At 56.1% G+C, this 50,614-nt stretch overlaps 1 protein-coding gene and 1 long non-coding RNA gene across 2 annotated transcripts; both read right to left on the reverse strand.

Moving 5' to 3' along the window:
- Window positions 1-27,177: 27,177 nt before the first annotated feature.
- On the reverse strand, window positions 27,178-36,538 carry LOC128929730 (uncharacterized). Its single transcript, XR_013527346.1, has 4 exons — window positions 36,428-36,538; window positions 36,249-36,354; window positions 29,483-29,635; window positions 27,178-27,709 (listed from the first exon to the last, which is right to left on the reverse strand). It is a non-coding gene; the product is annotated as an uncharacterized LOC128929730 (long non-coding RNA).
- Window positions 36,539-44,062: 7,524 nt separating this feature from the next.
- Window positions 44,063-50,191, reverse strand: DUSP7 (dual specificity phosphatase 7). The gene is made up of 3 exons (XM_017964940.4): window positions 49,528-50,191; window positions 47,635-48,069; window positions 44,063-44,803 (listed from the first exon to the last, which is right to left on the reverse strand). Exons 1-3 carry the CDS (start codon window positions 50,042-50,044, stop codon window positions 44,496-44,498), a joined length of 1,260 nt encoding a protein of 419 aa, XP_017820429.2. The 5' UTR covers window positions 50,045-50,191; the 3' UTR covers window positions 44,063-44,495.
- Window positions 50,192-50,614: the final 423 nt, after the last annotated feature.

The raw sequence follows: 50,614 nt of genomic DNA on the forward strand, positions 1-50,614 counted from the left end.
GAGCCAGGCCAGGGGGCCCTGCAAAGCCTCTGGGGGTTGGAGGAGCACCCTGGGAGTCTTCCTGGAAGATGAGGCAGGGCCTGTGCCATCAGGCAGAGATGGGGAGAACACAGTGGGCTGGAGAGGGTGAAGGTTGGCATTTGCTCCCATAGCTCTCCCAGCTGATCCAGGCCTCCCTGAGCTGTCACTGCGCCCCTGAGGCCAACTCTCCTGGGCATGGACACTGCCTGACACTCTCACATCGATGACCACTTGGGAAAAGAAAGGGGATGCCTACCGGGAGGAGTGACCCTCTGGCGGACGGTGCTGAGGCGTCCATGGAAGGTGGGGGCAGGTGCTGGGAGACTCAGGCCCACCTCATCCAGCAGGCGACCCCCTGCAATATTGCATTTGTTAGTCCCTCTTTCTACATTGGCTCCATACCCACTCATTAGTTGGTTCTTCAAATTCTCAGGCATCCCACCACCAGGCAGCTACTGAGAGGGCTGGGGAGCACAGTCCAGACCTGCCTGGATGACAGGCAGCCAGGTGACCTTGAGCAGAGACTCAATCCCATGGCTCAGCTTCCTCATCAGGGAAAGGGGAGCAGGGCATTACCTACTTGGCAGGCTCAGGTAGGGCTACGGGGACCTGTTCATTCTGAGCATTTACTGGGGCCTGGCCTGTGGACATTGCTCGGTCACCAGCTAGCCCGGGCACTCCTCAGCCCTGGTTAATCCCCCAGCCACCTGCCTACTCCTGCACCTGCCTGCGGCTTTGCTCCCTATTTCCCGATAATCCTCAGGGCCAGGTGCTGGCAGTTGGGGTCAGGGTTGTCCCTGTCCACCCAGCAGCTCTCCTGGGACAAGGCTCGGATTGAACAGAAGACCAGGCAGGCTAAATGGGGGTCGTTCTCTGCTCTCCCCAGTCTCCCCAGGTGTCAGGGGCTGGTGGGGACAGGAGCAAAGCATCCCGTCCAGAGTGGGGATGAGAGAAGGAGACGGTTGTGCAGTGGCCCTCCTCCCCGTGGGCAGGGCTGCTGGGGACAGGGTCAGATGCGGTTGGGCTGACCAGCAGCGGCTGATCAGTGGCAGTGAGGGGCCTGTGGGGACCCCCGCCACTCCTAACAACGCAGCTCCAGTGCCTGGGAGCCCACAGGTTAGAGGCCCATGGTCCTGGCTCTGCCTGTCTCAGCACCTGCTTCCTGCCTGGCACCGGGCCTTTGCGGCACTGGTTTTCATCGATCACTTTCTTTCCGCAAGCAGCTCCTGGAGGTGCGGGGGCGGCTTCCCCTTGACTCGAATCTCCTGGAGGATGCAGCTTGACTAAAAATAACTTGAATTACTGAGCTCCCACCCTGGCGAAGAGGAGGGGCCTGGGGGCTGCGGGGGCGGAGCCTGGAGGGAATGTTGCGGCAGCCAGGAGGGGGTTCCCTGACAGGAAATGGTGAAGAGTGTCGGCAGGTGAGAAGGGATGCAGCTTGTTGAAGGGAGCCGGCCCTTTCTCACCCATTCCTCCAGGCTCAGGCCTGCTCCCTGGGGACAGTGCTTCTAGCGAAAATGACCCCTGCACTTGCATCACTGAGGGTGAGCGGCCTGGCTGCAGCGGGGGTTCTCCTCCCACTACAGACGCCGGGTTGGAGGAGACTCCCCCTGTATATGCTCTGGGCAGGCGCCCCCCCCATGCCATCCCATGGCAACAGAATGCCAGCCGTGTGGGGCATCAGGCAGAGGCGTCAGTTCTGGGCTCATGTCCTGTTTCTTCTGTGTGACACTGAACCTGACTTCCTTAGCTGATAACTGGATGCAACTGCAAAATCAAGCATTTGCCTCCGCCCCCCTTCTTTAGGCAGCCTCTCATCTGTCTGAAGCAGCAGCCTCAGGCTCTGTCACTGCCCACCCCCTTGGTGCCTGCAGAGGGGGCCTGCCCTGTGACCACCCTTCAGAGCAGAGTGGGTGCTCTGTCTAGGTTGGGCAGGCAGGACCTGGGTCTCTTGAGATGCAGCAGGGCTGGTCAGGGAGAGTGGGGACCCCAGGGCCTCATGGAGAGTAGAAGGTGACTGCGAGGCCCAGGCAGAAGCCTGGGGTCAGGTGGCATAGTCATGACCCCATCACTGCTGCTCCCCTGCCCCCCATCATCCCCATCTTCATACTCCAGGGCCAGGCCAGAGCAGGATGCTGCAAAAGCAGTTCAAGGGCAGGTCAAGGCGGCATGGTGGAAGGGGGACAGCATGGCAGCCCCTTGCATGCACACGGAGGCAGTGGGGACATACTGGTGTGGGACCAATCCATCCTGCAGCGGGAACAAGCTGGAGGCCCCACCTCCCACCATTGCCTCAGTTTCCTCATCTGTAAAAGGTCTAGGCTAGATGCTCCCTGATGCTGCTGACAGCACCTGGGGAGGATGGAGCATGGCAGCTACAATCGGGAAAACAGCGGCAGCTGCGGCCGCAGCTTCCCTGCCCTTCCCTGAGCACCTCTGGTGCCGAGATGTGCTGTGAGGACAGCAGGGAGATCACCCCGTCACACGTGAGGAGACCGAGGCTCAGAAAGGGGAACTGACTTGTCACACGGCTTGGACGTGATGGTCTGATTTTGAACCCAGCACTGCTCAACTGCGGTCTGTTTTCCATTTCATCCTATTCTAAACGTAGGGCCTGGGGGACGAGATGTGCTTTTGGGGGTGACTCAAGGTGGGGTGCAGGGGCATAGATCCAAATGGGAGAAGTTCTTTACAGCTGCGGCCCTCCCATACCTCCTCCCACCCCCACCCACATTTGGCTCAGGTCACAAGGACCCTCATTCTGAGGCACCAGTGGGCCTGGGAAGTGGCCGTGCTTTGGGAGGTGGGGAGGAGAGGAGGAGTGTGAACCTGCTTGAACGGGAACAGGACCAGCAATGACAATAATGACAATAACTCCCACCCACCCCAGGGACATTTTTAGCAGCACTGTTCCTAAGGAGAAACTCAAATATCCAGTGACAGGCAAATGGAGAAATCAGCCATAGCTCCCACAGCAGCATGGTGAATCCCGAACCATCATGCGAGGTGAAAAACTCATTTTGTATATTTGTAGAGACGAGGTTTCACCATGTTGGCCAGGCTGGTCTCAAACTCCCGACCTCAGGTGATCCGCCCACCTTGGCCTCCCAAAGTGCTGGGATTACAGGCGTGAGCCACGGTGTCCGGCCACAGATATTACTTTATATTAATCAAATATTGTTTTAGGCTGGGCACGGTGGCTCACACCTGTAATCTCAACATTTTGGAAGGCCAAGTTGGGTGGATCGTTTGAGCCCCGGAGTTTGAGACCAGCCTGGGCAACATGGCAAACCCTATCTCTACTAAAAATACAAAAATTAGCCAGGTGTGGTAGTACATGTTTGTAGTCCCAGCTACTTGGGAGGCTGGGGCACAAGAATCACTTGAACCTGGGAGGTGGAGGCTGCAGTGAGCCAAGATTGTACCACTGCACTTTGGCCTGGGTGACAGAGTGACTTGGTCTCAAAAAAAAAAATCTATATCTACATTTATATGTATCTATATGTATTCTGTTTAAATACTATATGTGTGTGTACATATATATATATATATGTATTATATAATTTAGTATTTAAACAGATTAAACAAGGAATAAACACAGACTTAACTGACCTTCTCCGCAGTAAAACATCCCACCTAAGTGGGTGGGTTCTGGGGGCTGAACTCCTCTCCCTGCTACCCCTCATGGATATCCCATCACACTCACCTAGAGGGAGTGCAAATCCCAGATTTCCTTCCCCATCCCAATCTCTCAGCCCAGTTGAATGTCCCACAAAGTCACTCTCTCATTCAGCAGCAGGTAAGGGTCAAATATGGCTTGGAGTGCTAGGCCAAAGGTGGGACAGAGTTCCCCACTTCTGGGAGCACCAGAACCAGTTGGAATGAGAAAGACATGCAGGGTGGCTGGGTGCAGTGGCTCATGCCTGGAATCCCAGCACTTTGGGAGGCTGAGGCAGCTGGATCACTGGAGGTCGGAAGTTCGAGACCAGCCTGGCCAACATAGTGAAACCCCATCTCTACTAAAAATACAAAAAAAAAAAAAATTAGCTGTGCATAGTGGCACACGCCTGTAATTCCAGCTACTTGGGAGGCTGAGGCAGAAGAATCACTTGAACACGGGAGGCAGAGGTTGCAGTAGCCGAAACTGTGCCACTGCACTCCAGCCTGGGCAACAGAGTGAGGCTCTAGTTCCATTAAAAAAAAAAAAAGACATTCAGGGCCTGGCAAACATCCCTCTCTTGGCTCAGTGCTCTTGCACTATATTAATAGTGATAGAGAGTACAGGAGATGGGAGATAACATGTATGATCTGTTTCAAGCTATTCATTCCCATCAGAGGCAGGGGGGTCAGGAGGGTTTAGTCTGCTATCCATTCATTCACTCACCCATCTATCCAACCCTCTATCCATCTGCCCATCCATCCATACAATCATTCATCTATACATCTATCCATACATCTACCCATCCATCCAACCAATCATCTATCCATCTGTAATAGGCAGACTAATATCCCCCAAAAGATGTCTCCATCCTAATTCCAGAGCCTATGATTATGTTACTTAACGTGGCAAAGGGGGATTAAGGTTGCAGATGGAATTAAGGTTGCTAATCATCTGGTATTAAAATAGGGAGGTTATCGTGGATTATCTGGGTGGGCCCAGGGTAATCACAAAGGTTCTTAAGAGGAGAAGAGGAACCAGAGAGATGGCAGCGTGAGAAGGACTTGGTCTTATACTGTTGCCTTTGAAGACGGAGGAAGGGGCCACAAGACAAGAAAAACTGACAGCCCCCTGAAGCTGGGAAGGGAAGGAGGATGTGAATGCTCCCTTAGAGCCTCCAGAATGCAACCCTGCTGACATCTTGATTTTAGCCCAGTGAGACCCCTTTCAGATTTCTGATCTCCAGAACTGTAAGATAATAAATTTATGCTGTTTTAAGCCATGAAGTTTGTGGTAATCTGTTACAGCAGCAATAGGAAACTAATACACCAACTAAACATCCAGCCCTTCGTGCAACCATCCACCCAACCATCTATCCAGCTATCCATCCATCCAACCATCCATCCAACTGTCCATCCAACCATCCATCCAACTGTCCATCCAGCCAGCCATCCATCCAACCATCTGTTCAACTATCAATCCATTCAACCATCCACCCAACCATCTATCCAATTATCTATCCATCTAACCAGCCATCCAACAGTCCATCCAACCATCCATCCAACTGTCCATCCAGCCATCCATCCAACCATCCATCCAACTGTCCATCCAACCATCCATCCAACTGTCCATCCATCCATCCATTCATCCAACCATCTGTTCAACTATCAATCCATTCAACCATCCACCCAACCATCTATCCAACTATCCATCTAACATCCATCCAACTGTCCATCCAACCACCCATCCAACTGTCTATCCAGCCGTCCATCCAACCATCCATCCAACTGTCCATCCAACCACCCATCCAACTGTCCATCCATCCATCCATCCATCCATCCATCCATCCATCCATCCATCCAACCATCTGTTCAACTATGAATCCATTCAACCATCCGCCCAACCATCTATCCAACTATCCATCCATCTAACCATCCATCCAACTTTCCATCCAACCATCCATCCAACTGTCCATCCAGCCATCCATCCATCCAACCATCTGTTCAACTATCAATCCATTCAACCATCCACCCAACCATCTATCCAACTATCCATCCATCTAACATCCATCCAACTGTCCATCCAACCATCCATCCAACTGTCCATCCAGCCATCCATCCATCCAACCATCTGTTCAACTATCAATCCATTCAACCATCCACCCAACCATCTATCCAACTGTCCATCCATCTAACCATCCATCCAACTATCCATCCATCCATCCATCCATCCAACCATCTATCCAACTATCCATCCATCCAATCATCCATCTAACTGTCCATCCAACCATCCATCCAACCATCTATCCAACTATCCATCCATCCAATCATCCATCCAACTGTCCATTTAACCATCCACCCAACCATCTATCCAGCTATCCATCCATCCGGCCATGCATCCAACCATCTGCTCAACTATCAATTCATTCAACCATCCATCCAACAATCCATCTGTCCATTTAACTAACTACCCACCCATTTAACAAATATTCATTGACCATCCCCTTTGTGTCACCTGGCAAGCTGTTAAAGAAAAGTGGCCAAATTCCTGAAGCTCCCCACCACTGGGAGCAATAGACAGGATTTCAGTTCAGGATCCTCAATGCTGTGATGGTAGAATGTGAAGCATTTGGGAAAGATCACGGGAGGACCTGTGGCTTGACGGCTTTTGGTGACAGGAACAAGGCAGGGAACACTGTAAAACAGTTGTAAGTCTCATTGGTTATCTTTTATTTTTTATTTTTGAGATGAAGTTTCGCATTTGTCGCCCAGGCTGGCATGCAACGGCATGATCTCCGCTCACTGCAACCTCCACCTCGTGGGCTCAAGCGATTCTCCAGCTTCAGACTCCCAAGTAGCTGGGATTACAGGCATCTGCTACCATGCCTTGCTAATTTTTGTATTTTTAGTAGAGACAGGGTTTTACTATGTTGGCCATTCTGCTCTTGAACTCCTGACCTCAGGTGATCTACCTGCCTCAGCCTCCCAAAGTGCTAGGTTTACAGGCGTGAACCACTGTGCCCAGCCAATTTTTTTTTCTTTTAATTTTTTTTTTTGAGATGGAGTTTTGCTCCTGTTGTCCAGGCTGTAGTACAATGGCATGATCTCAGCTCACTGCAACCTCCACCTCCCAGGTTCAAGAAATTATCCTACCTCAGCCTCCTGAGTAGCTGGGATTACAGGTATCCACCACCACTAATTTTTGTATTTTTAGTACAGTTGGGGTTTCACCATGTTGGCCAGGCTGGTTTCGAACTCCTAACCTCAGGTAATCCACTCAACCTCAGCCTCCCAAAGTGCTGGGATTACAGGCGTGAGCCACTACACTCTGCCAACTTTTAAACATTTTAAATTAAAAAAGCCAACAATTGTGAGTCCCTGCAGCCAGCCCCTCACCTGAGGCTGCCCCTTGAGGCCACTGTCCCTTGTTGCCTTTGTCCTCAGCCCTGGGTACCTGGAGCTCTTTGCCTTGTCTAAGGAGTAGGGCAAGAGTCTAAGAGTAGGGCCAGGACTGGTCTACCTGTTGTGATTTCCACCTCTTGCTCCCCAGCTCAGGGCTCATGCCTGCCATATCTTCTGCACAGCCCTGGGGCTCTGAGGTTCACTCTTGTTCCCACCTAAGCCCCTAGCTCATCAGTTAGTAATAAATGGCCATGACACCCACATCCTTGGTAGCAGTAAGGAGCACCTGCTCAAGGGTCAGGCTGAGCCTAGTTCTAGGGCTGTGTGATCTCAGGACTACCCCGTCTGGGTTTTCACACCCTCATCTGCTGAATGGGAATCATGATAACTCCTCCTTTCAGGGCTGTAGTCAAGATCAAGAGAACTAATGTTGAAGACCAGCCTGCACAGGCCCTGGCATACAGGAACCCTTCCACCATCACCACCTGGAAGGTGCCAGATTGCTATACTGGGGGATGGAGTTGTTGGCACTTAGCTCTTCCCCACAGGAAAGGACCAATTTCCTGTCCCTGAGTTGTTGGCTTTGACATGCCGAGCTATAGCCCTGGGTAGCCTGATCACAGCAGAGCCTGAAGTCCACTGATCAGAGAGCTGCCCAGAATCTGTGGGCCATGGGCACAGTCCTCCCCCGCCCAGCTCATGTCACCATCTTCCAGGAACAGCCTGTACCTTGGCATGGCCCTGAGGAAGAGCAAAACTAGTGTTGCCCATCCTGTTCCAAACTTGTCACAGGAAGGATATGTGTCTGGCCATGTCCAGCAGATGTTTCAGGCCAAGTGTGTAGCCCAGGATAGCTTCCTGGGCAGCTGGCCCCAGGTTGGGTGTGGGGGAGGGGAAGGCAGAGGTCAACATTGAGAAGGGACAGCAAAAAGGGCTCAGGGTAGAATTTCAGACCCGATTGCCTAGGGCAGACTGGGGGCAAGGCCTTCCCAAGCTTCTTGCAGGGTTGGCACCCTCAGGGTCACCCAGGTACCACGTTGGAGGCCTGCTTAGCCAACCTCGACTAGATGTGAGTGGCTCTTCTCTACACACCCAACTGAGACCACAAATCCCAGCTGCACGAACCTGCTGGGTCTGACCCACCCCAAGCCTGGGCACAGTGTGGCCAGAATGCCACACCATATGCCAGGAGCTTGGTGTGCCAGTCTTGGCTCTGCCACTGCTCTCAGGATGTCACTTTACCTCTCCAGGACTCAGTTTCCCCTTCTAGAAAATGGAGCAATACATAGTATAGCCCATCATCTGTGGAATGCCTGGGGACTGTGCCCAGAGATCTTTTGACACTTGATCTCATTGTTCATCTGATTCTGAGTACGAAAGTTGAGGCTTCAGGAGGAAACAGGCTGTCCAAGCCCATGATCGATGAAGGTGGGTTGTGTGTAGGTCTGGCTGACCTGGCACTGGTGCAGGGAGGAGATGAAGCTGAACTGGGCGGCCGCCTGCAGGCTCTGAGACCGCCATGCTGCTGGACTCTGTCTGTCCTACCCCTCCCTCCCCTGGAATGGGTTTTCTATTCAGAAGTTGGCCTCTAAAGGCCAACAAACATATTTTAAAAAGTTCAACATCACTGGTCATTAGAGAAATGCAAATCAAAACTATATTGAGATACCATCTCACTTCAGTTAGAATGGTGATCATTAAAAAGTCTGGAGACAACAGGTGCTGGACAGGATGTGAAGAAACAGGAATACTTTTACACTGCTGGTGGGAGTGTAAATTAGTTCAACCATTGTGGAAGACAGTGTGGCGATTCCTCAAGGACCTAGAAATAGAAATTCCATTTGACCCAGCAATCCCATTACTGGGTATATATCCAAAGGACTATAAATCGTTCTACTATAAGGACACATGCACGCGAATGTTCATTGCAGCACTGTTTACAATAGCAAAGACCTGGAACCAACCCAAATGCCCATCAATGATAGACTGGACAGGGAAAATGTGGCACATATATACTGTGGAATATTAAGCAGCCAACAAAAAACGATAAGTTCGTGTCCTTTGTAGGGACATAGATGAACCTGGAAACCATCATTCTCAGCAAACTGACACAAGAACAGAAAATCAAACACCGTATGTTCTCACTCACAGGCGGGTGTTGAACAATGAAAACACATGGACACAGGGAGGGGAGCATCACACACTGGGGTCCCATGGTGGGGAGGTAGGGGAGGGACAGGTGGGGAGTTGGGGAGGGATAACATGGAGAGAAATACGAAATATAGGTGATGGGGAGGAAGGCAGCAAACCACATTGCCATGTGTGTACCTATGCAACAATCTTGCATGTTCTTCACCTATACCCCAGAACCTAAAATGCAATTATATATATGTATCTGGTGCCCAGCCTAATCCCAGCTGGATCCCCTTCAGGAAATAAGGGTGTCTGTACAATGAACACCCCCAGTCTGTGCCGCCACCTCTGGCTGCCACTGAACAGCGTGGGTCACCAGGTCCCAGGTGGACCTGAGTCTCTGCCCCTGTATATATATATACATATGTATATATATATAAAGAAGTTGGCCTCTAAGGATCTCCCACCTGAAGGGCCAAAGCTCTGGATGCTCATTTTTCCCTGACTGGCCTGGGAGCCTGGTGAGATGTAGGCAACCCCTGTTTTTTATACCTCTCTTCACTCTCTCCTCCTAGCTGCGTGCTCTGCACAGCTCTGGATCCTGGAGGTGAAATCAAATGGGAGAATTCTGTTGGCCCAGGCAATGGCATCTTCCTTCAGATATGTGACACCTTCCTAGGTCTTGCCCAGCAGCAGGGGCAGAGACTCAGGTCCACCTGGGACCTGGTGACCCACGCTGTTCAGTGGCAGCCAGAGGTGGCGGCACAGACTGGGGGTGTTCATTGTACAGACACCCTTATTTCCTGAAGGGGATCCAGCTGGGATTAGGCTGGGTGCCAGATAAGACAGGCAGCATGTGGGAGCCCAGGACCCGGGTTCAAATCCTATATCCACTAGAGCAGGCTAGGAGAGCTTAGTTAAGTCACTCGTCTGTTCACCCATGCATCAACCACCCACAAGCCATACAACACACATTTATAAAGCATCCTCTGTGTGTCAGGCACCATGAGAAGGTGAAAACCTGTCCTCAGAGTTAGCAAAGGTATAAGCATGGGACCAGTCTAATAAGAACAGAGAGGCAGCTGGGCACAGCGGCTCATGCCTGTAATCCTAGCACTTCAGGAGGCCAAGGTGGGCAGATCACGAGGTCAGGAGTTCGAGACCAGCCTGGACAACATAGTGAAACCCAGTCTAATAGAAATTAGCTGGGTGTGGTGGTGGACACCTGTAATCGCAGCTACTTGGGAGGCTGAGGCAGGAGAATTGCTTAAACCTGGGGGCAGAGGTTGTAGTGAGCTGAGATCGCACCACTGCACTCCAGCCTGGGTGGCAGTTCGAGAATCCTTCTCAAAAACAAACAAACAAAAAGAAGAGAGAGATGAGAGCAGGGTATGTGTGCGAACAGGGTCCTGGTGTTGTGCAGTGTACATCTTGGGCCCTAGTGGACAATGATGATGCAGCAGAGGTGGACCCAGAGCCGGCCAGGCAGTCAGGGACCCAAGCTAGGTACACACGAGTGCATGTGTCACAGGACTGTGACTCTGGGGGAGCTGTTGGCAGGAGCCTGGAGGCCCCACATCCCTGCGGTAATCACCACGCAGCAAAGTAGTGTGTGACAGGAAATACCTCGGCAGCCGTGGCAATTTAGGTTGCAGAGCACAGAGCAGTTGCTCCCTCAATTGTCAGCAAGCCCAGACCAGCACAAAGGGGTGGAGAGAAGGGGGCTTTCCCTGCTCTGCCCTCAGACTCTGCTCCCAGCTTCTGGCCTCAGGCCACCCCAAGCCCCAGGATCCAGTGTGTGCATTAAAGGAAGTCCACAAAGCCTTCCTGGCCTTCCCATCAGGGATGGCTTTGGGGAAGGAGTGGATTGGGAGCAAGGCCTCTAGGGGGCCACTCTGGTGTTAGGCTTAGGGATGGGGGGTGGCGTGACTCCTTTGTGGCATGTCTCAAATGCTGGTATCTAGCCTCCCAGTGAGTCCCATCTCCTTCCTGTCTCTCTCCTACCCCGTTGGAGAATCCCACCAGAAGAGCACAGTGGACCCCTCTGAGGCTCCCTCCAGCCACCTGGGCAGGTGAACTCAGCTTAGTCTGTTGACCTCTCTGGGCTGGGAGTGCCCTTCTGAGCAGGTACCTTTGGGCCTCCACGTCCCCAAGGGAAACAAAGAAAGAGACTTTTGATTCCAGCACAGAAGCCGGAAAGGAAACGGGTCAGGAAGGGGATGGCCCAGGTACTTCCTACATGCTGGACCTTGATGGTAGGAGGCCCCACATCCCAGATCAGCCTCACTCTAGCCTCCAGGGTGTCCACCCCACTCCCTCCTGGGCTAGGGCCCATCTAGCAGCCTCCAGCCAGTTGCCTGGTGCACGGTCGGTGCTTGCAGAAGGGGCGCCCTACCTCGCTGTGCTTCCTGCAGAGGAGGATCCACTTGCAGACCCTCACACACACTGTTTGTTCCCTCTGGAACAGTGCACACCTCACCTGACCAAGCCGAAATGTCACGGCCTCTGGGAAGCCTTGCAAGGTCACTCTAGTCAGGCCAGCCCCGTAGGCTGGTCTTGCTTTGTCCAGCTCTATCTTCTTTTCTGAGTGAGGAGATTCCCCAAGGGCAGGTCTGGGCCCCCAGCATCCCCTGGGCTGTGCTGGGGCTCTCAAGAGAGCTTTTAACGTCCTCTTATCTGCCATTCCTACTCCTGAACACACTCCACTATCTTTCCCCTGGAGGAGATGAGCAGGAGGGGAAGCAGCCACATTCCTCACCAAGGCCTCTTGGAAGCCCCTTTCTGGGTTTTTGCCCTTTCCCTAGCAGCGGTCTTCCCCAAGGCATCCCAGGGCTTCGGGCATCCAACTCTTCTCTTCCAGAGCTGCCTTCAGCAGGAGAGATCTCGAGCAGGAAGGGAACAGGGCAGGGAAAGGGGGCTGGGGGCTCCAGGGGAAGATCTCTGAAAGACACGTGGCACCCCAGCTCTCCGTCCCTGCAGCATGCGATGGTGGCAGTGGGTGGGGGATGGGGAAGATGGCAAGGGCTGGTCCTCGGTCCAAATCCAGGTCACTCCTAGCCTGCTCAGCAGCCGCTTGGTAATTAGGGGCCAGCAGGACGTGGGCAGGCGGGTGGCAGGAAGCCTAATTGTCTGATTTTTCAGGTAATTAACGGGCGGCTGTCTGGCCAGTCCCCACGGGGCCCAGCATCCACCACCCCATCCCCTGGGCAGCCCTAGCTGCCTAATGAGGCCAATTACTGAGTGGTGCCCAGGTCCTCATTAGCCACCTGGAAAGGTCATGTGGGACTGGCACCGAGGGCCAGGCTCAGCCAGCCGTGGTGGAGGCTGGGCCTCTCCCTCAGAAATTGGGGTACAGATGAACAGGCTGCCAGGCTCTGCTGCTGCCTGTGGAGGGGCAGCTCATCCAACAGCTGGGACCTCCCTCACAGCTCCCTTTTCCGGATAGCAGCTTTAGGTCAAACGTCAAACTCCCCTGCCACCTCCCAGCTGTGTGGTCTTGGGTATGTCAAACCTCTATCTGGCCCTAGGATTTCTGGATCAGAGATGATGGACATAAAGCCCAGTAGGTGTCCTGCATGTGGGTGGGTGCTCACCTTTCAACAGTGCCAACTCCTGACTCTACTTGTGAAGAGCAGGAGGCCAGAGGGGATAGAGCCTGAGGTCACCAGCATGTCAGGAGCCCACTCTCGGGGCCCCAGAGGCTGAGGGCAGCAGGGACAGCCCTCTGGGATTAATCCCAAGGGACCTCAGCAGCTGGGTGGGAAGTCTTGGGAGGGGTCAGTAGCAGTGGCCAGACCAGGTTGGGGGTGCTCTAGGAGTAGCTGGATCTCCAGGGCATCTGAGCTGGAGGAGGGTAAGCAGCCAATCCCCAGGACATGAGGGGATTCAGAGATCCTGGTGGAGCCCTCTCCCACCACCAGTGCTCTGGGACTCAGAGGGAAGCACCCAGGGTGCCCAGGCTTCTGTCTGAGACAAAAGCTCATCTTTTCTTGGTCAATTCTTGCCATTTTCGGCCCAGGAAATCGGGGGAGGACTGCAGCCTGGGATGTTGAGTTTTTTGGGCTTCTGTGGCTCTTCTGTTTTAAGAATTTTGTGACCTAATTCCATGCTGACAAATTCCATGCTGTTCCGGCTCCTGTAATCGTCAGCTAACGCTACTTTTGGTCCTGCTGCTGGCCTAGAATCTAAGTTAAGGGTTTCCAAAACGTGTCCCCCAGGAGCCCTTGGGTAGAGGCGGAAGCGAGGGGCAGAGGGATACCTGACCCCACAACTGCAGCAGCTTGCCCTTGGTCATGGGGAAAATATTAGTAGCTGCCCCTTCGTGAGCTCTGGCCATATGCAGGGAATCCGCCTCTGCGGTTACATTTTGTCCTCATAAAACCCCAAACGGAAGATAACATCACAGTCCCATTTCACAGATGAGGATTCTGAGGCTATTCCAGGCTGAGGTTGAGCAGCTTGCCTCAGGTCTCAATGTTTCTAGGAGGAGCTGGGACTCAGATCCAGTTTCCACTCTGAGCCACCAGGAATATGGGTTCCTTAGTTAGAAAGAAAACTAGGTGCAGGGTTGGGGATGTGTGTGTCACATTTATCAAAACTTGTTTCCTCCAAGTCAGGGTGTGGGCGCTGGCCTTTCCGTCCCAGGGGAGCATGGTTCTCGCCCCAGGTCGCCCAAGGACCCCTGCATCCCACCACAAAATGTGGTGTCTGTGTGTTTGAGGGCCTGCCTGCCTGTTTCCCTTCCCTCTGCTGTGGGCTTCGCTTTGCTCACGGTCCAAACCAATAAGATCCAGCCCAGAAATAGCATTTGTTTCCAGCCTCTGCTTGTCCAAGTCATACATCGCCTGGTGTGATGTGCTCCCAGTGTCAGCCTGCTTCAAGACTCAGGGCGAGGGTGGCTGAGGAGGGAGTGTGAGGAGCTGGCAGGGCCACCTCCAGGCTGAGAAACTTAGAGGTGGGGAGCCGGGTGAGCCCAGGACACAGGCTCAGGAAGGAAAGTGGGGACCAGTATTCCCTAGCCCTGGGGCTGGGTGGGGGGCTCAGCCTGGAAGTCAGAGGTTGATGGCCCAGATTCACCCTGGGCCTAAGGGGTGAGACTTTAGAAACTAGAGCTGGGGTCAGCGATCAGAGGTTTGGGCTTTAGTCTTGTCTAGCAGTCAGAGGTCCAGACCTAGCTTCGAGTCAGGGATCAGAAGGCCGGGGTCGCTGTTCACAGCCTGATGAGGGTGAAGGTCCAAGCTCAGTCTAGGGTCGGAGTCAGGGCTCAAGCCAGTCCCAAAGGCCACAGCTGCCTGAGGAAGAGGTCCCCAAAGATCCAGAAGCCTTCCTATTCTCTGGAGAGGACTCAGAGCAGGACTGGTAACAAAGAGGTGCCTGAGAAATGGACTTCGAGGCTTGAACGTGACTATGGACAGGGTGACAGCCAGGCATAGTGCTGTGTGGCTGTGTCCCAGCTACTCAGGAAGCTGAGGTGAGAAGATTGCTGGAGCCCAGAAGTTTGAGGTTACAGTGAGCTATGACAGTGCCACTGCACTCCAGCCTGGGGGACAGAGTAAGACCCTGACTCTAGAAAGAAAGCAAAGGGCTGGGACCGAAGCTTGTTCCCGAAGGCCTCCAGCCCTGGCTGCCCTGCTCTCAGGGCATGCTTCCCCTGAAACCTCGGCTGCTCATCTCTGAATGATAATCACTGGACCCACCTTCATATCGATGGTTCTCCCTCCAAGTTGCCGATTTCTATCCTCGAGGCTGTCAGCTCCAGGGACCAGGGGCTGGCTGAGCTAATGAGTATGGATGAGTGTTTGGGGTGGGTCTGTGAGGCACCTGGCGTGGGTTCATGCCGCTTCCCTACCTCCTTGGCATGTGGGCCTCAGCGGGGGGGCTGATCCAAGGCTCTAAATCCCCAGCACAGCCCAGGGCCCCATCACTTCCCAGGCTACCTCCGACAGGTAGCCCTGCAGCCCGTTCAGGCCTCAGCTGTCCCACCTGAGCAGGGGGCAGGCAGTACTGTCCAGGGAAACTTTTCCAGACCTCCATTCTGCCAGCTGGGTTTTCCCGCCTCTTCTCCATTCTGGGCCCATTGTGGACAGACATCTGGGGTCCAGCCCACACGACAGCCAGTGGAGGAGCCAGGGTGGGGTGGGCAAGCAGGAATGAGAGGCCAGCGGGCAGCGGAGAAGTGTGCGAGGGGGAAGCCTCATCACAGGCTTCTCTGTTCTTACCTCCCACGGGGCCTGGTCACAGACCAGCCTCAGGCACCAACCCACAGCTGGGGCAAGAGGTCTCCCGTCCCCAGGGGACCACGGGAAGACTCAGCCAAGGGAGAAAGCAATCTTGTGTGAGGAGCAGAGAGCTGGGAGCTGGAGAAGGAGAGCAGCCTGGGGTGCAGCAGTGGTGGACTCAGAGCCAGCAAGGGAGGCGTGGACGACAGGGGCATTGCTCTGCTGCCCAGGACGGGAGGCCTCCAGGGTTTGGCTGTCAAAGTCCCGGTCACCTCCTCTAGCTAAGCTATTAATACCCGGCTATGACCCACGCACCCTTGCTGGGAGGACGCCGAGTTCCTCAGGGGGCTAAAAATGGTCTCCCACGGGGGCAGGCAAGCCCTCCTCCCTCTCTTCTTGTCAGAGGAGCTGAGGCCAAAGGCCAGGCTGGCTTGGAAGAGGACGGGGGCCACAGTGGAGGTGCAGAGAGAAGAGGGTGGCTGAGGATTCCAGTTGGGAGGAGGGAGGCGCTCGGGCAGCCCAATCCCCATAGCTTAGAGCCCCAAGAGGGAGGGTTTTGCCAGTGGCTCCTTCCAGGAAAGGACCACACCAAGGTCTCCTTGCTCCCATCCAGACTTTCTCCTCTCCCTCAGGTCTTCGTTTGGTCCTCCCAGGGCTGCAGTGGGGCTGGAGGCTGAGGACTGCCTGTCACCTCCTGCCAGGAGGGGCCTAGAGGGAGAAAGGGGGCTCTAGGGGGAGGTTTGGAGCCTCTGGCAGGAGCTGGGCTACCTAGAGCATAGCCACTCAGGTTTCAGTTTCATGTCCAAAATCTTGTTTATCCACAGCATTGTATGAGGAAGGAATTACTGGCAGCACCATTTCACAGAGGACAAAACTGAGGCTCAGTCATCTCTCCAGAGCTCAAGAGAGAAGGACCCAGGCCCCTGACTCAGAGCCTATCCTATGTTGCCTCCTGTTATGAGTCATTGCAAAAGGAGGTTTCCTGGTTTGTTTGGGGGACCCATGGAAGAGGCGTTTCCATCCCAATGTCCTGGTCATCACAGTGTCGATGGAGGGGCATGGGCCAAGAATGAGGAGGCTGCAGGGTGCCCTCTTCTCTGGCGTTGACCAAGCCTCCTGCCTGGACTCATCAGCCACTTTCCCCATTCCTGGGGCTCAACGCCACATCCTCAAGGCCTGAGCTGGTCTTCTGGACTCAAGGCCACCCAAGGCCACCTGTTCCCTGCTATGTCCTCTTTTCTCATGGCAGATGCTCTAGGGTCCAGACATAGACCCCAGAAGAGTGCAGACTTGGCCAGCAGATTCCAGATGAGAGAGTGGCTGAGAGAGGTGTCAGCCTGGAGGCCCCCCATGCCGGAAATCCTGACAGCTGCCTGGTTAATAGATCCTGGGCACTGAGCCCTGACCCCGGACAGGCAGCGGCCGTGTCAGGTGTCCTGAGAAGTTGGGGGAGGTGATGGCTGGAGCCAGGGCAGTCTGCCTGCACTTAGCAAGGCTGTCAACACCTTCTGGGCTGCCAAGGCAGAGTGAGCTGGGGGTCTGGGAAAGGGTCCTGCCTTGGCTTAGAGAGAGACAGTCTCTGGCCTAGCCATGAAGTAAAGGGAGAGGTAGACCCTGCCCCAAGGGCTCTGCGGAAGGCAAAAGGAAGTAGGCTGAAGGCCTGGCTCTGCTTAAGGAATCTAAGGAGGGAGACAGGCCCCAGTCTTTGGAGCTGGTAGAGGGGGTTTATTTCCTAAAGGCTGGTGGGGACTGGGGTATTGAGGGGTTGTCACAGGCTGACTTCACTTCCCCATCCAGAGAATGAGGTGGCCTAACTCTGCCTGGATTTTCCTCAGCCCCTGGGGAGGGTCCTTGCCTCTGAGCTGGGGGTAGGGAGAGACTGGACACCCTCAGAGACCAGGTTCCAGGGGAGCCTCTCCCAGGATTGGCCCAGGGTGGCTGCCGCCTCCTATCTGCTCCCCTGCCCCACGCACCCTCAGTTCTCCTAATGTCCTAACATCTACATGCTCTCCTGCTCTGGGGTCACTCTCCAGACAGTCTTCCTAGATTGATATAGGCTGGGAGAAACCATGTTCCCAACACCCAAACCAGGCCTGGAGCGCCCCTGCCTGTCCCAGCTCTTAGGAACTCTCCCCAGCAGGGCCTGGCCTGAAGGCCCTGGGCCCCCAGCTCCCTTCTCCCCTTCTCTTCTTGGCTCAGCCTCTCTCCAGGCTCTCCTAGATGCCAACCCTCTGTTTCTCCCTCATGACTTGTTCCCTGGGTTTTATCATCTTTGTCCCTTGGTCTCAGACTCAGCCTGCCTGTCCCTCTGGTTTGGTCTCCATCTCTCCTGCTCTCTGCCCCTGCAGTGGAACTGGTGACTTCTGTCCCCTCTCTAGCTCTGCCTGGCTCTCTTTTGTCCAGTCTCTGATTATCTCCGCCTCTCTGTCATTGCAACCCTGGAACCCTCTCTGCTGGGCCAGGATGCCTGCTCCAACACCTACTCCCACTACCACGTGCTGGGCCCTGTGAAGAGCTTAGGGGACACTGTGGTCTCAGCTCTGGCCCAGTGCCAGGGGGGCTGCTGTGATTCCCAGAAGGCAGGTGAGGGAGAGACGAAACAGAGGGCCACATGCCTGCTTGTCCCTTGAGCCTCATGACAGTGAGCCTCCCCCTGCTCAGGCCACTGGCCATGCCCCCCACCCTGGCTCCCAAGTCCCAGCACCACATGGCTCACCTTCAACCCCCACTATGACTGTGTGACCCTGGATGAGTTTCTGAGCCTCAGTTTTCTCTTCTACAGAGTGGAACCAATTCTTAGGCCAGCTTCAGCAGGCATCAGAGGGTTAAATGTCAATGCACGTGGCAGGCATCTGGCACTGTGCCCAGCATGCTCTCTGCTCTCCGGTAGAGTCCTCATTACCATCACTGTGGCGGCTATTCCTCAGGATCCCCAGAGCCAAGGCGAGTTGGATGGGGGCTGGGTGGAGCCTCTGCTGCTTGTCCCCATGTGCACCCCGAGTCCCACGCCCATCCTTCCTCTGCTGGGCAGTAGACGCCCCCACACCTGGGACCTGCCTGTCTTTGGAGTCAGTCTGAATTGTACAGTGATGCTCACCCAATTAATTTTCACTGGCTTAGGGATATATTTTTTTAAAGAAGACATTTTTTCCAGGGGGAAAAACACGCAGGAGCTATAATTAGTTGGGAGGAGGAAAGAAGAGCAGAGTGTGTGAATCACCAGCCCCAGTGACAGACTGTTGGAGCTGAGCAGAAGTTTCAAGAGAAGCCACTGGGGTGTGGGTGCGTTGGGGTGGTGTGTCGTGGGGATGGTGGTGTGTTGTTCACTGCCCCAGGCAGGTGGGGGTCCTCGAACATGGGGCCCAGGGATAGGCACCTTCACCCCTCACCCTGAAGAGTCTTTCTGCCCCGCCTCTCCCCAGACTCTGCCACCCGACACCCAATCCCAGCTTTCTGCTTCCTGCAGCTCTTGTCTGTCCTGACTGACCCAGGGCCTCTCCCCTCCCCAGTGTTTGGTGACACAAGCCTAGGCAGAGAGACTAGCAACTCGAATGAGGAGGGAGAAACTGTAGCAGATTTGAGCTCCAGGGTTTGGAGTCTGTCTAGTCCAACTCCTTATTCATTCATTCATTCATTTGTTCATTCATTCATTCACTTATTCATCCAATATTGAACTACTGCTGTGTGCCTAGCCCATAGACAAGCAAACCAAGGCCCAGGGAAGTGCCAGGCCTTGCCCAAGGCCATATGTCTGTGAGTGGAGCAGCCTCTCTGCCTGTCCCTGCCTGTCCATCATCACTAATTCTGCTGAGCCAGACGTTGGCCAGGGCTCTGGCTACCACGGTGACCACAACTGGGACCCACTCTCACAGATCCGCTAGTTCAATGGGAAGGCAACCAGGTACCTGTCAAGGAGCCTGGAGGTGGTTCCTGACCAGTCTGGTGGACATGGAGGACTTCCCAGGGGAGGAGGAAAAGCAGCGTGACAGCAGCCATCATGCTGGGAAGGACATTAAGTGACTCAGTGTGCCTGAGCTTAGGGAGTGGCAGGAGTTGGGGTCAGGGTTGCTGGAGGGAGACTTCTTGGACCAGGTCATTACAATTCCCATTTCACCTGCATCTCTCCTGAGCTCCTGCCTGAATGGGCATGACCTACTGGCCGGGGGCACCCTTGGGCAATGCTCATAGGTGGCCTTGGTCCTTGGAGACCCTCCACTGGTTCTTCCTGATGGCGGGAGCACCAGTCAGTCAGTGGAGCAGAGAGTCAATGACCAGGGAGTCTGGCCCTGGGTTTCTCCCTCCTCCCTCTCCCCTGGCTGAGGACTGACTGCCTGACTCTCCAGGGCACTCAGGAGGAGCACACTGGAGCATGTGGCCTCAAAGTGAGAGCAGAGGCCCTGGGTTCCCAGGGAGGGGATACTTCCTCCCCTGGGAGAGCATGGCATCATTTGGCACACAGAGAGCTCCCTTCTAACCCCAGACCAAATTAGCCTTCCAAATTATAGGCTGCGTTTCCTCCAAATTGGAGCCTGGGTGGGAGAACAGAGGCCAGGCTCTCCTTCCTGCTTCCTGCTCAGAGAGGGCCCTCAGTTGATCTATTCCCAGATCACAGGACCACATTCAGAAAGAATTCAGGACACACACACCCTCCCACCCCTTAGTGCAGGGATCCCCTGGGCCCAGACCAGCATCCAGGGCTCAGGGGAAGCCTGTATCCTTCTGGAGTTTGACAATGAGCTTAGAGCCAGCATGGTTCGGTCAAGGCCAGCCCAAAGTTCTGAGGTCATTTTGGGGGGCGGGGAAGTCATTCATTCAGAAAACACTTTCTGGGTACATTCTCTGTGCCAGGTACAGGACAGAATGAGAAGGTGTACAAGTGGCCATGGGAATGCCTGGTGAGGTTAGGGAGGGCTTCCTGGAGGAAAAGGCATATAAACTGAGACCCCAAAAATGAACATGCCCTTTGTGAGGGGAAGAAGGGGAAGGCAATTATAGGAGGAAGGAGCATTGAATGAAAATCCCAGGAGCAGAGGGTGAGGGAGTGGTTATTAAGAAGTGGGTGGAAACATTGGTTTGTCCAGATTGGGGAGTGGGGAGGAGTGTCAGTCAGCCACATTGGGAGGATTGCATTTCATCAGGGAGGAGGCCTGTGAGCAGGGGTGAGGGGTTGGGGGTGCAGTTCGGAAGCAGGCTGGACCCGGTGCACAACCCAACCAGAGGGCTCCCTGGGATCTCTCACACTGGCCTCCCTGAGGCCCCTTCCCTTCCACACAGCCTCAGGCCTTTGGAGAAATCATTAAATTTACTTCCAGGAAAACACGGGACACTGATTCTACTTTGTGTGACCTGAACTGAAGGTGGCTCCCTCAGGTTTTGCTAATTGGCTTGGGACTTTTTTATGGTTTTGTCTTAGAAGAAAATTATTCAAGATGTTGAGAATAAATGCAATTAGTGTTTGGTGATAAATGCAGAGAATAAAAGGAAAACACCTCCCTGAGCTCGCCCACTCCCGTGTTAGAAGAGACAAGTGAGGTGGGGAGGGGAGGGACCTGCACCATGAGGCCCCACAGCCATGGCAGCCACAGTGATTGCTCCAAGGGCAGGAGAGGGATGACTTTCGGGTGGCAAACGGGGCAGAGGTTGCTTGGTGTGGAAGATCCCCAGCGGGGTAGAAAAGAGGAACTGGGAGATCCTCCAGCTTCTGATCTCACTTGCATACCTCCCCAGACAGAGAGCTCACTGCTTACCAACTGCCTGGTACATTTACCCAGCGGCAGCTGTCGGACAGCCCTTCTTGAGTGAGGTGCTCCTCCCCTCAAGCTCCCAGCCTAGGTTTTCTGCATCCTAACCTCTACCCACCCTCTGCCCCCAATTTCTTGTCTTTATTCCCTCAGCCCAAATGGAGTCTGGGGCCAGGAGGGACTGCATGGCCAGGATCCTGGGCTTCTGCGGGCTGTATGACACTGGCGGCCTGTGTCCTGGGAATAAAGTCCCAAATGGCCAAGGCGGGTTCCAGGCTAGAGCCTCCCCAGCTGGCAGCCAGCGTGTGTGCGTGAGGAGAGGCACACAGTCTGTTTCCTGGACTCCCAGCCTGTCATCCTGCACTTCCTGCCTGGACTGGCCAGGTTGAGGACACAAGCCAGTGGATAGAGAGGCAGGGCCAGACAATTTCATGGGCATTGACAGACAAGTGGGGCATCCCATCAGGGACCTTTCTCATTCAGCACACATCTGTTTGTCCCCTGCCATGTGTCTGGCCCTGTGACGGACATGGGGCCCTCAGAAATGAATTAGACACAAACCCACACCCTGCCCTCCATGACAGGACCAGGAGCTCTAGGTCTAGACAGGTACGGGGGAGCCCACAGGGAACAGTAAAAAACCTGCATCCCCAGCCATACCAGCAAAATCAACTCCAGACTTTTGGGAGTAAAACCCTACAGAAGCCACTTTCCACCCAGCAGCCAGGGAGGGACCTCTCAAAACCACCCCTGACCCCCTGCTCCTTCCGCATGGCCTGCCATGGTGCTTCAGTGCTGGACCTATGAGGCCCTGTGTGCCCCTAATCCCACCCAACCTCCAGCCTCCTCCCTGGAACTCGACTCCCTCCTGCCACTCCAGCTGCCCTGAATGCTCCCGGGTTTTCATGGTCTCTCTGGCCATCTGGCCCTTGCCCAGGTTTTTCTCTCTGCTTGGAATATGTTCTCTGTCCTTTTCACCCGGTAACTCCTACTTACTCTTCAGATCCTAGCCCTCTCCCATGGCCACTTGCTCAGCCCCCAGACTATGACAGGTCTCGTGGCACCTGCTCCTGTAGCTCCTTGCTCTGCTCCTCATGGAACCTGCAATGAGATCCTTCACTGTGTGCTTATTCAATTGGTGTCTTCCCCCACTACAGAAAGCAGGCTGTGTTCTCTTGGTCACTGCTGTATCCCATCACCTCACCCCACTGGATGAGCCCTGGAGCACATGCTTAATTAATATATGTTCAAGCAAGGTGCAGTGGCTCACACCTGTAATCCCAGTACTTTGGGAGAATGACTTGAAGCCAGGAGTTTGAGACTAGCCTGGCCAGCATGATGAAACCTTGTCTCTACCAAACAAACAAAAATTAGTCAGGCATGGTGGTGCACACCTGTAATCCCAGCTTCTTGGGAGAATGAGGTGAGAGAATCACTTGAACTCCAGAGACGGAGGTTGCAGTGAGTCGAGATTGAACCACCGCACTCCAGCCTGGGTGATAGAGTAAGGCTCCACCTCAAAATATAAAAATATGTGTGAGTGTGTGTGTGTGTGTGAAGTATGGAGTAAATAAATATAAAAACCTGTGTTTTCACTAGTAGAAATTTAAGAGCAGGATATCAGGTCAATAGCATTGAAAATGCCCATCCACACCCCCATGCTGAGGATGTCGCAAAGATGGTTACACTCACTCATAAAACGTAACCATCCCTGTGCCAGCCCCAGTGTCACTGGCGGTGGCTGGTTCCAAGGTGGCCAGGAAGCTACTGCAGCAGTGACACTGGCCATGTGTTGGGAGTCACCTGGGCACAAAATGAGTGAGGAATTTTTTTCAATGAAACATTCGAATGTAAGAACTGGGTATCAAAGCAGGTGTAGCCAAGGTTCACTCATCAACAGCCAGTTCTTCAGTGCCAACTCTGTACCAGGTGTTGCTGGGGCACTGAGACTGTGGACAGACAGACCCTGCCTTTGCCCATCAGGCTGAAGCCAAGAGGCTCAATGGACCTGACCAAAGGGAAGGGAAGACATTTCCTCCTGTGGGAGATGAGGTCTCTGGGCACGGCTGCCGTCCACAGCACAGCACAGACTGATCCTGTCCTGCAGAGTCCTCAGAGGCTTGGGCCAGCCTGGGGCCCTGGAACCTCCTGTCCCTCTGCTGGGGGCCTGGGCTGTCACCCACGCCCTCTGTGACCGGCATTTAAGCAGCTGTGATACCACTATCAGAACAGAAGGACCCATGGAGACAGGCTGGCAGCCTGCCCTGCTCATGCCTTCCCCTTTGGCAGGGCACCCCTCCACTGATAGCCCATGGGAATCAGCCTCCAACCAGCTCCTGCTAAGGTTGTGCACAAGTCACAGCTCAGAGCAGCCCCTCCCTGCTGCCAGGGCACAGCTCAGTGTGCCTTTCTGACCCAGGCTGCGTGGTATGCTGGGTGAGGGTGTGCAGGGGATGGGGATGCTCTGTGAGGAACAAGGCCTCCCCTTCCCCTCAAACTCCCCAAGCCAGGACCGAGTCTCCCCATCAAACCAAAGTATCCAAGGGCCCTAAGCAGGAAAAAGACTGGCAGCCAGCCAGCTTCCCTGGGGCCAGAGCCCCCATTCCTACCTGGTAAGACCCTTGGGTCAGTGGCCCAGGATCTCAGGGGCCGTGCTGACGTACCTCAGCCTTAAGGCTGAACCCAGCTGTGCCCAGTGCAGACAGGCAGGGCTCTGAAGGACACAGACAGCTCTTCCTCTATGGGACAGTGGGACCATCTATCAGGGAGATAAGCGGTAGCCAGAGGACAGAGCTGGCAGAAGGAGCTGTCTGGAGAAGATAACCTGGGATCATTCAAAGGGCAGCTCATGGCCCCACCCTCAAGCCACCTAGACCAGCGCAGCCGGGGCCCTGACACCCTGCCCTCATGCCTGCTGGCCACAGTCCTCGGGTGGCCATACCTCGGAGTAAACCCTAAAGCCCTCTGTGCACAGCTTACTCGGACCTGCAGCCGGCATGCAGTGTAGGTCCTCTTTGTATTCAGTGTCATGCCAGGTCCCCTATTAAGGCTCTGTCTCGCCCATTCACACACTTTACAGATGGGGAAACTGAGTCCTGGAAGTGGCTTTGGTCTGCTCTGGTCCAAAAGAGCAGGCACAGACTCCTGACCCCGCCCTCAGCCTCTGAGCATTGGACGGGGAAGAAGCCACATGGCACTGCATTACGGGGCATTTATTGTGTGTGTCCCAATGTGCCTGTGGGGCATGGCCCCTGTCCTGCTCCCATTGCCCTATGAACCAGGTCCTCCTTTTCTAGATGGACACAAGACCCAGAGAGGTGAGGTCACCAGCCGAAGGTCACACCACAAGGAAGTGAGGTTTGAACACAGGCCTCTCAGAGCTGCATGCGGAGCCTCAGCTGACCTGTGAACAGCACTGTCTGCCCAGAGGGGCCTCTGGGGTCTCTCAGGTGCCCATAGAGACCAGAACAAATCTACAGGGTGGAAAACAGCTCAAAGCTGTCACCCCCAAACTGTCAGAAGACCCTGGGCTGCTCTGGCCACCCCACCTCTTATTTATTAAGTAGGACTCAATAAATCTTTCTGAACAGATTAATAACTCAATATTAAGCAAACACATGGGAATAAGTAATACAACCTTTCCCCTTTCTGAGCCCCTAGAGTTTGTCCGGCCCATCTCTGGGGCCTCACACACTGGTCCTGACAGCTCCCTGGAACACATCTGTCCACCATCTATTGGACTCTCAGGAAGGACCATCAATAATGACAGCGTCACCCAGGAGCTCCCAGGCCTTGAATCACAGAGACAAGGAGGAGGGTGAGGGAGTGAGGAGCCCCTCGGTCTGAGCCGGGACCAGACTCTTCAGCGCCCTGTGGTGGAGACGTCTGCGGCCCTCACCATCTGGGTCTCTAAGGCTGGCGTGTTCAGATATTGCAGGAGGCCGGGGCCAGTCTTGGGGACGAACCCTGGCTTTCTTCTCTGCCCCAATGTCCAGGGCAGTGGACTTAACCCAGAAGCAGTTGGGAGCTTTCCCAGAAAGTATTTTCCAGATGAATGGTGGGAGGGGGCACCTTGGGGAGACTTGGAATTCATCTGGCAGGCGGTGGGGGGATGGGGGCCTTTAAGGGGCCTGGGACCTTTCTGGCCATGATCAGCTCTGGGGGGCTTCTGGGTCCTCTTTAGCCTGGGCCATGCTGGGAAGGGACAGGTGTTTGTAAAGGGAAGAGTCCCTGGGCCCTGGGGAGAGAGCCAGGGAACATGATGGTCACTCAGAAAGGAGCCCACAGGCCATCAAATGGGTGCCAGCCCCACCAGCCCAGCCCCTGGGAGGCTGCCACACTGAAGCGGGACCTTCTTTGAATCTGGCTGACGGCCTCCACCTCCACCCAAGGCTTGATTCATGAGAACCTGAGGGTGTGGAAGGGTTTTTTTGCCACATGACATGGGTTGAGTCACCTCATGCTAACCCAGAGGGGAGACCCAAGCCTTCAGTCATCCTGAATCAGAGACCAGGCCCTGGTACACTTCTCAGCAAAGCTCCCACCCTTGGGACCCGGGTGGTTGCTGCCTGCAGGATCCCAGCCAGACCAGGCAGATGATACTACTGACAATAACAGAAACCTAGGGAACAGCACCCACTGCTCTTGCTCTGCTGCAGACACTGGCTGAGCTCAGCTTCCCAGCACTCCCTCATTTAACTTCATTCTCATGATCCTGGGAGATTTGCCCAATTATTTACCACTGTTTTACAGATGAGGAGCTGAGGCCCAGGGGAGTTGAAATTCCTGCCCACAGTCACAGAGCACCCATAACCCCAATACACAGATGCACACTCAGAGGGACCGAGACACGTCACTCGGCTGTCTCACTGCTCACCAGCACGCTCCTTGAAAGGAGGTCTGTGACAGCAGAATCCTTCATGGCAAATTTCGGGAAATTGGAGATGTTCATGGCAGGTCTTTGCACAGAACCCCAGTGAGGCAGACAGGGAAGCTGGCACAGAAGGTGACGCAAGCTGGTTGTTGGGGGAAAGGCAGCTGCAGCTGGCATCAATTAATCCCACTTATGCAACACAAGTGTCAGAGATAAAAACCAGGGGCGGGCACAGGGGCTCACACCTCTAATCCCCGCACTCTGGGAGACCAAGGCAGGAGGATAACCTGAGTCAGAAGTTCGAGACCAGCCTGGGCAACATAGTGAGAACTCATCTCTACAAAAAATGCAACAACAAAAAATTAGCTGGGCATGGGGCACTCACCTGCAGACCCAGCTACTCTGGAAGCTGAGGTAGAAGGATTGCTTGAGTCCCGGGCTGCAGTGAGCCATGATCACACCACTGCACTCCAGCTTGGGTGACAGAGTAAGACCCTGCCTCAAAAAAACAAAAACAAAGCTAGGTAGCTTGGGGAGCAGTTGGGACACCCTGCTACATGCTCACTGGTGGTTACCCACAGCCAGGTCCTGCCTTGGCCTCCCAGAGTGCAGGAATTACAGGTGTGAGCCACTGTGCCCACCCCCGGTTTTTATCTCTGACACTTGTGTTGCATAAGTGGGATTAATTGATGCCAGCTGCAGCTGCCTTTCCCCCAACAATCAGCTTGCATCGCCTTCTGTGCCAGCTTCCCTGTCTGCCTCACTGGGGTCCTGTGCAAAGACCCACCATGAACATCTCCAGTTTCCCAGGATTTGCCATGAAGGATTCTGCTGTCACAGACCTCCTTTCAAGGAGCGTGCTGGTGAGCAGTGAGACAGGCAAGTGGTGTGTCTCGGTCCCTCTGAGTGTGCATCTGTGTATTGGGGTTATGGGTGCTCTGTGACTGTGGGCAGGAATTTCAACTCCCCTGGGCCTCAGCTCCTCATCTGTAAAACAGTGGTAAATAATTGGGCAAATCTCCCAGGATCATGAGAATGAAGTTAAATGAGGGAGTGCTGGGAAGCTGAGCTCAGCCAGTGTCTGTAGCAGAGCAAGAGCAGTGGGTGTTGTTCCCCAGGACCACACTGCCACATGTCTGCATGCCTGCACATACACAGAGCTCCCCCACCCCCTCACAGGGACCCTCCAAGCCTCTCTCTCTGCCTGGGCCTCACTGCCTACCTGGCTGTGATGAAGGGGCTGGTGGGCTGGGCCCAGGTCTAGGGCATGGTGTCCTGGCAGGTCCATGGCAGTCCTGGGGCCTTGGCTCCGCCCTCTCCAGCAGCTCCCTCCTCCTCCCTTCCTCTCTTCTTTTATCCTGCTTGCTCCCACCTCTCTGTCGGAGGTCCCAGAGGAGGAGTCCTCAGTGGCACCAGCCGCATAATATGACACATCACGCTGTTCAGTCACACACCACATTCCTGCCCTCAGCCCATAGCTGCAACAGGCTGCCGTGTAAAGAGCTTCCCTAACTCCATTCCTCCTTCCCGATCACAGGGGTGCCTTAGCCTTGCAGAGCCTCAGTTTCTTCATCTGTAAGAGGCAGAGTGCCACACACATCTGGAGAACAGGTATAGCTCGTGGGCTATTTGTGAAGATGCATTGTACACCCCGGTTTCACTGCCTGAAAGATGGGGAGAAGAATTTCTTTCCATGAGGATGAAAGCATACAAAAGGCTTCATGCAGAGCTTGCACAGAGCAAGGCCTCACCAAACAGACTGTGCTCTCATGATCACGCCAGGCCCCACACTGCCCCACCTAAACCTCAGGGGTTCTGGTCTCACACTCCCCATTTTCCTAATGAGGAGTCTGGAGCTTAGCAGGGTAGTGCCCAAGGTTACACAACTGTAAGTGGCAGAGCTGGGGCTCCAACCCAGGCTTGTCCTAAACCTACAGGCTCAACTCCACTGCGATGGCCTGCTCAGCCCATGCAGAGGGCATCTGTGGCCCTCAGTGGAGGGCAGCCACTTTTGCACAGGGTTCTTTGTCTGAGCCCACAGAACACCAGGTGAGAAGGCTCAGGCACACCTGCCTGGCTCTGCATTCAGCCCTCTGGACAGAGCTCTGAGCCCTAGTGGGTGGCTGGACAGCTGCCAGCTTGCAGAGAGGGGCTGAGGGCTCTGCAGGAGCTTCTGCTGCCCCCAGCACCATTCTCCCAGGTCCTGGGGTGGGGTGTGGTGGGGGCAGGAGCAGGTGGCCTTAGGTTATTCACTCTCCTTTTCTTGTGCGGGGACCCCTGAGGCCACAGCACCTCATGCAGTGTGAAGAGACCAACACGGCCTTGCCTGGAGCCAGCTAGGCTCCGGGCAGATGGTCTCTGCGGCTCAGCTTTGGAATTCCAGGCACATCCTGAGGCTGCAGCAGAGGCTGTGGGGGATAAGCCAGGGCCTGGGCCTGTGTGGCTGGGAAAGGCCAGAGCAGACACCGCTAGCACCTGCTGTGGCAGCATGAGTAACCCTGCAAGGTCTCAGGAGGGCAGGCGCTGAGTCCCTCAGGGGCCTCCACCTGGCCTATGCCCCCTCCCTGTTCTCATGCCTTCAAGGGCTTCCCCGCCCATCACTGTTTGTGGATTATAGCTGAGTTCCTTGGCTGCGTGCCTGAAACTCCCGGTACATCCCAGTTTCATTGCCTGAAAGATGGGGAGAATAATTCCTTCCCATGAGGATGAAATAAAGTGGTGTGTGCTAGAACAGAGCCTGGTACACAGGAGGGGCTAAACCGTGGGCTCCTCCCCCTTGAGTCAGTTGGCCTGCGACTGCTGAGAATCAGGTGTCACAACTTAAGCTGTCCAGGGTGGCAAATGGTGCTCAACGAGTAACTACTACCTTCTCACTGGGCTGTGCTCCTTGCCCAGCAGCCTATGTCTCTGTTTCTCACTCACTCTCTTTTCCTTTTCTTTTCTTTCTATTTTTTTTTAGACCGGGTTTCACTCTGTCTTCCAAGCTGGAGTGCAGTGGTAGGATCACAGCTCACAGCAGACTCAAACTCCTGGGCTCAAATGATCCTCCCACCTCAGCCTTCTGAGCAGGTGCATGCCACCATGCCTGGCTATTTTATTCATTTATTTATTTTTGGCCAAAGTCTTGCTCTGTAACCAGGCTGGAGTGCAGTGGGGCGATCTCGGTTCACTACAACCTCTTCCTCCCAGGTTCAAGTGATTCTCATGCCTCAGCCTCTGGAGTAGCTGGGATTACAGTCATACGCCGCCACAACCAGCTAATTTTTGTATTTTTAGTAGAGATAGGGTTTTCCCATGTTGGCCAGGATGGTCTTGAAATCCTGACCTCATGATCCACCCACCTCAGCCTCCTAAACTGCTGGGATTACAGGCGTGAACCACTGCACCCAGCCAATGCCTGGCTAATTTTTTAATTTTCTGTAGAGATGGGGTCTCACCATATTGCCCAGGCTGGTCTCAAGCTCCTGGTTTCAAGCAGTCCTTCTCCTTGGCCTCTTAAAATGCTGGGATTATAAGCATGAGCCACTGCAGCCAGCCACCTCTGTCTCTTGAACTTACAGGGAACACAGGGCAGAGGTTCCACTCACTTCCTGTGGAAAGAATAGACTTTGTAGGCAGCAGAGGCTGGAGGCAGGGTGAGGAACCCCCTGAGGGCCCGTCCAGCCCTCCAACTTCCCAGGGCCTCGAGAGGGAGGGGAAGAGGGAGGCCTAGCCTGTGTCAAGGCATCCATCCCAGGCTATGCTATGTTGAGGCTGGGAACAGTGAAAGAGGGGGAGCATGAGGCTGACACGTCAGGAGTGCTGTCATGGTGCCCACCCCGTCCCTGTCCCCCTAGGGAAGGACAGCAGCCCAGTCTCACACCCTCCAGAGACTCTTGGAATTCAGCAGGAAGTGGTAAAACAGCACTATGGAGAGTGGAGCCCCATCATACCCACAGGGAGGAAAGAGACCTCCAAAGACATACACCTGGGGTGGAACACAGGGTGCAAAATGCCCATGGATGAAATCTGAACAGACTCCCTGGAGGAGGGGGCCTCTAGGATGCCCATGTTTGGGCAGAGAGAAGCCTCAGTTTCAGAAAGGTGGAGGATGGACAGGGAAGGCCCATGGATATGTGACACAGGCCTGGGCACAGTGGGCCGCATTCTTTGGGGAGGATGATGGACATGATCCAATGGGACGGAACAACCTCACTGCGGGAGGCTAGACAACAGCTGCCGGATCCAGTGTGAACCTGGGATCACAGAACAAGTTAGAGGCTCACCATGCCACTTCTCCCTTCCTTCAAGCTGTGATTTTCTTAGGGCAGATTCCCAGGAATGGGATTCCTGGGTTAAAGGTTGTGCATATTTTTAGGTCTTTTGATTCAAGTTTCCAAATGGCCTGCAGAAAGCATCTCCAGATCCCCACCCTTGGGTTACCAGGCAACCAGGGAGAGTTGAGACGCCATCCCACCCCCATTCCAGAAGATCAGTCATACCTGTGGCCTGGGACGAGGCCACCTGAGCTCCCCTAGGATAAAAAGACCTGCTGTGACATCACAGCCCACGCCACTGCCTCATGGCCCCTTCTCCAGGCTTCCCTTGCTCCCTCCGTGGGAACACAGGAGTGGGTGAGCCCGCCCTGTCCTCGAGGGGTCTCATGGGTGTTCCCATAGACAAACAAGCCCCACAGTACCAGGACAGGGTGGTGGGCACAGCGAAGGCATTTAACTCAGCCTGGGGCTGGGCAGCTTACTGGAAGAGACGATGCCAGCCATGCAGGAGGCAGCCAGCTGGGGACAGGAGGGAGTCAGGAAAGATGGGTCTCAGGATGACCTTGTCTCTATGGCTCTCTAGGGCTGGGCCTGACCCCAGGATGGTCCATCCTCATGGACCCCTGGGGCTTTGGGGTCCCCTCCCTCACATTCTAAGTCACTGAATTTCTTTGTGCTTCCGTCTCCACACTCAGAGTCTGGTAGGAACCTGGTGGATGAGTTAGAAGCACTTCTTCGAAGTCTTCGGCTTGAGGCGGTGGTTACTGCTGGCCCAGGTGCTTGGGAGGGAGAGTTCTTCTGGGAGGGGAAGCATGACTGAACCCACTGGGCACTGGCTGGAGTCCCAGGACACCGCCAGCCCAGGGTCAGACTCAGACTGCAGAGTTCACAGAGCCCTGCTGCCAGAGGAAAAATGCCTGAGGCCAACTTCCTTCTGGGCCTGACCCCTGCGTCTCTCTCTGCCCTCTATTCCCTGCAACCTAGTGCCAGGGCAGAGTGGCCCAGCATCCTGCTCCTCCCAGCCACCTGCAGGGGCACCAGACGATGTCCCCCATCTGCAAGGCAGCATTTCTATAACCCCATCCTCTAGCCGGGGCTTGCTCCACCATGGTTGCTTAGACAGCCCCTGAAGGTTCATCCCCAGGGATCTTCTCCCAGCAGCGTGAGGCACTGAACCCACCCCCAGCCCACAGGCCTCGGGGCACTGAGAGCTGCCTGGGCTCTACTGCTCCCATCCCCCAGCAGGCACAGCCCAATACCAGCTGCTTTCATCCCCCAGGGCCTGGTGGTTCAGACAAGTTTCCCCACACCTGATGAGACACGTCCCTTTATGCTCCCTATTTAAATGAGGCTCAGAGAAGGGAAGTGCCCTGCCCAAGGGCACAGAGCTGAGACCTTCCGAGGGTGAGACTGGAAAGCAGTCTGACTCAAAGCCAGACTCTCAGCTGTGCAGAGCTCACCCCACTGGAATACTGCCATATACGATGCCCACCACCTGGCTTGACTGTGTCCAGGGCTTTTTTTTTTTTTGAGATGGAGTCTCACTCTATCGCCTAGGCTGGAATGCAGTGGGGCAAACTCGGCTCACTGCAGCCTCCACCTCCTGGGTTCAAGCGATCCTCCCCCCTCAGCCACCCTAGTAGCTGGGATTACAGGCACCCACCACCACACCTGGCTACGTTTTTGTATTTTTTTTATAGAGACAGGGTTTCACCGTGTTGGCCAAGCTGGTCTCAAACTCCTGACCTCAGGTGATCCACCTGCCTTGGCCTCCCAAAATGCTGGGATTACAGGCATGAACCACCGTGCCTGGCCATATTTTTTTTCTTTTAGGCAAGATTTTGCTCTGTTGGTTGCCCAGGCTGGAGTAGTGGTGCAATCACAGATCTGTGGCCTCCACCTCCCAGGTTCAAAGGATTCTCCCACCTCAGCCTCTAGAGTAGCTGGGCTACTTTAGAGGTGCCATCACACCTGGCTAATTTTTTATTTTTTGTTTTTGTAGAGATGAAGTCTCACTATGATGCCCAGGCCAGCCTCGAACCCCTTGGTGATCTTTCCACTTCAGCCTTCCAAAGCGCTGAGATTACGGGCAGTTTTCAGAGCTTCTGTTCATTGGAGGTCTCTGATCCTCACCACAGCCCTTGAGCGGGAGGTGCCCTTACTGCAGAAAGGTGGCAGCTGAGGCCCAGAGACGGGAGGGCTGGATCACGCACCGACCACTCGCCAACCCCAGGTGCCAGTGGAGCGACACCTGTACAGACAGAGGTGCTCAGGAGGTTCAGGGGTAGAGGCTGCTGGGCTGGGGGAAGGTGGGAGGAGGGGCTGGGCTGCAATGGACTTTCTGCCTATCCCAGGCCCACCAATGCCCTTTCAGCACCCCCAGTATTATATTGTCTGAGTGGCAAAAATGTTTTCAGCATAGAGTGCCATGTAAGTGTGGAATAAGGTCTACTAGGCTGGCCTTTTGAGGCCAGGTCTCCCCACCTCTTCGAGGACCCTATCACCTGCTCCCGATACAGCCCGGCTAGGCTTGCCATCAGAACATCATTGTACCTTTGTCAGAGTGCCTCTTCACGGGAGGACAGGATCTGAGGACAGAGCAGGATCCCCTCCCAGAAACCCTCAGGACAGGCAGGGTGAGTGTTGGGGGCCTACTGGTGTGTTCTGTCTAGCAGGTAAGATACAAGAACTTGGAGTGTCTAGACTGCGAGTAGCCTCTATAGGAGTCCAGCCAGTGTGCAGATGGGGGACTGAGGCCCAGAAAGGCCAGGGACCTGGCTGCGGGCTCACAGTCCTTCTGGAGGAGAGCTGGAGTCAGAATTCAGAGCCTCAGCCTCCTGGCCCCGCCGGCTGAGCAACACTCAGGCCAACTGTGCTTCACCCTCAGGCCCCGGCAGCCTCCTCTGCCTAGCACAGCCCAGCTCAGCCAGGTGCTGGCCACCGCAGGGCCTGAACCTAGAGCAGAGGCTGGAGCTGGCTATGTTGGAGCTGTGGCCCCACCTTGGATCCAAAAGTTGCCTGAAACCCATCCCTTCTCCTACCCCTCCGTGATGGCAGCTGCCACAGATCATCCAGGGATCCCAGAGGAGGCAACCCCCAGTGTCATGAGGCCAGGCTCCCACTTCTCTCCCAGACTTCTTGGGGTAGCCTTGACCTCTCATTTCCTTGGATGGACACAGTTCAGGGGCTACCTTGGAACTGAAGGAGGTTGAAAATGAGCTCAGAGCCCAGGCCTTCCCCTTCTGCTGGGGGCTCAGCGCCTGACCCCCTCCCTGGTCTTGGGCTTGACGACACTCGAGGAGGCTTTAGGCCCCAAGGACTTTAGGCTAAGGTGGCAGCAAGACTGGCAGCTGGGACAGAGGGGCCCTTGGCCAGGTCTGGGCAAGAGAGCACCCACTTCCACCCCTGACTGCCTGATGTTGGTCCAGACTGAGCCCAGCACCCTCAAACCAGGGTAGCAGCCCCACCTCCACCACGTGCCAGGTGCTCCTGGCAGCCTCTGCCAAGGAACCCAGAGAGGGTGCCAGGGCAGGCAGGCTCTAGGGAGCCTGGGCTGGGCATTTCCTGCCAACAAGTGCCAGGCCTCAAGTCCCTGAAGGGGTGAGTCTTTAGCCTTAGTCAGAGGAAGTGAGGCAGGGCAAATGGGCAATGTGTGTGTAGTGCTGCTGACCTGGCAGTGACCATGGCTGCGGGGATGGGCAGCTGGAGGGACTGCAGAGCAGGCCTGGGTGGGCCAGTCTCCCGCATCCATGCAGCCATGTCTGCCCTTACTGGCCATGTACTGCCCAGTGCCCAGGGGTGTCACCCTGAGACCACACCCCTGTGGTGACCAGCCTGACCCCAGCTTCATCCTGACCCAGTTGCTGAGTCTTTGTTCTGCCCCCACCTGCCGTGTGGTTTTGATGTCACTGGACCTCTCTGAGCCTTGGGATTCTCATCTGGAAAGTGGGAAAGACTTTGGAACACAGCTGCCCCTGGCGTCCTCCTCCCCAACATCAAGAGTCCACTCCTGAGTTAGAAAGAGCCCACCAGGGTTGAGTCTGCTTGGTTGAGCAGCAGGGGCAATCCAGGCCCGGGCAGCAGAGCCTTCTCAAGACAGGATGCCTGGATGGCTTGTGCTTCACAGATGGCCCAGGGTGAGCCCCAGACCCATCAGCCTTGACAGAATCATCTGCATCCCACGGGGCTCTGCAAATCGAGCTTCCCTGCCCACCCCTGGGTGATGATTATCAGCACTATTGCCGTCTGCAGGCCAAGGCTGTGAACACCCTCCACGAGGCCACCAGCCTGTCCCACAGCTCCTGTTTCTGAGGATGTGGCTTGTGTCCCTGATGGCTGGATTCTCAGCCATTTTTCCTGACCTAGCTCTGACCATGTCGGGTGAGAGGTACAGTTTCTGTCTTGGTCCCAAGTTGGGATCTCTTCATCAAGAGCAAGACAAGGCCTCCCACTCCTCTCTCCATTAGGAAGCCCCCAGCAAACCCAGGCCACATGGAGAAGGGAGGAAGCGTGGAGCTCAGGTCCCAAACCCCTAGTCCCTAATGAAGGCAGGAGGCAGGGCTGGGAATGGGGGAGAGTCTACCCTGGCTAGAGCCCTGTCCCCCTGGGCCTCTGTACAGACTAGTATCCATGGAGGGCTCAGGCTAGCCCAAAAGTGAGCAAAAATGGCCTTAGGCTAGCTCACATCATGGAAAGTCACTGGCAACAAAAGGCTGGGCATGGGCCTGGCAAGGACTCAGACCACAAGGCCCCTTCTATTTCCTGTTCCCTATGGGCCAGGGACCCCTCCACAAGGAGGCATTGCCTCATCCCACTTCAATGCTCCCTCTTGGGGATGAGGGCTGGCTGGGGGCAGAGAGTACAAGTAGAAAGGCCTACACCTGAGAGTCACAGACTTGATTGGAGCCTGGGGGCCCATCTCTCCCAGCCCCCTTTCCACAGATGGGGAGGCCAAGGCTCGGGGAGGGGAAAGAGCAGAGCAGAGCCAGGTGTCTTCACAGAAGGCCAGCAGTGAGCCCAAAAGGCAAAGGTGAGGGAAGTGAGGAGGATCCTGGGATGGGTGTGGCTGGGCCAGATAGAAGATGGTCCCAGGCTCTGGCCAGGCTGGGCAGTCAGCCTCCCTTCCCGGGCCCGGCTGGGTGGGGGCAGCAGGGCTCAGGCAGGCGGGCTGTTGATCCAGCCCGACAATGATGAAATGGCCCCTTTGTCCTGCGGCGCCAAAGTTGCTGTGACTGGAGGAGGTGTGACGTGAAAGGGTCATTGTTCCCACTTGGGCAACCACTCAGGGAGCTGGAGGACCGGCCCAGAGCAGGCTTCATGCCAGCACAGCAGCCCTGCCTGCTGCCTGTGGCTGGTCGGGGTGTCCTAGGTTCCCTGCTCCTACCCATGGCCAGTTCCTCCCAGGGCCAGGGCCAGGGCCAGGGCCAGCTTGGGCACAGGTATCCCTCCCCCGCCACAGTGTCCCCCTCCCTTCCCTTCCTTTCTCCTTTCTGGAATACATCACAAATGGGGTACACTACATACATGTGAACCCTGCTAGGTCGGACACCTGCCAGTACCAAGGACAGCTGGGGGTTGGGGGATAAAGAGGGTGCTTTATCCCGGGACAAGGAAACATGCCAGTGACCTTCACATCCTGAGGCTGTGGCTTCAGGAACATCTCCTCACTCCCCAACCCTGGCACCTTGTAGATGGCGGGAGACAGGGCCAGAGAAGGGAATTGGGCGGCCCCAGGCCATTCAGCACAAGCTAGTGGGCTGATGCCCAGACTAGACCTCGCTCCCCACCAGCCCCAGACATGACGGACCTCCATTCTCTCTGGAAACCTGAGGCCGCTTCTCCAAGCCCCCATTCCTCCCTCCCCTTTAATCCATTCTCCCTGAGCAGCTGTCCCCCGTGAGACTTTTCTGAAACCAAAACTGAATTGGATCCCACCCTAGCTTCAAACCTGCCATGCCACGTCCAGAGAAATTCCAAGCTCTCGTGTGTCATTCAAGGCCTTCCCTGCGCTGCAGCAGCCGGGGTGGTGGCTCGTCTGGATCCTCTTTCGGCCTCTGTGCAGGAACACAGATCACAGTCAAGACCTCCCCAGATCCAGCCTCCACCCTTTTGCCCCCTTGAGCACACATTTTCCCTCCTCCGGGTCCCACTGCCTCTGGCCTCAGGGCAGGGATGGTCAGGAGTGGCTGGTCTGGGCTGAAGTGTCTCCTTCTCCCCGCCCTAGGTGGCCCACTGGCTTCAGTGTCCAGAACTACTCTCCTCTTGGGCTCTCCACTGCCCCCAGCAGCTGGCATCAGGCTCAGCCTGACCCAAGCTAATTAGACCCTCCCCCAGCCCAGAGGAGGCTCTGGCTCCAGCTCTAGACTTTTTTCCCTGGAGGGACAGAGCTAATTAACCGAAAGGGTTTAATTAATCAATTAGTGTGGCCTCCAGACCCCTCCACTTAGCTGTGGCAGTGGCAGATATTTATAAACAGGAGCTGCCAGACCCTTCTCTGGCTGGAACCTGACAGAGGGGAGGGCAGGCGGTCATGGTGGGCACAGGAGCAGTGAACACGGCTGCAGAGGAGGAGGCCTGGTCAGAGGTGCAGAGGCACCAGCCCCAGCTCCTGAGCACCACCAAAGGCCTGGGCAGATGCAGTCAGTCACAATGGGACATGTGAGGGACGCAGTGAGGCAGATACTCCAGGACAACACCTCTTTGTGCACAGGTCACGCAGGTCTGACACCCAGAGCTAGGTAAGTTCCCAGAGGTGCCCCCGACATATGGCCAGATGATGTCCAGCTGGACACAGCGCCCTGGCCACCAAGACCTCCAGGGATGGGCCTGCACGGAGGGCATGGGAGCCGGAGGAGGCACCAGAACCACAGCTGGGGGACAAGGTGAGGGAAGGCTTCCTGGAGGAGGAGATGTGAGCTAAACTCAGGCAAAGAGCAGACAGGCTGGGCACAGTGGTTCACACCTGTAATCCTAGCACTTTGGGAGGCCCAGGCAGGTGGATCTCTTGAGGTCAGGAGTTCAAGACCAACTTGGCCAACTCGGTGAAACCCCATCTATACAAAAAATAGAAAAATGGGCGTGGTGGCTCACGCCTGTAATCCCAGCTACTCAGGAGGCTGAGGCAGGAGAATCTCTTGAATGAACCTGGGAGGCGGAGGTTGCAGTGAACCGAGATCATGCCACAGCACTCCAGCCTGGGTGACAAGAGTGAGACTGTCAGAAAAGAAAAGAAAGAAAGAAGACAGAGAGAGAGAAGGGAGGGAAGGAAAGAGGAAGGGAGGAGAGGGAGTCTGTGCCCAGAACCCGGTGGGGCTCCTTCCTGACACATGGCTTTATGGCTCTCTGTCTTGGCTTCCTCATCTGTCCATGAGGGATAATCCAGCACCTCCCTCCGAGGGCTGCTGGGGAGATAAAGTGAGTTCATCATGTAAAGCTTGCAGGACACCTGGCCCAGAGTAGGGGCCATGGCTGTGTTTTTATTATTATAGTTCTCACTGCAATTTGAACTTCCAGGCAACCGACTACATCGGAATGGCTCCCAGGCAGGGCCAGGCATGAGGGGCAGCCATAGCAGGAGCTCACGTCGAGGAATGATTCAGCCCCCGGTGCCTTCCTGGGCCCCTGCCGTGTGCCTGGCACTGCCAACACATGGCTTCTCTAAATCAGCAACAGTAACAGCTGAACGTAAAAAACAAACAACTCTGCTTTCCTTTCAGAAGCCAGTCTGAAGAAATGCAGAACAGGTGTTCGTCCCAGAAATGCCACTTCTGGGCATGAGGCCCAAGGAAAGAATCTGAGATGTGGAAGAACCACACCCACACTCCCTGCCCAGAGGTGCTGGTGAGACCACCTGAGTCCCAGCAACCAGGGAGGGAGGGACAGTGGTGTCCAGCCTGCCTCTTTCTCAGCAGCCAGGGAATAGGGCTGCAGGGGCCTGGCACCAGGGGCCTGGGGAAAAGTGTGAGCTGGGCCTTTGCCCCTGTAGTTCCTCCACAGAACCATGCCAGGTTCTGTGGGGAGAGGAGTGAACTAGGTTCCGGGCACGTGAACTGGGGGACCAGAGATGGGCTTAAAGGAGTGCAGTGCTGAATTTGAGGGCCAGGTCCCTCGGGGTCATTATTCTGTCTCTCGTCAGTGGAATCAGGGTATTTGAGGACTGAATGGTGGAGGATGCTTGTCTGAGATCACACCAAAAATTTCAAATTAGCAATGGCTAGGCTGGGAGGCACCCATCTGCAGGGGTGGGTGAGGAGGCCACAGCTGAATGAACTCACCTGGGCTCCTGTTCCCGAGGTCTAGCTGAGCAACAGACCCTTCATCCTGCTGTCTCCTCTTGAGTCAGCAATTCTTGTCCCCACTGTACAGATGAGGAGACCGAGGCTCTGAGACCAGCCATCAGAGCTGTGCTGTCCTGGGGGAGTTTCCAGAATGCATGAGGATCTTGGGGCCCCCTGGCCCTCCCTGGGCCCTCGGCATGTGGTTGCACAGTGAGGGTGGGGCAAACTCCCCTAAGGGGAGGTGAGTGGGGCTCAGGGTCCCGTGGGCCCATGCATGCCCCAGCTAAACTGCATCCTTCTGTGTGGCACAGCGGCTGGCTTTCGGGCTGTGGATGTGGCTTCAGACAAGCTGGGACCCTCTGCTCACACCAGCGGTCTTGATTCCCATGGGGCCCAAGTCCTGCTGGTCTGCAGCTGCATCCTTCTCGCACCCTCTCCAGACCTCCTGACCCAACCTGAATGACTGCCCCAGCCTCCTCCGTCTCCTGGCCTGTGCACTTGCCCTTCAGGCTGCTCTCCACACAGCAACTAGACCTTCCTTGTGACAGCCTGACCCCGATGGCCCTGTGCCTGAAGCCCTCTAGGGGCTCCCCTGCCCCATAAAGAGGCTTCTCCCTGGCCCACCATGTCCTGCGGAAGGGTACTGCAGCTTCTCCTCTGCCTGCAGCCTTGAAGCCAGAGGAAGAGATGAGGGCTCGGAGAGAGGGAAGTGTGTGGGGACCCCACACATGCCCAGAAGGTACACAGCAGACAGTGGCCCTTGGATGTGTGCTCTCGGATAGCCCTGGGTAGGAGGCTGGCTGCCTGGGCAAACAGGAGTTCTAGCAAGGGCTGGAGTCTGCATCATGACACCTGTTGGGGCTCATCTGACCCAGCCACAGACAATGGGGCTGAGGCCTCTAAGAGTTGCTAATGATAGTCTTTAATGGCCGTTCCTGGAAAGGGATGACTTCACCCAGGACACACCCGGATGACAGGAGGCTACAGTCAGAGGCAGGCGGCGCCTCCATTGCTGTGAGACCTGCATGGGCTTGTCTAGTCAGAGGATGGCGATACCGTGTGTGTGTGTGTGTGTGTGTGTGTGTGTGTGTGTGTGTGTGTAGCCTCGGGGCAGCAGGGGGGTGCCCAGCTTCTACCTTGCCTCACTCTATGAGGCAAACCTCTTTGCAAACCTCACCTTCCCCGTCCACTCAGGGCTGGGGAGCAGAGTGATTCCGAGCCTTCCCAGGGCCCTCGGGCTGGGTCTCAGGAGTCAGGTGAGAGCCCTGTGTCCTGGTGGAGCCCAGAAAAAGCAGGGGCAAAGACATCAAAGACACCCTCCAGCGGGGTACCCAGAGGTCAGCATGCCAATGTGCTCCCTCCAGAGAAAGCTGGCTCCCATGTCAGGTCCTTTGGCTTCTGCCAAGGGTCTGGGGATAGGTGTTGGTGTCCCAGACACATCCATGCTGACACAGAGGGAGGTACAATGCAGTCATGGTGTTGGCCCAGGTGCGCAGCACAGGGGCAGCGGCAGGGAGGGACAGGCTCCAGCGCAGGCTTGCCGCCCACCACCACCCTGTTCCATTCAGGAGGTGTGACTGCCCTCTGGGGAGGGGCCCTGTGGGGGTGGCAGGCAGAGCAGGGCCCTCTCCCACTCCCAAGCTCAGAGCAGGACCACCCTAGGGAAAGGTTCATCTCTCCTGTGGTCTCCTTGTCAGAACCCCTTCAAGGTGGCCGCTTCACAGCGCTCCAAGTGCTGCCTCCAACCAGCCTGAGTCAGTCCTCACGTTGCACTTGTTTCATTATCAGAGGACAAGTTGAGGGCCCCATTATCCTGCCACCCCGCGTGACATCACCGAGCTTCCCTCGGGCATGTTCCCTCCCTGGGACTGCCCAGCCGGCACAGGAAATGGCTGCTGGGTGAATGTGCAAGTGAGTAAGTGTCCCGATCCTCCTCCTGTGAGAACACTAAGCGGCTGAGGAGCGGATGAGGTCCCTGGGGCCCCGGCTGAGACAGAGGCAGAAACAGGGACCAATGAGGCAAAGTGGCTCAGGAGAGCAATGGGACTGGGGACAGAGATGGAGCAGGTGCACCCCCAGAGAGCCAAATGTCCCAGAGCACAGGGCGGCAGCACCGAGGGCCTCAGTCGCGGATGGCCTGGAGGAAGCAAGCTGGGGAGAGCACGGCATAACCAGGGTGGGGTAAGAGGCGCTCAGGTCCAGGAGCCATGAGATGGGAGCCTGAAACTGGGGGAGGGGAACCTCAGTCCTGTAAGCGTGGCCCAGCCCAAGGTCACAGAGCAAGGACCCAAAGCCCAGCCACTCAGCCGTGACCTAGCCCTCCTTCCTCCAGCAGGGAATCTTAGCCAGACCCAATGCTGAGGTAGGAGTTTCTATAGGTAATGAGGACACGCGGTCAGAGAGACCACTGGCCCCAGAGTGCACAGGGCTAAGTGACGGGGCTGGCCCTCTTCAGGCACTCCCAGTCCTTGGTCTGAAGAGCCCGCTCAGGAGGCGGCTGCCGCTCCCACCCCCACCCTGTCCTGTGCTTGGGCACGCTGGTACTGCCAGGCACTTACTCGGCTTATTGAGGGCCCAGCCCCCAGCCCAGCACCCGCGGGCTTCCCCAGGCCTGGGCAAGGGCAGCAAGAGGGAACAAAGGCCCAGTCTCTGCCTGCTCAGGCCCCCACCCCCTTGCCTGCCCCTGGCACAGAAGGAACAGGGCCCGGAGGGAGCCGGGGGAGCAACAGCAGCACCACCCCCTTGTCGAGGACGCAGCGAGAAGCCCCTTTCCCACCCACACAGGCCTGCCGGATGAGTGGCAGGATTCTTCCATGCTCCAGATGGGAGTTTTTCCGGGGAGAGCTGAAAGACTGGAGTCACACAGCTGGGATTTGCACCCAGGTCCCACAGTGGGCAGAACCTGCCCTCCACCCCTTGCCACAGGCAGTGAGTGATGGTTGTGACTGTGTTCTGGTGCAGAGGAACTGAAGAGCAGAGATGAGGGAGGGAAGAGAAGGACAGCCTGGGCACTCCAACAGGGCAAGTCCCAGGCTGAGCAGCCCTCACCCCCCCGCCACTGCCCACCCACCTTCCACCTGGGTTCAGCTCAGTGCTCATCAGTCTGCTGAAGGGATAGAGCTGGAAATGGCAGAAATGGGGAAACTGAGTCAGCTTCCAGGCTTAAGTCCTTGACTGGGGCTCACCTGATCCAGCCAGAGGCAAGGGAGACCTAAGCCACTCCAGAGCCTTCATTTCCCAATCTGTCACACAGGGCTTGTTGCCCACTGGGGGCTTGACTTCCCCAGGCTGTGGCCACCGTCCTTCTCCAGGTCTCCTTCCTGCTCCAGCCCAGGGCCTTGCTTAGACTCCACCTCCAGGGGAGCCTGGATGGAAGTCAATGCTCACCCTTCCCTGTACAAGCCTGAGCATGGCTGTTTCCTCCCTCTGAGCTGAGGCCAACCATGTGCTCGTCATGCCACAAAGCTGAAAAGCATTTAGGAATTGGGTGCAATCAACCCAACTTCAGAGATGGACACTGGGGCTGGGGGGCTAAGGGACCTGTCCAAGGCCACCTAGCCCTTAAGAAGCAAAGAAGGGCTGGCCTGCTCACTGCCCACGATTCAGTCCCACTGACATCCCAGGACCTGCAGGGGTTAAATGCAGATTCCCCTCTCACCCACACAGCAGCAAGAGAAAGGGTCAGGGTCTTGGGGGCTGCAATCCAGGCAATGCACGAGCAGACAGCCTTGGGCAATGAAGGGCGAGTCAGGGCTCAGTTGTGTGAACTTGTTCCATACAACCTCTCCAAGCCTTGATTTCAGCAGAAGCCCACAGAGAAAGCCCTGAAGCCTCTGCCAGCCAATGGCTAAGGGCTGGGGAAATGCCACCTGCCCCAGCTTCATCCAGAAACTTTGGCTGCTCCTTCCCATCTGCGGGGCACCTTGATTGGTCTAACCAAGTGCCTAGCAGACCCCAGGCAGGACCAGGCCAATGCCTCGCACAGAGCAGGCACTAGGATGCCAGTCGACAGCACTCCTTCCTCTCCTTCCCAGGCCCAAAACCCTTACTGGACACGACTCATTTTAAAGAAAAAATAATATTTATTTGCAATATAAACAAAGTCCCGTTGCTGGTTCGGGATATATATATGTATGTGTGTATATATATATATATATATATATATATATATATATATATATATATATGTAGGGTCACAAATCTTCCTTCATAAGATCATAAAGCAAAACTGGCCACCTTCTGGCACACCCTCATTTACACAAACCTGGTGCATTTTTCTGGGTTTTCTTTTTAAAAATAAAAGAGAGAAAAAGAACCATGTACAGCATGGAAGCTTGTCAATTTCTCGACTGTGGCAAGATTTTAATCTACTGCCCTAAAGAATCCCTGAAAACCACCCCTGTGAGGTAAGAAGCAGTGGGGCAGAGTTTCCGCAGCCTCACTCACATGCTGAGTGCTGCTCTGTCAGGGACTCTGGTCCGATCACTCTCCCTGCCCCAAGCCGCCATGCAGTCCTGACACCTGGTGGAACTGAGACTGGAGAAGGAACAAAACTGGAGGAAGATAACGGAATCCGTGGCTTTGTTCTGTGGAGGTGGGGAGGTGGACAGAGCCTCACCCCCATTTCTGCTGGTCCATCCTTGCCCCACTTGCCCCAGCCTGAGGGTTGAAATGGGTGCAAGTCTCCTGGCAGTAAAAGGCATGGGCAAGATGAGGGCAGGGCAAGCTTCCATGGGGACAAAGGGGCTGGGAGTGGCAGCCAGACCAAAGCAACAGCTAGGGAGAGGGAAGAACTTGGAGGGAGGGCTGGGCCCCACCACCTGAGCTCTCCCCAGTCATTGGGCCTCCACTCCCAGTTAGGGGGGGGGGGGGGGGGAGGGAAGGGGGAGAGAGAGAGAGAGAGCGAGCGCCAGACAGACAGACAGGAGTAGTAGCTAAGTATACAGAAGGGCTCAGAGCCCAGGCCCTCGTAGAGGCTGAGCCCAGAGGACAATGCTACTGCCTGGCAGCCCCCTGCGGCCCACCTCCTGTGGGACAGTGGCACAGCCCCAGGTTCCCCACCTTCTGCCTCAGGGAGGTCTGCAGGGACCACCAGAGGGATGGATAAGAGGGAAGAAAATACAAAGGCCACCATCCAGCCCACCAATCAGAACTTGCAGCGGTCATCACAGGCAAATGCAGGGCCAGGTCAGACTGGGCCAAGGGTGGGAGGCGGCATGACTTGGGGTCCCGATACCTGAAGAGCAGTAAGCCACCCCTTCAAAAAGGGCCCGCTGAGGAAACAGAGGCTTCACACATGTGCAAAATGCATTTGGTCAAGGTCAACATGGGGGTCTGTCTTTTCCATTAAAAAACAAACACGATACTTGCTTTTTGAAACTGAACGAAAAACAAAACTGAGAACATTTCTCTCTCTCGCAGGATCAAGAAAGGGATGAAATACTGGGTCATACAATCCACTGTTGCATGTAGCCTGAAAATAACACTTTTTTGTTAAAAAAAAAGAAAAATCAAGAAGAGCTCAAACACTCCTTGTACTCCAGGGAGCTTGGATTTACCTGCCAAAAGTAAAAAGTAAACTCAGGTCCGTGGATGTGTCTTTAAAAAACAGCCAAACTGGCTGGGCCATCAGCAGAAAGGAGCATCCTGGGACAACGTGAGGCCCTGGTGGACGCCCAAAGCCACGTGTCTGAGAGAGCCGAGGCCTCTCCAGCAAGCCCTGCAGAGGGAGATCTTGCCTGCGGGCCTCGCCCCCAAGGATGGTGAGGGGCGCTCCGACACACGGATCAGCCTGGACCTCTGGGCACAGGTGACATCCTGGGGGTTCCTCAGGCCAGAAGCAGCAGGCTTGGGCTCTCCCACCTGGCCCCGTGGAGGGCCGGAAGGGGCCTGGTGCCATGCCTCCTGTGCACCAGGCCTCACGTGGACTCCAGCGTGTTGAGTGGGAACAGGTTGTGGTTGGCGGGCGTGGAGAAGTAGAGCTGCTCACTGGGCGCATGGTTGTCGCATGGGCTGCTTAGCCCCAGCGTCCGCTCAAAGTCCAGCAGCTGCCCCATGAAGTTGAAGTTGGGCGAGATGTTGGACTTTTTCCTCTTGACAAAGTCGTAGGCGTCGTTGAGTGACAGGTTCATCTTCTGCATCAGATAGGCCACAGTGACCGTCACTGAGCGGCTGATGCCTGCCAGGCAGTGCACCAGGACACCACACTTCTTGGAGCGGGCTTCGTCTGAAACACATTAGCATGGGTCGGGGGGGCCTCCTTCAAGGAGCCTCTCACATGGGTGGGCAGGTGGGGCACAGAGGGCAGCATAGTCACTGACTGGTCTTGCCTGACCCCTGAGAGACCTGGCCAAGCCCAGTGTGGGTAGGGCAGCAACTTGAAATAGAGGTCAGCAGCACTGCTGTGGAGGTTCTGCATACTTTAGCCCCAAGGCACTAGACACCCATGTCTCAGTTTCCTCATCTATCAAATGGACCTATTTATGCACAGGTTCCTAAGAACCTGAGGCAAGTGAGGGATCAACAAACATGAACTACTGTAATGCCTGTGATCACGGCTAATCCTACCACAGCCATGTTCATTGCAACTGCTGCCATGGTGGCACCTGCATCCTCTTGAGTCATCTGCACCATGGCCAGTGAGCCCATTTTAGCAAAGAGAAAACAGACCCAGAGACAAAGTGACAAGCACAAGGCCACACTCCTCCTAGCTCAGCACCCGCTGCTGCCAGGCCTTGACCTGGGACTGGGGGCTGGGCTGGTTCTCCTGGAGCCGCTCCCATGGGTTGTCCTTGAGAGTCTCCCAGGAAAGCAGCCTGAGGGAGCCTCCTCTGGAAGGAAGTAGGTGGCTTGGTCCCGTGCTTCACTCTGCCCTCTGCCCAGCCAGTCCCCACAGCCTTAACCCCAGCTCCTGAAGATACAGGGACTAGGACAATGGCCATGCTATCACTTGTGATGGAGCTTCATAAGTGAGGTGTGCTTAAATGGGGCCCAACCCTGCCTGCTTGCTAGACCTTCCGTAGCAGGCCCATGTGCCAGTGACACCTCCTACCTCAGCCAACTGGATGCAGACAACCTTACCCTCCCCTTCCCCTCCAACCCTCCCAGCTCCCCCTCCAATCCTCCCGGCTTCCCCCTCCAACTTCCCCCAGTGCCACCCTCAGACTCCTTTGGCTGACACATAGTAGAAGCTCAATAAATACTGGCTGAGCTACCGAAAAACTCAATCTTATAATCTCTCCTGGACCCTGGGGCATCTGCCTCTCTGTGTACCATAGCTGTGCCAGGGACATAGATTCACAAGAGGCAGCTGTGGGGTCCTCGACCTCCCCACCACTCTGACTCTGAACCCTCCGGGAGCCAGGCACACAGCTAGCACTCAATCAATGCCTACCTACAAGATGACACACAGGCTCACCCACTGTTCTTCATTGCCTTTGTCCTGACAGAGCCTCCTCTCCCCATCTCTACCCAACCAAGGGTACCAAGAATCAAGCATACAGGAAGTGCTTCATCCAGACTCAGGGACTGACAGGGGACCCCATGGCTAAGGCACTGGGGCAGGGTCATCAGGGGAGGAGACAGATGCTGCAGCTTCATGTGGAGCTGTGTGGTCTGACCCTGAGATTGGGGGTGGGAGAAGTGGGTGCTGGGACAAGCTTCCAGGGGTGACACGAGGATGTGAGGAAGGCCTAGCCTCCAAATCCACCTCCAGGTGATCCAGAGAGAGTCTGTTTCTGCTGGCTTTATTTTTGGCCTTTTCAGGGTGTGGCTGGTGGCTGATCCTGTCCCACTGACTCCTAAGGGATTCCTGGGTCTCACTCCCTTCACTTGTCAAACGAGGAGAAAGGTGCACCTACCCAGATGGGGAGGGGCCTTTAGGAAGGATAGAGGTACTCACTAGCCAGGCTCAGCCTGGAGAAGCCTGCTTCCCTCTCTCTACTCTCCTCCCTCGTTGGGGGAGTTCAAATGCTGAGGCAGCACCCATAGCCCTCTTGGCCCCGGCGAGGGGGAGGCAGGGGGGCAGGGCTGGGAAGCTCCAGGCAGCCCCAGTTGCAGCCCCTCCCCCAGGCCTCAGCTTCCTTCCTTCCTCCCAGCCAGGCACCTACTTTTGGTTCCCAGTAAGCGGATGAGGCGGGGAAGCCTCCCACTTCCTGTTGTTAAAGCTAGCCCAGCCCAGCCGACACCAAAACGCCCTCCACTGGACACAGCCGCCATCGGGAAAAGACAGCCCGGGCCACCTCCATACCTTGCCACTGGAGGCTGGGCAGAAACACTGGGTCACCGGGTTCAGAGACAAAGCATTTACATTCATCCTGAGCCCCCGTGCCCCTTCCTTGCACCCTGGGCCAGGGGAGATGAACTGCAGTCTCACAGCCTTCAGCTGGCCAAGGAGAAGGCAGTGGGGAACCCAAGTCAACTGAGGCTGGGACTCAGAGGGCTATAAGCCAGACAGAAGGACACACTGTCTACGGGAGGCCTTTCTCCACTCCTCACCTTCTCTTACACTCCTCCCTATACTCCCTACAGGCTGCAGAGAGCATCTGGAGCCTGACCAAGCTAACGGTCACCACATTTCAATGGCTGCCCGTTTGGGGTGTGCCTCTGGCTCCAGGGCTCCCTTTCACCCTCTTAGGTACACATTAAAGCCCAAACAGGCACTGTGACAGCCCCATCCTGGAGAGACATGTGTGCTGAGGTGTGATGCAGAGCAAGTGGGACCCGTGAGAGGTCTGTGCGATGTGATGTTTCAGCTTGCTAAGCTCAAAACAACATCGACGCCAGGGAAACAAAGCTGGACAGCAGAGAGCCCAAGAGGTGCTGCCAGCTGGGGGGAGGTCAGGTCTCAGGAGGCTGCTCAGGCCCCAACAGGTAGAGGGGCCCAAGGGACTCAGTGACTCACAGTAGGCATGGGTACACCCAAAGGTACACGCTGGCACACGAAGGGCAAACACAGGTCTCAACAGGCCCAGAGATACCCAGTCAGGTGGGGGCACCACCCTGAGTCCTGCTACACCTTGATGTACCCACCCACCCTGCCCATCACACAACACCTACCAATGAAGCTGATGGCCTCAGGGAAGAACTGGGAGAGGTTCTGGCTCCAGTGGTCAGAGATGGGGATCTGCTTGTAGGTGAACTCGCCGCCATGCTCGAAGGCGTTGGGCAGGTTAGGCGTGACATTGAGGATATACTTGATGCCATACTTGCCGAGCACGTCCAGGTTGGTGGAGTCCTTGGCACAGCCAAGGTAGAGGTAGGGCAGGATCTGGACAGGGAAGGCTGGTTGGCTGGATGGCACAGGGCTGCCGTCTGACTCAGTGGCACTGCTGGGCAGCTCTCGGTCCGACTCGCCATCGGAGCAGTCAGAGCTGATGCGCAGGCCCCCCAGGCCCAGCACTGAGGTGGGTGGTGAGCTGCTCGGCGAGGAAGAGCTGTCCACATTGGTCTCGCAGTGCTCAGAGTACTCTGTCTGAAACTTGTTGAAACCACCTGTGGCCGGGGTTAGACAAGGCCTGGGTGAGAGATTGGTGAGTACCCAGATGGCTGCACTAGACCAGGGATGGGCAGGACTCCCCACACCAAGCACCGCCACACCGATGGTCAGCATGGGTCATGCCAAGCATGTTACCCGTGTGCTCTCTCTTGTGTTCTCTCCATCTAAACCATGACCACTTCACAGAAACTGAGGCCCCAGGAGGTGAAGTTACGTGCCTGGACTCCAAATCCACACCCATAACACTTCAGGTCCCCCAGCCATGCCACCAGCTTTAGGGCACTTGAGGACAGGCCCCAGCTAATTTCTCTTCTGCAGCTCCCACTCACACATAGCACCCATGGGTGTTCAGTAACAGATAAGTGGTAAAGGAAAGCAGACAACCCCATCTTAGCCAGCACCTCTGGGTTGGCAAACTCCTCTTACAGATGATACCACAGGTGCCAGAGCCACATCTGGGTCAGCTAGAGGCAAAGAGATCCTGGGCTTCCTGGATGGGAGTCTAGTGGTTGTCCAGCCCCAAAACTACAGCTGGGGAGGGTAGTGGGAGGGTATTGGCTGGCCCCTTTCCCCAGCAGGGGCAGGTTCCTGTAGAGGGTCCTGGCTCCACTTCTCTAGAGCACTCCCTTAGAACACAAGGCCCCCCAGCTTTGGAACTGCAGCAGGGGAGGGCCACTGGGGCTATACAGGGATAGGAGAAATAGGGAGCGCCTTGCAGTGAGGCATGGGCCCTGCGCCCGAGGGTGCTGCAGGCCTCCCCTCCTCTCCTGCCCCGCTGCCAGCAAGAGGCCATTTTGGAATGTTAATTGGAAACACCGGCCTCAGCCACTAGCCCCCTGGTGCTGCCTCTCCCTTCGGCAAGCTCTGGGGCAGCAGGCTGGGGACCTGGAGTTCCCGAAAGATCCGGGCCAGGGCCGTGGACCCTGTCCATACCCTGCCCCAAGCGCCTCCCAGAGGCGGCAATTCTCTGGTGTAAAAAGCAATTCTCGATCCAGGAGACCCCAACCCATATGGTCTCCATGTGCTGGAGATGAGGATGGTGCTATGAAAGGTGCCCTTCCTGATCCTGGCCTTCCATAAACACGAATTCCAGGCTGGACTTGGATGTCCTGCCGCTTTTAGGGTTCCGGGAGGTGGCACCTCCCTCTTCTGAGGGGCTCCACTGGAGCCTGGGGGATACTGTCGCCCCATCAACAGGAAAAAAAGGAAACCCAGGCAGGGAAAAGTTTGTTCCACCCACTCGAATCGGACCAAGAAAAGGGGTGCAGAGGGAGCCCCGCGCCTGCCAAACCCACACGGCGGGGACCCAGCTCCAGGAGGGCGGACGTGGGCCGGGGACGACGTGGCGCCCAACGGGGCAGGCCAAGCGCGTAGAGAGGAAAGAGCCTCCAATGGGGGCGTCAGGGAGTCGCGGGGGGCCCCGCTCCCGTAAGGAGTCCCTGTGCTGCCCTCACCTTGGAGGTAGTAGGCCTGGCAGCCGTCGTCGCGCAGCTTCTGCAGGAGCAGGCCAAGCACCGAGGCGGGAGCGCCGGGCTCGGGCTGCCACTCGGCCGTGGCCTCGTCGTAGAGCAGCACGGTGGCCGCCTTGCAGCGCGTGGCGAAGCGCTCCTTGTCGGCATGGTTGGGGATGATGGAGCGGATGGGCAGGTTGCCCTTGCGCAAACGGCGCAACATGAGGCCCGGGATGGCCAGGTTGATGGCCGTCTCGATGTGCGACGACTCGAAGAGCTCGTGCGGCCGGCAGTCCAGCAGCAGCAGGGACGCGCCGCCGCGCGCCTCCAGCTCCTCCTGCAGCCACTCGGCGCTCTTGCAGGGCATGGCCCCTGCTCCTGTCGCCGCGCCTGCCCCGGTGCCTGCGCTGGACCCCGACCCCGCACCGGGCTCGGACCCCGCCCGGGTGCCCGCAGCCGCCGCCGCCCCCGAAGTCGACATGTGCGCCCGCGCTGGGGGGCCGCGGAGCTGGTTTTTCATGGGGAGCGCGGGCGGCCCGGGGCCAGGGCCGGGCAGCCCTGCCCTGGGACGGCGCCCCGGCCGCGTCTCCGGGCGCCCGCCTCCCGCCGAGCTGCACGCCCGCTGCCCCGGCCTCCCGGCCTCCGTCCCGCCCGCCCGGCCCTCCGCGCGCACCGCGGCCTGACAGCCCCAATTAAACGGCGGCTCCGGCGGCCGCGCGCCGAGGCGTTCTCCGGGGGGCGTGGCCGCGGGGCAGGCGCCCGGACTTAAAGGCGCAGCACCTCCACCGCCCCTCCCCACAGGGTACGCGGGCGCGCTTGTGGCCCGTGTGCCCGGAGACCCGCGGCGGGGCCCTCCCCTACCGCTTCTCCGTACTGTCGCTCCCTGGACTAGCCCAGAGCTGACTACAGTCCGCCTAGGGGGCCCGGCCCAGACGCCCTCACGGGTTCATTCTGCGCTTGCTCCCAGGCTCTTCTGGGCACTACGGAAAGAGCGGACCTGGGGGTGTCCTATGACTGACACCCCCACCCTACATTCACAGGAGCAGTTACCCCGGGACGGGGCGTGATGATGGGGCTGTCCAGCTGAGCA

The sequence above is a fragment of the Callithrix jacchus genome, chromosome 15 (assembly GCF_049354715.1).
Source record: "Callithrix jacchus isolate 240 chromosome 15, calJac240_pri, whole genome shotgun sequence".
NCBI classification, from domain to species: Eukaryota; Metazoa; Chordata; class Mammalia; order Primates; family Cebidae; genus Callithrix; species Callithrix jacchus.

What these genes read in the sequence shown, in the direction of transcription:
- DUSP7 (XM_017964940.4), bottom strand. Translation starts at nt 50,044, where the DNA reads ATGAAAAACCAGCTCCGCGGCCCCCCAGCGCGGGCGCACATGTCGACT. An exon ending in CCAGGCCTACTACCTCCAAG is followed by an intron (nt 48,070 to 49,527) that starts GTGAGGGCAGCA and finishes CCCCGGCCACAG; the next exon opens with GTGGTTTCAACAAGTTTCAG. An exon ending in TGAGGCCATCAGCTTCATTG is followed by an intron (nt 44,804 to 47,634) that starts GTAGGTGTTGTG and finishes AATGTGTTTCAG; the next exon opens with ACGAAGCCCGCTCCAAGAAG.